Below are 72,089 nucleotides of genomic sequence, written 5' to 3'. Positions count from 1 at the left end.
CAACTGCCTGAGGCTGAACTAGGAAGAAGTAGAAAATATAAACAGACCAATCACAAGCACTGAAATTGAAACTGTGATTAAAAATCTTCCAACATAGAAAATCCCAGGGCCATAGAGCTTCACAGGAGACTTCTATCAAACATTTAGAGAAGAGCTAACACCTATCCTTCTCAAACTCTTCCAAAAGATAGCAGAGGGAGGAACACTCCCAAACTCATTCTACGAGTCCATCATCACAGTAATACCAAAACCAGATAAAGATGTCACGAAAAAAGAAAACTACAGACCATTATTACTGATGAACATAGATGCAAAAATCCTCAACAAAATACTAGCAAACAGAAACCAACAGCACATTAAAAAGATCATACACTATGATCAATTGGGGTTTATCCCAGGAATGCAAGGATTCTTCAATATATGCAAATCAAACAATGTGATAAACCATATTAACAAATTGAAGGATAAAAACCATATGATCATCTCAATAGATGCAGAAAAGTTTTTTGACAAATTCAACACTGATTTATGAGAGAAACTCTCCAGAAAGTAGAAATAGAGGGAACTTATCTTGACATAATAAAGGCCATATATGACAAACCCACAGCCAACATTGTTCTCAATGGTGAAACACTGAAACCATTTCCAGTAAGATCAGGAACAAGACAAGGTTGCCAAGTTTCACCACTATTATTCAACATAGATTTGGAAATTTTAGGCACAGCAATTAGTGAAGAAAAAGGAATCCAAAACGGGAAAGAAGAAGTAAAACTGTCACTGTTTGCAGATGACATGATACTATACATAGAGAATCCCAAAGGTGCTACCAGAAAACTACTAGAGCTAATTAATGAATTTGGTAAAGTAGCAGGATATAAAATTAATGCACAGAAATCTCTTGTATTCCTATAGACTAATGATGAAAAATCTGTAAGGAAAATTAAGGAAACACTCCTGTTTACCATTGCAACAAAAATAATAACATAACTAGGAATAAATGTACCTAAGGAGACAAAAGACCTGTATGCAGAAAACTATAAGACACTTATGAAAGAAATTAAAGATGATACAAAGAGATGGAGAGGTTTACCATGTTCTTGGATTGGAAGAATCAGCATTGTGAATATGACTATACTACCCAAAGCAAACTACAGATTCAATGCAATCCCTATCAAATTACCAATGACATTTTTTACAGAACTAGAACCAAAAATTTCCCAATTTGTATGGAAACACAAAAGACCCCAAATAGCCAAATCAATCTTGAGAAAGAAAAACAGAGATGGAGGAATCAGACTCCCTGACTTCACACTATACTACAAAGCTACAGTAATCAAGACAGCATGATACTGGCACAAAAACAGAAATATAGATCAATGGAACAGGATAGAAAGCCCAGAGCTAAACCCACGCACATATGGTCACCTTATATTTGATAAAGGAGTCAAGAATATACAATGGAGAAAAGACAGCTTCTTCAATAAGTGGTGCTCAGAAAACTGGACAGCTACATGTAAAAGAATGAAATTAGAACTCTCCCTAACACTCTATACAAAAATAACCTCGAAATGGATTAACGACCTAAAGTAAGGCCAGACACTATAATATTCTTAGAGGAAAACATAGGCAGAATGCTGTATGACATAAATCACAGCAAGATCCTTTATGGCCCACCTCTTAGTGAAATGGAAATAAAAACAAATATAAACAAATGGGACCTAATGAAACTTAAACGCTTTTGCACAGCAAAGGAAACCATAAACAAGATGAAAAGACAACCCTCAGAATGAGATAACATACTGCAAATGAAGAAACTGACAAATGATGAATCTCCAAATTATGCAAGCAGCTCATGCAGTTCCATATCAAAAAAAAACAAACAACCCAATCCCCAAATGGGCAGAAGACCTAAATTGACTTTTCTCCAAAGAAGATATACAGATTGCCAACCAACACATGATAGGATGCTCAACATCACTAATCATTAAAGAAATGCAAATCAAAACTACAATGAGATATCACCTCACACCAGTCAGAATGGCCATCATCAAAAAGTCTCCAAACAATAAATGCTGGAGAGGGTGAGGAGAAAATGGACCCCTCTTGTGATGTTGGTGGGAATGTAGATTGATACAGCCACTATTGAGAACAGTATGGACATTCCTTAAAAAAACTAAAAATAGAACTACCATACGACCCAGCAATCCCACTACTGGGCATATACCCTGAGAAAACCATAATTCAAAAAGAGTCATGTACCACAATGTTCATGGCAGCACTATTTACAATAGTCAGGACGTGGAAGCAACCTAGTTGTCCATTGACAGACGAATGGATAAAGAAGATGTGGTACACATATACAATGGAATATTACTCAGCCATAAAAATGAAACAAAAATGAGTTATTTTTAGTGAGGTGGATGACCTAGAGACTGTCATACAGAGTGAAGTAACTCAAAAAGAGAAAAACAAATACCATATGCTAACACATATATATGGAATCTAAAAAAAAAAAAAAAATGTTTCTGAAGAAGCTAGGACCGGACAGGAATAAAGACACAGATGTAGAGAATGGAGTTGAGGACACTGGGAGGGGATAGGCAAGTTGGGATGAAGTGAGAGAGTGGCATGGACATATGTACACTACCAAACATAGAACAGATAGCTAGTGTGAAGCAGCCACATAGGGCAGGGAGATCAGCTCAGTGCTTTGTGACCACCTAGAGGGATGGGATAGGGAGGGTGGGAGGAAGACGCAAGAGGGAGGAGATATGGGGATATATGTTTATGTATAGCTGATTCACTTTGTTATACAGCAGAAACTAACACACCATTGTAAAACAATTATACTCCAATAAAGATGTTAAAAAAATGTATAATTCCACTCTACAAAGATAACAGACTGTTAATATTGTGGAGTATATCTTTCCATGTTTCCAGTTTCTTCCATACTTCTGTCTTCTCTCTTTTTTTTTTTTTTTTTTTTTTTGTGGTACACGGGCCTCTCACTGTTGTGGCCTCTCCCGTTGCGGGGCACAGGCTCCGGACGCACAGGCTCAGCGGCCATGGCTCACGGGCCCAGCTGCTCCGCGGTATGTGGGATCTTCCCGGACCGGGGCACGAACCCGTGTCCCCTGCATCGGCAGGCGGATTCTCAACCACTGCGCCACCAGGGAAGCCCTGTCTTCTCTCTTTTCGTCATAATACATTAAATCTGCTTTTGTTCTCAGCAATATATTACAGGTATCTTTAAGAGACTCAATGCTTTCCTCTTAATATTTACATAACAATCAATTGCATATGTGTACCAGATTTTGTACAAGTTGGTAGGTCATTAGGTTGATTCTCATTTTCACTCTTAAAATCCATACTGTAAAGAATATATTTATCTCTAGGATAAATTTTTAGAAGTAAATCTGCTGGCTTAAAGGAAATAAACATATTTAAGTTTTTGTTTTTCTTTTTATTTTGTATCAAGTTGACCTTCAAACTATGTACAGATTTACACACTTAACAGTGATGCATGAAAGTTACTGTTTCTTCATCATTGCCAACAATTAATATTAATAATTATTTCCATCTTCATCAATATGATAGGCAAAAATTGGCACTGTTTTATTTTGTTTTGTTTAATTTCTAATGATGTTGAATATTTTTGTTTCATCATTTTATATCTACATCTTTTATCCACTTGAAATTGATTTTTATATAGACTGTGTGCTAACTTAATTCCTTCCAGATGGTTAGCCAATTATCCCAGTACTATTTGTTGAATAATCTTTCCTTTTCCTACTGATCTGGAATCCCATATTCGTCATAAAGTAAATTACATCATGCTTAATTTTGTTCCTCGACTTCCTATTCTATTCCATTTTTCTAGATGCCAGACTGATTGATTCCAGCACCAACTCGTCTAGTTACTCTGACTTCATAATACAACTTTCTACACCTTTATAAATATTTGTTTTAAAAATTCCCACATTAGTCTTGCCTAATTTTATTCAAGAAAACCTAGATAATTATTTTTTCAATTTCTAAAATAAGTCCTATTGAGATTTTCATCTGTATTTCATCAAATGTATACATTTATTTGTAGAGAATTGTTAACTTTTATGTATTGAGTATTTATATTTATGAATATGCTATATTTCACCATTAATTAAAATATTTTATTTTCTTATATGCAGTTTTACTGTTTAAAAATATGTCCTGTGGTAAAATATAAATATCATTATATAGACATTTTTACATGTCATTCAATAACCATGTAAAAGCAAAAAGTGTGTTGTAATACTCAAAGATACACCAAAATGTTAATACTGGGTATTTCTATTTTGGGGAATTGTAAGATATTATTTTATCCTATGAACTTTAAAAACAATTTTATTGATATACCATATAATTGAACCCTTTAAAGTGTACAATTCAATATTTTTTATATGTTCACAGGATTTTGCATCCATCAACATTATGTAATTTTAGAATATTTTCATCACCCTCCAAAAAACTTCATACCCAATATCACTCACTCCTAATTTAATCGCAATTCCCATATCCCTAGGCAATCAGTAATCTACTTTCTGTGTCTATAGATTTGCCTATTTGGACACTTCATATAAATGATATTATATAATATGCCATGTTTTGTAAGTATCTTCTTTTATTTAGCCTATGTCATCAGCGTTCATCTCTATTGTACCATGTATCAGCATTTCGTTCCTTTTCATGGCTGAATGATAATGTATTATATGGCTATACCACCTATTATTTATCATTCATCAGTTGATAGACATTTGGGTTGTTTTTACTTTATGGCTATTATGAATAATGCTACAGTGAGCATTCATTAACAAGTTTTTGTGTGGATGTTTGTTTTCAGTTCTCGTAGGTATATACTTAGGTGTGAAATTGATATGTCCTATGTTTAACTTTTTGAGGAACTGCCAGACTGTTTTTCAAAGTGGCTGCACCATTTTACATTATCACCAGCAATATATGAGGGTTCTGATTTCTCCACATCCTCACCAACAGTTTTTATCTTTTGTTTTTTATTATAGCCATCCTAGTGTGTGTCTTTTCTTTAATGCTCTATAATGCTCACATACTTCTTTCTAATGGCACAACCTCGTATATTCATTAAAGCAAACATTATGACATGGGTACCCTGGAAACTGCAAACAAATGTTGACCTCTGTTTACACAATGTCCTGAATCACTTCTGGATAGGCAGACATTGAAATATTAAAATGGACAAGTTTATAGCCACAGACATGCAATTGTTTGTGAGGGAAAATGATATCACAAGCTCCAAAAATGTTTTCTGACTTTTTAAAAGGAAGTTGAGAGTTCTTTCTTTCTTTTTAATTTTTAATTTTTAATTACTTTTTATTGGAGTATAGTTGCTTTACAATGTTGTGTTAAGTTGAGAATTCTTAAACTTTTCAGCACCTCTGTTAGCACTTCACATTTCCATGAAATTTTAAAGTTCATTTTCAGAGATTGAGGATTATCATCAATAATCTTATTTTAAACTAATTTTTGCTTCTATCCTCTTATTTTCCTTCCTTTCTCTAATTCATTTCATGCCCAGCACCCAGTTGTCTAACATTTTAAGCAAACAACTATATCACATCACACTTCTTCAAAATAATTATCTTTGCCTTGATTCTGTTACCTCTAATTTGTGGAAAGAGGACAGAGTAAAGGGTTTTATGATGCAGATTACCCAAGTATAGTAAATCCAACTATAGTACTTGAATTGCTATTTAATTCAATGTGTTATACAGAAATAGCTGTTGCATGTATATTCTATCTATAGTTATCTCCCTATCATCTATAATACCTGAGAACTACTGAGATTAGTATAACCTCAGATTATAAATCAATATAAGATTATATTGATTAACATTTTGTTTGTTTTCATACGCTCTGTCTTTAAAGTCATCTTAAGGTTTTGAAATATGAATGAGGAAAAAGGAGGAGGCATTTTCAGTTACTGTAGGTCTGTTTTACCTAGTAGTGGCAGCAACTTCAAATCATCTTCAGGGAAGATGGGTTCTTCTGTTTAGGAAGTATCCAAATGGACCTTTTAATTATGTAAATACAAAATAGGTGCATGTCCAAATGCCTTTAGAGAGACTGTAAAGTCCTGGTAACCTGAATATAATCTCGAGTATTCCAACTTCATCATGCAAATTGCTGTGTATGCTTGAGATTATGTAAAATTATGTAGATTGCTTTTTGAAAGGGAGATGGAAGTGGAAAAAATAATGTCCTGGGTGCAGACAAATGGCAAAGTGTTTTAACAGATTATATTTCTGGAAAGAATGGGGCTTTGGGAGTACTGGGAGACAACATTCTGACATGGACACTGTAGTGGCAATGAAGACTCCTTTCCAGAAGGCTTTAAGTTAGGGAGACATTGGCTGAGGGTAATTAGAACTGGAAAGGAAACATACTGCTGGCTCTCCTAATAGATAGACTGTAACACAAAGCACCCCTCTGAGTACATGTAGGAATAATTGAGTAATATCCTAGAGGTGAAGGGATTGGGATGAGTCCCAAAGAGCGCAATGGTATGGTTTAGAGCTGCGCTGTCCAATAGAAATTTTTGTAGTAATGGAAAAGTACTAGATTTGTGCTGTCCAATACAATCTAGTAACCACTAGACACAAGAACACTTGAAATGTGACTGGTGTGACTGAGGAACCAATTTTAAAATTTAACTTAATTTTAATTACTTAAAATTTAAGTACATGTAGCTAATTGCTATTTATTGGACAGCACAGGTCTAGAATATTAAAAATAACTGAGCAAATACTTAAAAGTAGTAGAAACATGAACATTTTAATTACACATCTAAGACTGAGTCAAAATTGAACTGAAAATGCATCTTTATAGTATAGTCATTGGTGAAAAAAATTTTTAGGTATGTCATTCTACACTGCATGTGAAATAAAATTCAAAATCTTTAACTGAATATACAAGGCTTTTCAAAATTAACTCAGAAATCATTGTTGCAACCTTAAGTCCAACAATCTTCTAATACAAAACCCCTGTTGATTAAGCCAATCTGGACTATCTGCCATTTCCAAAGAAATGAAGAACCTGAGGTTTAGAGAGATTAGATTACTTATACTCAGGTTGCAAAGGTGATAGATGTTCAAATCTAGGCAGTGTGATTCTAGAGCTCTCTTTCTTATCACTATACCAGTTTTCTTATCTTCAAAATAAACATAATAATAGGACCTGCTTCATAAGATTGTTTGAAGATTAATGAGATATTCATATGGCGAGCTTGACTCTCAAATGGTACACAACAAATGCTCAATGAAAATTAGCTATTACTGTTGATGCTACATTGGCATTGTGGCTTACAATACTTATTAATTGCAGATTATAACGTAGAATAAAATAAGAAAATGATTTTTCTTTTTTAAGTCCAATAAACTATTTTTGCTTTTGACCTATATTATCTTGACTAGCATTATGGCATTTACAGAGATTTCAAATAAAAATTAGTTCATGGATTAGTTTTATATCACTCTGGAAACGTTCCATCACCCCAAACCCACCTGAATTACAAAGAAATGAAATGGCTTAGCAAAGTGCTATGGTACTGAAATAACATCGTTTCAAAGAGTACATTTGTGCATAAACCAAAAACCAAAAAACAAACAAACAAAAAAAGAGAATAAATGAAGAAAAGTCAGCCACTGAAAGACATAGTGGACTATAAACAAAAATGAGTCTCAAGCAAGATCATACCTTTTTATCATGGAAAAAACAAAACATGGAAAGGAGACAATGAAATGCATTTGCAAGAGGCCAGACAAGTAAGGTTGTTCAGCTTGTATCTCTACCAGAGATACAACAGCCTAAATATGCTCTTGAGTATGCATAGTAAAGTTATTATTTGCTTTTGTAAAGTATGTGGCTCTGACCATAAGAAACTGCAGCAGAAATATAGGCTTTACTAGGAAATATAATTTAAGAATGCTCTCATCAGTTTGGAAATATATCACTAAAATTTTTCCTACAAAAAAGAAGGATTTAAGAAATAATATAGTTTTCACTGAGATTTTTGTGTTCATGTCAAGTATTCAGAAGGGGAACATATTTATAAAAAATGAAAATATAAAAAGAACATGCACATCAATAGTTTCTAATATTAATTATTTTGAATGTTCCATATGTGTCTTAGAAAATTGAGGCAATGCTTGTGAGATTGTGCTTTATGAATATTGATTGTTTTAATAGTAGAATATAAAATCTAAAAAGATGCTCAGTAGATAAAATCTATAAAATAAATAAACCTACAAAATAAATAAATAAAATCTAAAAACAAGATGCCTTGCATGCATGTCATGATTTATTTCCTCAGAGCTTTTCTACTTCTTTACCAATTGGTATAAGGAATTTTACATCTCCCAGATTGCAAGAAAAATAAACCAGACAAATTGTTAAGGCTTTCAGAGTTAGACACAAAATTCAATGAACTCATTTTAATCAAAGTTAAACAACTGGATGAAATTTCTTATGTTAATGTTAGTTTTTATATTTTTCTAGATATTATAAAATACTATTCAATTTTGTGGATTTAATTGCAGTAGATTCTTGAGTAGAAAATATCAGAGGAGTTATTCAACCTTTATTTTGCAAACTTTTATTATGTAAGGGGTTGGATTAAATCAAGATAATACTTTGTGTAATATTAATTGACTTCCTTGGACTTCTATTTGTAATTTTTTAAAATGGAAACACAGTGTAAAGTTTGTTTAACAGTACAGCATTGTAAAGTAAAAGGATTGAAAAGAATCCTTCTTTGGGAGAGTTTTGTTTTCTGTATATTATTTGGAAGCCTGAAGCTATCTGACTTTTTCTTTATGACCTTATTTCCTTTTTTGCAAAATCTTTCTCCAAGTCTTCCATAAGGCCTCTTAAGATAAATCAAAGGATAACCTAAAGTTAGTCAGTAAGTGCTTTTGACCTTTGGACTACTGTAACTGCAAATATAAGAAATTTGTTACAATGATACGTTTAGATCAGGTCAGAAAGGTAACATGGTTGAATGTGTTTATTTTTCTTTACAGTTGTGATAGGGTTGAATGTTTTTTCTTTAAGCTCTCTGCTTCTATCACATCATATCAGTTGAGAGGATTCAGGATTTTTAGTACTGAAGGTCAGACATTACTAACCACTAAGAGTATTTAACTGAACAGGGAAAGGAGAAAATATCCAATTTAATTCAGACATTTATGACCTCTCTTTAGATCCTTATTTTTATGTTCAATCCAAATGTGTTGAATCTAAAATCAAAACAATATACTTTGTTCTGCTCTGGATTAAAATAGGTTGTACTGGACATGATTTGTAATAGTTTTTAATATGTGTCTCATATCAGCCTACCTCCTGCTAATAGGTTAGTAAGCTTCTATTTCTCTTTACCACTGCAACCAATAAACACTACTATTATAGGAAATATAGTACTAATACAAGGCAACCTGCCTTTCATGCTCATCATAAAAAATGTGTAATATGAGCATGCTGTGTATACAATCAACCCTTCCATTCTAGCAGAAAAAAGGGAGGAAAGATAATAAATTGGTGCATGGAAGTCTTTGTGACACTAAATGACTCTAAGTAATGAGATATTATAATTCAGGGCACAATAGTAGCCCAAGTGTTTGAAATTTCATATTATACTGTATTAAATTTTTAGTTATCTGCTGTTGGTTTGGATATTATCTAAGATTCAGAGTTAGCATTCACAAGGAAGCACCCAAGCATACAAATCTTTAAAAAATACAAATAAAAGCTGCAACAGTACAAGTTGATTTCCCAAGGATGCAAAGAGAATAATTTTCTACAGATGAAGCATACCTTTATGCACTCTACTGAAAATTAGGCATAGTGTTATACATTCATAATATATCTTGTAGCCCCTCAAGTACAAAGAGTGGGTTAGAACTAAAATGTAAATCATATGCTTGTTTTTGGATTGCTTTATCTAATCCTTTATACATATATTAGTCCCATTGTAAAATAGAGATGTGATTTTCCTTTCACAAGTCTAACTAAATCTTCACATTATGCAAATGCACATCTGTTCAGAAAGCAAAGCTAAAGAAACAATCCACATTTACTACAAAACAACGAAGATTTCAAGGATATTGGAGTATAATTTTGTTTTTGCTTTATTTGTTTCAGCTGCATCAAGGTTTAATGGTGATGTATTTTACTTCTCCAAACAATAAAAAAAAAATTCCTTTAGAGTGTATTGACCACAATATAAGCAACATACTTAAAGATAGTTATTTTAAACAAACCTCAAAGGCAAACTAATTAAGTATATTTTACATATTAGTAACCTATAAAAAGGGAAAGCTAATATAAAATACAGATCTTGAACACACACCTAGCCACCAAATGATTTTACCAATTCCTACTCCCATCAACAGTGAGTTCAATTATAAATGCTGTTCGTAAAATTATTTAAAATGAGGCCCCTATAATATTCCACTTTGAGCTTGTTTTGCTTTGGCAAATGTCTAAATCCTTGACTCCACCCTCCTCCTCATGTTACTAGAAATGTTGATTTTTAATTTGGAATTTTGCCTTCTCTTCTCATGAGTAATTTAGGTTAGTGATAAGCACTTTAATTAATCAATCAACATATATATAATTCCTACTATTGTAATGCATTATATTCAAAGAAGACAAAGTAAATAATTTCATTAATGAGTCTAAACAAGGAAAAGGAAGATATATGGAGAACAAAATGTACCTGGAAAATGAGTAAGAGGAGAGCTTTAGATTGAGAGATCATATTCCCTTTGGGGATACTTGTGTAATGAAGAAATATTGGGTTTTCTTTTCAAAAAATAACCACTTTATTAAAGGAATTAATTATGTTCCTGAGATCAATTAAGAAGGCAGTTTTATGGATTTAATCAATTGTGTTCTCTATCATTCATTCAAAGTATTTATCCAACACTACACTGTGCTAAGCCTTAATTTTATCTTTCAAATTTTAACACAAAAATTCAATTTGGTATGACATGCTATTGTTATAAAAGATATTTGTAGTTAAAGCTACTCTAAAAACTGGATTTCCTGAAAATGTGGGGAAAATTAACTATGTTTTTGATTTTCGAAAAGATCTGAAACATTAATACAAGCAGACTATTTTTACCACATGCCCAAGAAAAGGTTTTAACTACTAAATTCCATTATATATTCAAGATCCAATTTTAAGAAGAGACAATTTAAAAAAATCCAGACTTATAAAATATTAGGAGTTAATTGTGCACATTACAGAAAGGTGTTTCAACTTCACAAAATAGTAGTGTAGGATTTACATGTACTACTTACTGAATAAACACATTGTACTATTATTCTCCCTTTCAGTAGTAAAACTTTTACATAAAGCAAGTCACACCAGTATCTGAACTTAGAATTAGCTGAAACCCAGACTAACTTCCTGCACCATGCAAGAAATATCATTTGAATGTTACTGACAGTGTTCATTTAACTTTAGCTTTAACACTGTCAGTGCAAGAGAGAATGTTTTGTTTTAGTTTGGTTTCAATTCATTTCAATTTCTTCATTCTAGTGAGCATCACATTATATGTGTTATATAATTCGGCAACATTAAATAAACCAAGATTAGGTCCTTTGAGAAACACTAAAATATTTTTGCAACATTTTTGCTAGTGGTATTTCTATAGATAGCAACACCCTCTTTCATTTGGAAAGACCACATTTCTGTTTTACACAAAGGCGCACACACACACACACACACACACACACACACACACACACACACACACACATACATATCCCAATAAACAAATGTTTGAATAAAGACATAGAGACACAGAGATTAAATGAGAGTATTACGTTTCACATGCTCATGGGTTAGGATCTACTACACCTAGAGCTCCGATACTTATAAGGCATGCATGTATCTATAAGATTAAATCAGTCTTCTCTGAAGACTGAGTAATTTAGCAGCAAAAGTGATAGTAGCCAGGACTGTCCAGTTTTTTTAAATCCCCTATTGGAACCATTAGGGGGCATGTCTGTCGGTAAATCTAAAGATCAGCAATTAACTTGACCTTGGAAATCAAGTAAGTAAAATTTTAATTTCAATGGGTCAGAAATTCTATACTGTAACTGATTGAGGAGTTTAGTCAAACTTATTCCAGATGCTTCCTGGATAAAATGTTAGGCCAGACAGATTTCTATGCACAGAAAAAACAATAGGATAGATGAAAAAATAATTTTCATTTTAGTAGGTTTCTCAGCAGTAGTTGCTCAGAAGAGACACATGTTTTATCTAATATAAAAGGGTCAAAGCAGTAGAATATTGCACTTTATTGTATCTCTGCAAAATATGTGTATATTTTTAGGTACAAAAGACTACCTCTATTTGATTTTCCTCTAGAGGGTTTGATTTGGGAAGAATAATGATGAATATAAGCCATTTAACATTGTTTTTAGATTTCTATTTAGAAACGGAACAAGGTCAAGGTTGGTGCACATTCAAAATACGGCAATAGCAACCAACATTGAATCAAAATTACATATCTACTTGTCTGATTTTTTTCATCTTTGTATCCTAATAATTTATAATGAGTGCATTTTTCCCGATGATTTGCTTAGCCAAATAACTTTAATCATATCATTCTTTCCTCATTTTCTAAGTGTAGATATTTAAAAGCAGTAATGTCAATTCTTTGTACTCTAGATGCTTATAGATCTTTGGATCAAAGTTGAGGAGGCCTCAAAAATAATGGGCTGGGACTGTGAGTCTGAGAAGGGGTGGAATAAGAAATAGTAAACTATAGGAATTCCATTTTATTCTAGCCAATATGTGTATGAAATTATAATTTGAGTATCTTTTATCTGTTGGTTTGCTATCAACTGTTTCTACTTGATCTCAGATTCAATCACCTTTGTACAAATCATTTGTAAAATCCTTAGAGTTAGGAATGTAATCTATTGTGGTTGGGGTGGGAAGGGGAGAAGAACCAACTTTTGTTTAGCATCAAATATGTTTCAAGCGTTTTACAAATATCTCATTTAACTTTCACAACATCCCAGGAAGTGGGAACTAATGCTATTCCTAATTTACAGATGAGGAAACTGGCTTAGAGAGATTAAGTGTCTTGTATAAATCCCGAAGTTAACAAGTGAAAGATCTGGAATTGCAAACTGTGCACCCTCACTCCAGATTCCATGCTCTTTCATTTTACTTGAAGCTGTCTGATATGGAGATAGAATTTAAAACTTTGACCTTGGAACTTCCTTGGCAGTCCAGTGGTTAAGACTTTGCCTTCCAATGCAGGGGGTGTGGGTTCCATCCCTGACTGGGAAGCTAAGATCCCACATACTTGGGGCCAAAAACCAAAACATAAAAAAGAATCAATATTGTAACAAATTCAATAAAGACTTTAAAAATGGTCCACATCAAAAAAGAATCTTTAAGAAAAAAAATAACTTTGACCTTATTAATATCATATTCCTAATTTATTAGACCCTTGCTACTCAAAGTGTAGTCCAAACCCCTGTTCACCTGGGAACTTGTTAGACATGCAAATTCTTGGGCCCACTCCAGACCTGCTGAAGTTAGAAACTTCATTTTAACAATTTTAGCAGGCTATTTGTAAGCATATTAGATTTTGAGAAGTGCTATTTTATATAACTTGACTGGACAAATCATTCCCTGCTTCTTGGAAGTATGCAAATATAATAGTAAAGACTCCTTTTCAGGGCCTTTAAAAAAATTATAGATTGTTTACTTGCTGTTTAAAATAGACAGTGTAGGTAGCTGAAATAATTCTAACATTGTGCCTCTGTATAAAAATCACTTTAACCATCTCTCCCCAACCTTGTTAAAAAATTATTTATTTATTTATTTATTATTCCCTCTGTTTCTGAGGGAATTCTAAGAGGAGACATTGTTTAATTTCTGTAAGAAATTGTAAAGAATTAATATAATTTTTTCCTTAAATGTTTGGTGGAATTCACCAGTGAACCCATCTGGGCCTGGGACTCTGTTTTGGAAGGTTACTATTGATTTGATTTTACTAATAGATACAAGTCTATTCAGATTTTCTGTTCCTTCTTGTGCCAGTTTTATCAAACTGTATCTTTCAAGGAATTGGTCCATTTCATTCAGTTTATCAAATTTGTGCACCTAGAATTGTTTGTAGTATTACTTTATTATCTTTTTAATGTCCATAGATCTGTGGTAATGTATCCTCTTTCACTTCTGATATTTGCAATTTTTGTCTTCTCTCTTGTTTTATTAGTCAGCCTCTCTAGATGCGAGCTTTTCAGAGAATGAACTTTTGGCTTTGTTGATTTTCTCTATTCATTTTCTGTTTTCAATTACACTGATTTTTGCTCTAATTTTTATTCCTTTACTTCTATTTACCTTGGATTTAATTTTCTCTTCCTTTTCTAGTTTCCTGAGGTAGAAGCTTGTATTATTGATTTTAGATCTTTTTTTTCTTTTATAACATATGCATTCTCCATGGGCATCTAGTAACGCCAAATTTGGTGATGTGGTTAGGGCAGAAAAAAAAAAGTGCATTCAGTGCTATAAATTTCCCTCTAAGGTCTTCTTTTGGTACAACCCACAAATTTGGTAAATTGTATATTTATTTTCATTTAGTTCAAAGTATCTTAAAAATTTGTCTTGAGATTTCTTCTTTAACCTGTGTGTTATTTAGAAGTGTGTTGTTTAATCACCAGTTATTTTGGGATATTTCAGCTATCTTTCTGTTTTTGATTTCTAGTTTAATTCCATGGTATTCTGAGTGGACATTATTTAATTTCTATACTTCTCAATTTGTTAATCTGTGTTTTTGATGTTAAGTGCATACATATTAAGAATTGTTTTATCTTCTTTGAGAACTGACTCTGTTTATCATTATGTAATGTTCCTCTTTGTCCCTGATAACTTTCCTTGCTCTGAAGTCTGCTCTGTCTAAAATTAATATTTTACTATGACTATAAAGTTGATTAGTGATAACATTTTATATCTTTCTTCATCCATTTACTTTCCATCTATATGTATTTATACTTAAAATGGGTTTCTTAAAATCAAGTTCATATATACAAAGAACAGATTGGTGACTACAAGAGGCAGGGGGTGTGAGAAACTGTGGGGTTATTTTTCAGTTTAGTTTAAATAAATTGATTAACAAATTTGAAAAATAATGTGACTGTACCTAATGCCACTGAAGTTTATACTTAAAAACGGTTAAGATGGTAAATTTTATGTTGTGTGTATTTTGCCACAATTTTTTTTAAAAAGCAGATGCCCAAATAATACATACAATAAAATAAAATTCCAGTTATATAAAATTCAAAACCAGGCAAAACTATGCTTTCATAGAATGTAAAACTTCAAAGAAATGCAAGGAAATGATTCTTAGAAAAGTCAAGATAAATGGTTATTGTATCTATTGGGGACAGGAAGGGATGAGGGTGTGACTTTTGTGGTACCGGCTATGTTTTGTTTATTGGTTTGAGTTATGTGGATGTTTGCTTTATTACTCTCTTTAACAGTATATATATTTTAGATATTCCTTATATTTTATATATTTCAGAGTTAAAAAGGAAAAGAAAAAGTTTAAAGCACTTTATTGCTATAGATTATTCAATCAGACAATACTGTGTAAAAACCAATTGATGTTTTGCTGGAAACTTTACAGCCTCCTACCGAAACAGCTTTAGGATTTCTTCTTTCCATTTTCCATGGTGGGTTTGGAATTGGCAGCTCTTCAGCAATCAACATCGTGCAAGCTTGGTCAGGCACTCTGGGAGGAGGTGGGAGAAGCTGAAGGGATCACCAAAAGACTGATTTTCAAAATGGATCTGGGGCTTGACTTTGATTTCATACTTCTCATGACACTACTACATTCACAATTTTTCAGTTGTTAAAAAAGCCTCAGATGAATATTTTTAACCTTAATAATTTGGTTCAGTGTGGAAAAGAAAGATATGCTTTAAAAATTTCTAATTCAAAACTCTGCTTTAAAGTGTTTCTCATGACTGACCAGGCATCATCATTATCATCACCTGGAAAAATTTGCTGACCACTCACTGTGTGCCTTATCTGAGATGAGTGCCGTGATTGCAGGTGAGAAGAAAAAAAGACTTTAAAAAATATTATTCATATAAAAAAAAAGAAATGCATCTTCCAGTTACCTACCAAAAAAATTATTATTCATTAGTAAGCAAGTAACTCTTTGCATTCCAAGAACTTCAAGCAAGTATAAATAACTCCAGATTCACTTGAGAGCAAAAGGCAAAAATAAGATGTGGTCTGTGCAAAGCATTTATAGAGTTGGATATTCACCCCTGTGGTTCAGGGGTTGGGAAGCACAATGGTAAATGTTGAGGATTTGGAGGAGGTTATTGTCATAAAATATGGTGGGGCAATAGTAGAATAAGTAAATGAATCATGCTATAGTCATAGGGTGATTACTTACTATATACTATATAACGCTAATGAATGAATTACAGCTACACTTAACAACCAGGATGAACCAATGTTAAGGGGAAAACAAGTCACAAAAGAATATAAACATCATTATTTTATTTAAAATCCATATAAATGTCACAAAGAGGCAAAACTATTTGTATCATTTAAAATGCATACATGGGGGGAATAATGAGAGTAGTGACCTGCATAGGGAGAGAGGAGTTGGTGACCAGGAAAGGCACATACATGCACACACACACACACACACACACACACACACTAAATAAAGTGGGTTTCTTGTAGACAACATTTAGTTGGGTCTTGGGTTTTTTGTTTTGCTCTCCTGTTTTTATTTCTAACTTCACTCCATTGTGATAATGGTGTAATATGATTTCAGCTTTTTATGTTTATTGAGATACAGGGTTTCTTGCCTAACAATTGATCTGTCATTTAAAATGGTCTGTATGTACTTGAGGAGAATGTGTATTCTGCTGGTGTTGGGTGGAGTGTCATATTTATGTCTGTTAGTTCTTGTTGGTTTATAAGTGTTGTTCATTTCCTCTATTTCCTTACTGATCTTCTGTCAAGATTTTCTATATGTTATTGAAAGTGAGGTTATACAATCTCCAACTATTATTGTAGAACTTTCTATTCCTCCCTTTCATTCTATCAATGTTTGCCGTATGTATTTTGAAACTCTGTTTTTAATGTGATGTGTTATAGTCATTGACATGAGTTGACACTATCATCAATATGCTGTATCACTCTTTTTCTCTTATAATAATTCTTTTATTTAGTCTATTTTTTATTATAGTCACTCTAGCTCTTGTGGTTATTATTTGGATAGAACATCTTTTTCCATCCTTTCACTTTCAAGCTATTTGTGGATTCAAAGTGACTCTCCTATAGACAGCATATGATTAGGTTTTATATTTTAAATCCATTCTTCCTTTTGTGTGTATTTTAAATATATTTTCTTAGTGTGTACTAAGAGAGTTACATTTAATATCTAAAATTTATGAAAGGTATAACATTGTAGTTTGAATTGATACCAACTAAACTTCAGTAGCATTCAAAATACCTGCTCCTAGATAGGTCCACTTCTCCCCCTTTATGTTGTCATTGCATCTGTTACACCTTTATTAATTGTTTGACCATTAACATAGATTTAAAATTAGTTTTATATATTTGTATTTTAAATCATGTAGGAAATAAAAACAGGAGTTATAAACTATGAATATAATAATACTGACTCTTACCTATATAGTGACCTTTATTTTTTCATATGGTTTTGAGTTACTGTCTAGTTTCCTGTTATTTTAGCCTGATGTATTTCCATAGCATTTCTTGTAGGGTAAGTTTACTAGTGTTAAACTCTCTCAGCTTTTCTTCATCTGGGAATGTATTAATTCCTCCTTCATTTTTCAAGGATTGCTTTGCCAGATATAGTATTCTTGATTGACAGGTTTTTTTTTCTTTCAGCACTTTAAAAATGTCATCCCACTGCATCTGTCCTCTGTGAATTCTGTTGCAAGATCCGATGTTAACTTTATTAAAGATCCCTTGTACATGACAGGTCACTGGATAATTTCAATTCACATATCTTCAGGTTCACTGATTCTTTTTTTTTGCCTGCTCAAATATGCTTTTGAAAGCTTCTAGTGAGGTTTCATTTCAATTAATGTACTTTTCATGTCCAGAATTTGTTTTGTTCCTTTGTAATTTACATCTCTTTATTGATATTCTCTACTTGTTTATGCATTGTTCTCGTGATTTCCTTTAATTCTTTGTTTATATTTTCCTTTAGCTATTTGAGTGTATTTGAACAGGTAACTTAAAGTCCTTTTCTACTAAGTCCAATGTGTCTATCTCCTTGGGGACAGTTTCTCTTTAGTTTCTCTTTGAATGGGCCATCATTTGTTGGTTCTTTACATGCTTTGAATGTTTGGTTGAAAATCATACATTTTGAATATTATGATTTGATAAGTGTGAAATAAGATTCTTCCTTGGTCTTTAATTTTGTTGCTGTAGCTGTTTGTTTAGTGAATTTTAAAAATCATTTTTGTAGTGCCTGTATTATTTGTCATGTATAGTCTCTGTTAATTTAGTTTGTGTTCACTTTGTGTTTTGACAGAGATTTACTTGAATGCCCATAGCCAAATAAAGGGAGAAAGAGGGGAAAGAATTTTTTTAAAATTTCCTAGTCTTTGCAGATTGGTTTTGTGTTAGAGCATTCTTTTGATGTCTAGCTAGGTGTTGAAAGAATGCTTTAGCATGGTTATTTACAATTCCATCTTAGCTCTCACTTCTTGCTTGTACTGAGCCTAATAATCAGTCATAGTTGAAATCTTAGGATCTTCAGGTCTTTTCTGAGCATGCATCCTAACCTGGACATGCACATGGCTTTCCAAATTTCCTGGTGTATTAGGTATGTCTTCAGTGTTCTAATATTCTAAAGAATCTCTCTCCCTGGCCTTTCTTCCCTGGTTTTTGGTGTATTTATTGTTTGCCTCAGCTGTAATCTGTTGCCTTAGGTGGCAGTGGATTATTCATTTGCCTTTTGCTAATTTGAGGGATGCTCTCTGGGTGCCCACTTTTTTGCCTTGAAAAACTTCTAAGTTAGGTAAAATAAATCAAGCCTTTCAGGTAGTCCTCAGAGAGGTTAGAAAACATAAATACAGTGATTAGCAAATAAAACATGCTCTGCTCCCTCTGAAATCAAGGACCAGGGTCCCATCCTGGAGACCTGGGCAGCTGTCCTAAGACTATTCCTATGCAGGAGAGGAGACTGGGTAGGAGCAAGTAAAATATCACAAAGCTTTCCTACCCTTTTTAAGTTGACTTTTCCTTGATTCCTCATTTGCTTATTTATTGTAAACCTTTGACTGCTTTCCAGAGTTCTAACAAAGTTGATTCTGTTTTACTTGGTTTTCCAGTGTTTTTGTGGAGAGATGGACTCTTGGAGCTACCTACTCTGCCATGTTTGCTGACAACACTCTCAAGATGTTTTTTTTCTTTATTTTTCAGAAGGTTAACTATGATGGGTCTCTGCATGGCTTTGTTTCAGTGTATTCTATTTGGAGTTCACTCAGCTTCTCGAATCTGTAGGTTTATATCTTTTTGCTGAATTTGGGAGGTTTTCTGCCATTGTTTCTTTAAATACTCTTTCAGTCCCACTTTGTTTCTCCTCTCATTCTGATGAAATGTTAAATCTTTTTTTTCTTTTTTTTTTTGTTTACTGTTCTGAAGATCATTGTTTTGCTCATTTTTTTCAGTCTGTTTTTTTCTCTGTCGTTTAGATTGAATAAATTCTATTGATCTATCTTCAGGATCACTGTTCACTATTCTATTTTCTGTCATCTCTAGTCTACTATTGAGTAAAGTTTTTAAAATTTTGGTCATTGTGTTTCTTAGTTCTATAATTTATAATTGGATTTTTTTTTACCACATCTGTTTCTTTGCTGGAATTATCTATTTTTATTTTGTTTTAAGAGAATTTGTAATTAATTGTTGAGGCATTTTTATGACTGCTGCTTTAAAATGCTTTTCAGATAATTCTAACATGTGATTCGTTTCAGTGTTACCATCAGTTAGTTGGTTTTTTCATTCATGTTATGATTTTCTTGGTTCTTGGCATAATGAGCGATTTTTAATTGTATCCTGGACATTCTGATTATTATATTAGGGTTTTGATCCTATTTAAAACTTCTGTTTCAGCAGGTACTGACCCTGTTTAAGGTTTAGTCGGTAGATTCTGTCCACTTTTGTGGACTTTAGTTCCAATAATAATTTAGATTTCTGAACTCTTGCAATGTTATCTGGTCTACATCATTCATCCAAAGCCAATGGGACTCCCACTCAATCCCTGATACTCTGCTATTTATCCATTATCAGGATAAATAAAAACTTAATTTTCCATGTTGCCAAAATGGAAAGAGACTGTTTTCCCCTCACCCTTTTTTCTTTCCTTACAGCCTTTCTATGAGAAACCTAGTGGTTGTGAATATGGATGTGCATTTTTTAAATAATTAATTTATTTATGTATTTATTTTTGGCTGAGTTAGGTCTTCGTTTCTGTGTGCAGGCTTTCTCTAGTTGTGGCAAGTGGGGGCTGCACTTCATTGTGGTGCTTGGGCCTCTCACGATTGTGGCCTCTCTTGTTGTAGAGCACAGGCTCCAGAGGCGCAGGCTCAGTAGATGTGGCTCAGGGGCCCAGTTGCTCCGCGGCATGTGGGATCTTCCCAGACCAGGGCTCGAACCCGTGTCCCCTGCATTGGCAGGCTGATTCTCAACCACTACACCACCAGGGAAGCCCTGGATGTGCATTTTAAAAAGTGGCTTAGTAACCCTATTGTCAGGTTTACAACCTAGGAATGTTTTTTAGTGTCTGGAAGTCATCCCTTTGCAATGTAAACATTTACAAAGATAACACCTCTAGCTCGCTGTCTCAGTGGGAGTTTAAGCTAGGCACCTTGCTCTGAGCTCTAACCATCTGCTTGTCAGAGAGATAAGAAGGTTTAATATACCTTTGGAGAAATGCAATTAACTAAAACGAATGGTTACCTTAATTCCCAAGTAAACTTAGAATGAGTGTTATGAAAGAATTTGTAGCAAAAGATGCTATTAGGTCCTGTTAGAGAGACTTGAAAACATATATACGTAACAGGTTCTGACTGTTTGGCTGTATAAATAGGGTAGGAATTTCTTTGGCTTACTTATGAGGCATTGTAATCTGAATATGCTTATTCGATAATAAAACTTTCTGTCTTTTCTACATTTTGAGGAAAACATTCTCTAGGTTGGCAGGATTGTTATTTCTTCAAAAACTATATACCCATGACCTAGCTATGATTCTATGCATATTAAAATGACACATTTGCCAGAATTCACCCAGGGAAAGTGCTGTTCATCTCCAGGTGTTTAATTAGTTGGCATTAGAAACCTATTGAATCCTCCTGAGTGATCTCCTGCCTAAAGTACAGTGTTCCAAGTTCCATCTACTGTGTTATCCTGGGCTTCTGCCAGTGTGAAATGGAAATACCCTGTACCAGCAAAATAACAATGCACATCTGAAAGGAGGAAATGTAAAACAAAAATGGTATTGGCTAGAGGAAATATATTTTTGTACTCTTACCCACACTAGATCAAAGTAACAAAATGTGCTCTACTTTTCTAGTTTTATTTTATTTGTTCCACATTGAACTAGTTTTAGTGTACTCTCAGTAGTAGTTTTAACTTTTGACTCCTAGTCATGATTGAATGCAGGTGATACTTGAGAATCTGTGACCTCCTGTAAGAATTGGAGTTTTTTGCATAGGTTTTGTATTATGCAAGTTGATGCTTATGCCGTGTTTCTACATCAGAATTCCTAGAAAAATCACTTTGAATTTTTGATATAGAAATTAATGGAAAATGAATTATTATATAAAATTTAGATTTTTCAAATTAAGAAAATATACAATTTGCCCTAACAATTTTATGGAGAAATATCCTCTTTTTGTTTTAATAACTAAAGATAAAATATGCTCATACTCTTTTCCCCTTTATTAACAAATTATACTGTTAAAAAATAAAATAAAATGAATTAAAAATTTTATTAGCACCATTCAAATTTATTTGCCAGTCATTTTCATGTTATGGACTCTGAATTTTAATTAAAGTGGTATTAGAGAAAGTTCCAGTTTATGAAAAATTGAAACAAATGGATTTTGTTACAAGAATGAGACAAATGCCCAGTACAGAAGCTGCAGTGTATCCCAATAGCTAATGTCAATTTTCAGGGTGTCTTAGGTGACTATAAAATCAGTGCTTATTCAAGTTGAACTACTTGTAACTTCCACATGCACAGTACAGTTGGAATTTAGGATTGTGGTGAGTACTGTGAGGCACTGCAAGACTTTGAAGTGACTTGTGAATCACAAAAAGTTTAAGTTATATTTAGTCTAGTTGTAGAGTTAAGTCTAGTTAAATACTTTCTAATTTTATTGATTATATACTCTTCTGGAAAGGTGGTAGAATGTGTATAGGTACCAAGAATCTCCTCCCTGAATTCCCTGTAAAATTGATTTGAAAAAAAGTTCTATGTCGTCCATTGGGTTGAAAAAATTAGAAACTTATTTCTGATCCTGGCAGAAATTGATAGAGTCTTTTTTTCTGATAGGTTGGATACCGATACATTTATTTTCCAGAGCCTACATAGTCATTTATTTGAGCTCCTAAAGTAACTCAGGTTGCTACTGTGGGTTACTTCATTATTGTTACTGACAGTACTTCAGTGATCATTGAAGAACCACACCCTGAAGCCTTATTTGCCTCAGAATTTTTCAGGTAGTGTGTTTGAGCCACTAACAGAAATTCCATATTTCTTAAAGTGAGATTCTGCTTATCAAGGATGCTTCCAATGGTCCATACCCTAATGTGCCTTTGAGTTGTTTGGTCTCACACCTGGAGAGGGAAACTAGAATTTGTTGAATCACTGCTATCTGCCAACAGTCTATTCATGCTATAGGAAATCTGCTTTGATAGCAATAAATAACAGACTCGACATTGCAGAAAATCGAATCAGTGATGCAAAGGACAAAATTTTGAACCAATATAAGAATATAGAAGAAAAGAATAAAGGAATGGAAAGGGAGAAAAGATAATGGACATAGAAGATAGGTTATAAAGGTTCAACTGGCAAATAATAGGTATTACTAAAGAAGAGAGAAAAATGGATAAGACCAAATAATCAGAGAACAAGACTGCTATTGCATATTAAGACATATGAGGCAAGTGAGATTAATGTATAGGAATTATACTATTAAAGTGTTTTTCCAGTATAATTTAGAAGAGGAATTTAGTAATGGCCACAAGACAGAGTAGGAACAAAAGAGAAACTAAACCTGTGGAAAAGGGTAGATAATAGGGAGATAGCAGAAGGTTACCAGTGGATTAGGTAGAAAGATTTCTTTAGAATGCAGCTTTAAAGAGACCAACTGTGCATGGGGAGGAGGGAAAGAGCATATACTGAGTTCATCTTGGCCAAGTATGGAGAATAGATGGGCATTGTAAGACAACACATAGCATGTAGCGATCAGTCTCAGGAGTAAGAAAGAATCAGATTTAAAATACTGTCCTTTACTTGCTATCAGTGAGAGCTTGGAAATTTATTTAGCTTCTCTAGACTTCAGCCTAGAGCTCTGATTATATATCTATAAAATTCAGATAGTACTGATGCAGCAGCAGTTTTGAAGAGGGAAGCCGGCATTTTAGTTGTGATACCTGCTTTCCTTCCTGTTCCCAAGGAATTGTGTTCGTCTGTTTTAAGTTCTCTGGGGGTTCCCTAAAAGACTGATGCAAGATACTTGCCTTTGTTTCACCTAACTCAGAACTCTCTCAGGGCAGAAAAGCATCTAAGCAGAGGGCATTCTTTGAACACATTGAAAGGCAGATGAACAATCTGCTGCCACCTGGGGCACAAGATTACACTAGGTATAAACAATTGACATCATGAAAACCTAGTAGAAACACTAGGGAAAGAGTTTCTTTGAGGAATAAAGGGTCTGAAGTTGTCTTGTGTTTAACAAGGAATCCGGAAAGCCAAGTGAATTCCAGGGCAGGAAGAATGATCAGAAAGCCAGAGATGATCCTAAGCTTTCACCTATGGTTGGGTTTTAAGCTCAGTGTAAGCAGGAAATGAAGGCTAAGGTAAAGTAGTAAATGGCATGGCTAAGCCTTGAAAGAGTGCCCCCAAACCAAGGCATTCTGCAAAAACTGGAAAGTTTTTCTCTTTTCTTTTCTTTTCTTTTCTTTTCTTTTCTTTTCTTTTCTTTTCTTTTCTTTTCTTTTCTTTTCTTTTCTTTTCTTTTCTCTCTCTGCTTTAAGTGAATGTCTGTCAAACCATTAGCTGACCACAAGCTAAAGGAACCAAGATTTAATAGACCAAACACAACAAAAATATAATCTTTAAAATTTAGGAAATAATTAAACAAAAACCACAACCTACAGCAAGCAACAATAAACCCTGAGGACAGGAAGTATTCTGATTTCCAGAGGCACCAACTCATAATATTTATTTTTTATATTTATTTTTATGAGCTACCAGTTTATTAAAGAATACAATCTGAGGGAAGGAGGAGTGAGGAAAAAGATGAGTGAGGCAGATAAGGAAGATATGCCAATATGAGGGTATATTACTAAGGTGTCCACTGCTTGGAATTAAGTGAACTGATGTCCACAGAGAGTCTGTTATTGCAGTGGCAACTGGAGTGGAACAAGTGGTCAAGGGTCCCCAAAACTGATGAGGCTGAGAGACTCTGAGGTGGCACAAAATAAGTATCTAACAGTGTAACGTTTGCATCATTAAAGTCCACCAAATGCTAATATTTCAAACTTCAGTTTTCAACAAAAGTTGTTAGGCATGCCAAAAAATAAAATACTGTAAAACATTCAAAGGAAAATAAGACATTAATAGAAACTTTCCCTGAGGAAGTAGACATTTGACTTACCAGACAAAGACTTTAAATCAACTGCCTTAAATATACTCAGATAGCTAAAGGGAACCATGCACAAAGAAATAAACAAAACCAGAACAATGTTTCAACAAATAGAGCATATCGATAAAGAGATCAAAGTTATATAAAAAAAGAATCAAATAGAAATTCTGGAGATTAAAAGTACAATAAGTGAAATGAAAAATTTATTAGAGGGTTTCAATGGCAGTTTTGAGCAGCAGAAAAAAGAAGTAGCAAATTTGAATATAGGTAAACTGAAATCACCCTATGTTATGAGCACAAAAATAAAAAAGAAGGAAGATAAACAGAGTCTATGAGATATGTGGGATACCATTAAGTATACCAACCTATGCATAATGAGAGTCCCAAAGGAAAGGAGAAAAACAACCCACAACTTCTTAAATTTGATGAGACACAAATCTCCACATCCAACAAACTGAATGAATTCCAAGTATTATAAATGCAAAATGATGCACATGGAGACATATTAATATCAAACTTTTCAAGCCAAATCAAAGAGAAAATCTTGAAAGGAGAAACAGAGAAGTCATTTGGCAGATACAAGGGAGCCTCAATAAGATTGTCAGCTAATATCTCATCAGAAATCATGAAGTCCAGACTGCAGCAAGATGACATATTTAAAGTGCTAAAAGAAAAGAAATGCAACCAAGAATTCCATATTGGGGAAAACCATCCTTCAAAAATGAAGGGGGAGTATTCAATAGTTAAGACATACTTGGATAAACAGAAGTGGAGAGTTTGTCACTGTAGAATGGTTGTACAAGAAACGCTAAAGGAAGTCTTTCAGGCTTAAATGAAAGGACACAAGACAGTAACTCAAAGAAATACAAAGAAATAAAGAACATTGGTAAATATAAAGCAGGTATTATTGTAACTTTGGTTTGCAGCTTTTCCTTTTGTCTAATGTGATTTAAAAGATAAGATCAAAAAGTATAAATAGAAATCTATACTAATGGGCACACAATGTAGAAAGATGTAATTTATGACAACAGCATGAGGGGGGTATGAGATAGGAGTAGAATTTTTGTATACTCTTGAAGTTAAGTTGGTATTAATTCAACATTTTTTATCTTTTAAGATATTAGTTGTAATCCTAGGGTATCTACTAGGAAAATAACTAGAAATATACAAAAAATAAAATGAGAAGGGGATCAAAACAATACAATGCAAGAAAAATCAATTAAACACAAAATAAGGCAGTAATAGAAGATTTGAGGAACCCAAAATAGATGACATATAGAAGATAAATAGCAAAATGGCAAAAATAACTCCTTCCTCATCAGTAATTAATTTAAATATAAATTGATTGAATTTCAAATTAAAAGGTATTGATTAGCAGGATGAATTTTTAAAAATCATCCATCTATATGTTGTCTACAATACACTTGCTTTAGATCTAAAGCAAATAGCTTGAAAGTGAAAGGATGGAAAAATATATCCCATGCAAATAGTAACCAAAAGAGAGTTGGTGGTGTTCATTCTAATATAAGATAAAATAGACTCTAAGTAAAAATTATGAAAAGAGACAAAGAAGGACAGCATATATCGACAAAAGGGTCAATTTATCAACAATATGAATATTTATAAGCATATACACACCAAAGAGCAGAATTCCAAAATATATGAAGCAAACACTGATAGAATTGAATAGGGAAACACTTCTAGAATAATAGATGGAGGTTTCAGTTCTCCACTTTTAATATTGTAACACTCAGACAGAAGATCAGTGAGTAAAGGACTTAAACAGCACTATAAACCAAGTAGACCTAATAGGCATATAGAGAAGACTCCACCCCAAATAAGTAGAATACACATTCCTCTCAAATACATATAGAATATTCTGAAGGATAGAACATGTGTTCAGTCACAAGGCAAGTCTCAATAAATTTTTAAAAATTGAAATCATACTAATCATTTTCTCTGATTACAGTGGAATGAAACTAGAAATTAATACCAGAAAGAAAACTGGAAAAATCACAAATAAGTGGAGATTAAACAACACCATCTTAAACAACCAATGGATCAAAGAAGAAATCACAAGGGAAATTAATAATTAGAGACAATTGAAAATGAAAGCACAAAATATCAAAACATATAGAACATAGCAGAAGCAGTGCTCAGAGGGAAATTTATTGCTGTAGACATCTACATTTACAAAGAAGAAAAATCTCAAATTAATAACCTAACGGTACATCTTGAGGAACTAGAAAAATAAGAGTAAACTAAATCTAAGGCTAGCCGTAGTAAGGAGATAATCAAGACTCACATGGGGATAAACAAAATAGAGAATTTTTAATAATAGAGAAAATTAACCAAACCAAAAGTAGGTTCTTTTAAATGATCAACAGAATTGACAAACCTTTAGCTAAAGTTGCTCTGATAAAAGAGAAGACACAACTAAAATCAGAAATGAAATTGAGGAGATTACTACCAATGTTACTGAAATAAAAAATATATGAGAATACTGTGAAAAATTGTACACCAACAAATCAGATAAACATTCAAAAAATTAGCACTAATTTTCTCAAACATTTCCTCTCAAAATGAAGAAGGAACACTTAACAACACATTCAGTGAGGCAAGCATTACCCTGATACCAAAACCAAAGTCTTCATGTTACCATATGCTAATACATATATATGGAATCTAAAAAAAAAAAAAAAAAAAAAAAAAAAAAAAGTGGTCATGAAGAACCTAGGGGCAAGACGGGAATAAAGACGCAGACCTACTAGAGAATGGACTTGAGGACATGGGGAGGGGGAAGCGTAAGCTGAGACAAAGTGAGAGAGTTGTAGTGTATATATGGACATATATACGCTACCAAATGTAAAATAGATAGCTAGTGGGAAGCAGTCGCATAGCACAGGGAGATCAGCTCGGTGCTTTGTGACCAGCTAGAAGGGTAGTATAGGGAGGGTGGGAGGGAGGGAGATGCAAGAGGAAAGAGATATGGGGATATATGTATATGTATAACTGATTCACTTTGTTATAAAGCAGAAACTAACACACCATTGTAAAGCAATTATACTCCAATAAAAATGTTTAAAAAAAAGAAATCTAAAGACCAGTATTCTTTTTGAATACTGATATAAGAATTCTCAACAAATACTAGCATATTTTCATAACCAAATACAGTAGCATATTAAAATTCTAAAAATTAAGACTCTACACAATGACCAAGTGAGATTTATCCCAGGAATGCAAGTATGTGTCAACATAAGAAAATCAATCAGTGTAATATACGTATTAATAGAATGAAGGAAAGCAACCACATGATCACCTCAATTGATGACAGAAAGAAAAACTCCGCTATTTGGTAACATTCAAAATTATTTCATGACAGAAACATTCACCAAACTAGGAATAGAAGAAAACTCCCTCAACATGATAAAATGCATGTATGATAAACCCACAGCTAACATAATATTCAATGGTGAAAGAAGCTTATCCCCTCAGATCTTGAACAAGACAAGGCTGCCAAATGTTATTGCTTCTATTCAATAAGTTATAGCCAAAGCATTCAGATAAGAACAAGAAATTAAAAGCATCCAAATAGTAAAGAAAAATTAAAACTATCTTTATCACTGTTAACTGATGACATGATCATATATAATTTTAAACAATTCATAAAAAAGCTATTAGAGCTAATAAACAAATTCAATAAAGTTGCAAGGTACAAAATCAAAACACAACCATCAGTGGTATTTTTACACACTACCAGTAACCAGTACAAAATTGAAATTAAGAATATAATTCCATTGAGCTTTGTATCAAGAAGAATAAAATACATAGAAATACATTTAACCAAGGAAGTGAAAGACTATACACTGAAAACTATAAAACAGTGCTGAATAAATTAAGGAAGACCTAAATAAAAGAAAACAATCCATATTCATGGATCAGTAGACAATATTGTAAAGATTACAATATTCCCTAAAGCCATCTACAGATTCAGTGCAAAACTTTCAAAATCCCAAATGCCTTTTTGGAAAAAATGGAAAAGCTGTTTCTCAAATTCATATGTATTTTCAAGGGGCAGTGACTAGCCAAAGCAATCTTGAAAAAAAGGGCAAAGTTGATGAACTCACACTTCTGATTTCAAAACTATGACAATGCTACAGTAATCAAAACAGTTTGGTATTGGTATATAAATACACATATACACCAGTGGAATGGAATTGATAGTCTAGAAATAAACCATTACACCTATGGCCAACTGAGTTGTGATTGCCAAGACTGTTCAGTGAGGGAAGAACAATCTCTCACAATAAATGGTGCTGTAAGAACTGCTTATCCAAGTGTAAAAAAAATCAAGTTGGACTCCTACCTCATACCACATACAGTATTATCTCAAGGTAGAGCAAAGATTTAAATGCTAAAGATTTAAGTGCTAAACCTGTAAAACTCATAGAAGGAAACTTTGGGTTAAATCTTTATGACCTTTTACTTGGCAATTAAATTTTAGATATGATGCCAAAAACATAAGCAACAAAAGAAAAAATATAGAAATTAGACTTCATCAAAATGAAAAGATTTACACATCAAATGACACTACCATGAAAGTGAAAAGACAACTTAAAGAACAGGAGAAAATATTTTAAAAGTATACATCTGATAAGTTCTGGTACCCAGAATATATAAAGGACTCTTATAACTCAACAATAAAGAGAGAAATAACCAATTAAAAATTGGCAGAGTATCTGAATAGAATATTTGTCCAAAAAGGACATACAAATAACCAGCAAGTACATGACAAATTGCTCAGCATCATTATTCATTAGAGTAATTCACATACTATAAAATTAAAATGGTTAATTTATATTATGTGAATTTTACACTAATAAAAAATATGGGGATAATAATACCTTCACTGACATGTGGTGTGGAAAAATACATATATTTCATATAGACATACGTACACATATATTTTAATCAATACATAATTTCAATTCTGAAATGAAGATACTACATAGAAAAGAATGGTAGATGTGGCTATTTTCCTGATCATTAATCAAATAATTTTTGTGTTTCTGAAAGCTTTGTGTTTTTGAGTAATCAAGAGTGAAGCATCTAAAGAAATGTAAAAATGACAAGTCATTTGAAAAAAACTATAGAAGAAAGGGTATACAGAATAAATAGCCGAAGAGATGATTTATGACTTTCTGTGACAACCAAGATGAACAAACAGTGAAAAGACTAAATCAAAATAGGATCCACAAACAAAAGTACCAAGTGCAAATAGTCAACCACTGGTTATTGTGGAAGGGCATGAACTTGAACTCTGACCCCTAAGTTGGAAAAGCTCTAGATCAAGCATTCAAAACTTAAACACAGCAAATGCTGTTTAGGTGAAAGTGATTCACTTTACCAATTGTCTGAGTTACCAACGCTTTTATAAGAGCTGCTTACAGGAAATACACCTCAAGGAAATAACTACATGTTAGTATGTGTAGGATAACAACCAAGCCAAGAGATGTGCATCAGATAGGCACCAAGGGTCATTCACTTTCTGTATTAGACACAGATAACTAATTGTTTTCTCTTCAGAATTTTACATCCTAAATAAATAAAGTATACTAACATCTTATTTAGTATTAAAAACCTCTAGAATAATTTATGTTAACATTGTGTGTGCATGGTATTCTAACACAAATCCAATGAATTCCCAAGGGATTAAAGTTAAATAACTTTCAATAACTAGATAAAAGTAAATAAAATTGAATATTTATCAGAGCATTGGAAGGGCAGTATCTTAAAAGCAATAGAATAAATTGCAATGAGAATAACTGGTAAATTATTCTTAAGATCGTTTGTATGTCCTTAAACTCTAATATAAAAATAAACAATGCAATGATTTGTCACAAATATGACATGTCCACTTAATATAATTAATATATAAGGCTCTAATATAAAGTGACACATAACAAATAAATTACAAAATAGGAAATATGACCACAAAAAGGCAAATGGAAAAATATTCAATATCATTAATAATCAAATAAGTTTGAATAAAGCAGCTTATTCCTCCTGACATATTCATTTGAATGTCTAATAGGAATATTAAACAACGTATTCAAAACAAACTGATTTCCCTGGGACAAAACCACCCTTACCTCAGACTTGCCAATTTCAGTAAATGGCACCATCAGTCATCACTTGTGCATGTCAAAAATCCAATGAGTCCTCTCTTTCCATCATAACTACATTTGATCCATCAGCAAGTCCTATAAGTTTACCTTCAAGATATTTATCCAAACTGGCCACTTCTAACCACCTCAACTCTATCACTCTAATTCGTGATCATCTCTCACCAAAACTCCTTACTCTGGTCTACAGGGCCTGTCTACCTTCCCAATTTACCTCATACCACTCTTTCCATGTCTCACTAACTCCCCACCACACTGGCCTTCTTGTTTCTTGAACAGCTAGCTCATTTCCACTTCAGTCATTTTCACTTACAGATTCTTCTGTCTGGAAGATTCTTTTCCCATTTGACAATATAGCTTATTCTCTCAACTTTCTGCTCAAATGTTACTTCTTAAGACTGATCTTTCCTGATCACCCTATTAAAAATAACTCCTTATATCCCCACCCATTAATTTTCTATAACATTACCCAGCTTTAGTTTCTTCGTAGCACTTAAGAGTATATTATATTGTACGTTTGTCTATTACCTATCTCTCCCACTAGAATGTAAGCTCCATTAAAGTAGAATCTTAGTCATGTGGCCCAGCAGCTAGAAGAGCTTCTGTGACATAATTGGTGCTCAATAAATATTTGTTTGATGAATGACTATTAATATTACCATTTGTTGGGTGTATTTTAAAAATTCTACTACATCATTGGTGACTTTGCCAATTGGTTCTACTCTCTTATAAAGCAGTTTGGAAATGTGTTATTTGGAGATGGTAGCAAATATTTAACAATCACTGAAAACTGTGTTGGATACTATACTAGGTGTATTGCCCATACTTCTCATCGGTTCACTTATCAAAGCAGTAATCCTACTACTGGAATTGATCCTGGGGAAAATATTAAAATTATCAAAAACTTTATATGAAAAAAGGCCTTTATTATTATTTACAATAGTGAATATTGACTGAATTAACAGCCCGAGAACAATGGGCTAGTTGAGTAGCTGCGGGGGCATATACCTAATGTGATAACATGCCATTAAAGGATGTCATTAAAGGTGATGATTCTAGGCAGGTTAAACATGGAAAAATTCTTAGGTTATAATGCTAAGTAAGTAAGCATGGTATAAAATTGCACGCATATGTTTAATGTAGTGGAGGGAAAACATTTAGGAAAAACCTGTAAGAAGTGCATGTTATCAAAATAGTAGTAACTAGTTGTATTAGGATCATAGAATTTTATGATGGTTTTCTGCATTAAATTGTGTATGTGATTTTGTTATTTTAATTTAAACTAATTTTTATTTTTACCAAAGCGTTACATGCAGGGAGTTAAAGACAAATGATACAGTAAGTTTTGTAAGAAAACCTGGAACCTGTACTTCTGTTTCAGTTATGCCTTCTATACTCTTATGGGATTAACTTACACTTATAAATCATGTACTTTTTCTTGTATTTCTCAATTTCTCAATTACAGACATTATATATCTATTTAAGATGATGAAGCCTTAGTAATCTTAAATTATTTCACCCTCCTCTTCCCCCACTTTACTTCCACCCATCCTTCTAATTAATATATCACCACATTTTGTTGTCATCATTAAATGTTTACATTGTTATGATTATTTAAATATGATTCGCTGCTAAGCCAAAGAGTGTATAATGGTTTTTCCTTCCTTTTGAACAACTTTAGGTATATCCTTGAAGGCAAACATTGTGTTGTTTTCTCCATTTTCTAAACTGTCTGCATACCTACCTACCAAAATGCTTCAACAGAAATTTTAAGTCCTTGCCATGCCTAAAGAATGATCAATTTCATCAGTTAATTTATCAATTCCGTTTTTTTCCTAAACACTTCCCTCCTGGAGTCCACGGTCCTTCTGTTTCAGTATGGACTGTTGGTTTTCTCAGACTCTTGCTAGCTCTTGTCCCTTCACAGTTGAGCTGAGAATCATCTTTATTGCCCTAGAGGAACTAAGCAATTTGTGGCTGCCCAATATATTTTGAAAATCCCCTTCCCATGTTAGTAGTTTCCTAAAGTTGCCTTTCACATGTAGAAATTTAAACAAATTTCAGTATCCCTTTTTTACCAGAGTGTAGTCATATGACTAGCTTCTACCAAGCAGGTGTGCCTGAGTGATATATGGAATGCGGAAGTAAAGAAAGATCTGAGGTTGTGTGGCTGTCTCAACAAGCAGGGACATTTTGAACATGAGCATATTGCTTATTCGGCAGCATGGGCCAACCTAGCAGAGATAAATTTGAGAAACTATTATTTCCATCCGTTTGCCACCAAGATATTCCGCCTGGTAAATATCTCATTCTTTAAGGGACTCCTTCTCTCTATTAAATGATGCTCCTACTTTATCCTGTCACACTCATATTTACATGTTTGTCCTCATTCAAAGTACAGAGGTCACTTCTGTTCCCTCCTTTCCTGTTTTGAAATATATATTCTTTTTTGGCAAGTATTTCCAGGTCTCCAAAGGGAAAAAACATTCAGAAGGGCTACCCTTTGTTGACTGAAAAAGGAAGAGTCCCACAGTCTTGATAGGGTGTTTGTGTTTCATGTCTCACACGTCTCTCTTAATGTATGACCTGCTTCAGAAATATTATTTCAGTTTACAGTTACCCTTCAATTATGCCTACACTGCTTTCTCTGTGCTTTGCATTGCTTTTCTCACAAAATATTCAACTTCTTTCTGTCAGTTATTTCCAAGGAATTGTTGTCCAAGTCAGGAATTTAGGAAATCTTGTGTTAAAATGCTGTGGATTTCTTGGTAGTCATTGTTTATTGATTTTGTAAACTATTCATGCCGTAGGAAGGACGAGAAATAATAATCCGTAACAAGCCATCCTGAATAAAATCATTCATGAGAAGAAGGTCAGGGATAGTTTGTTTCAGAAAGGTACTCAATTCTACCCACCCCATTCCTCAACCAGACATTATCTCTGCGTTTGCTAGACCTTCGTTAAAACTAAAACTCAGTCCCATTAAAGGCAAGGGTATTATTATCATTAGAGAAATCTTTTGCAGTTATAATTATGAGGGTCTTTGACCCTTCACGTTACAATATACTTTGTATATAAAGTGACAGCCTAATTTGGCTAGAGCAAGTCTCTGTGTAAGCTAATTACATGTGGTAATTTTGCCTGAAAGGAGACTGACTTGAAAGTGAATCCAATTTAACGGTGAGGCGATTGTTATAAGAAACATTTCATTGTGGACTTGGAAGTCCCTTAAAGTGCTAATTTTTCACTTGAATAACCATTGCCATAGCAAGGATTTTTCAAATTACTTAATATTTGTGAGATATTATTTAAACTAAGAAAAATAAAGACAAATAGTGGGGATTTTTTTAATTTTATGGGAACAATTTAGGATTCTAATGATTATTCATACACATTAAAATTAGCTTCTTTTCCTCTTGCCAATTATTAAGATATGGTGGAACACCTTGCTCTATTAAAGGACAAATCTAATTTCTTAATTACATATTCAACTCAGAAGGAGCAGAGTTTGTCCATTTTATCAATCTTTCTGAGTTTTGCTTTTTAAAAATACGATCTCCTCTCTCAGGCATTTTAATCATCTTTTCTCAGAGAATCATTACATGCATGCAGCTAGCAGCTATTGTATGGTGAGTTGAAATATGAGAACTGCAAGCAGAAAGGGCGGAAGAAACTGTAAGGAGGACTGGGAGGATGGCTTTAAACACTGCTGTCTGACTGTGAATGGCTAGGCATAGGAGCTCTTTGGAGCACAGAAATCAAGATCAGGGCCTTTTTCTGCAGCAAAGACTTTCATATAAATCCAAGTCAAATCCAGCACAAACCCTGTAGATGGCAGCCACAGGTTTGTATTACACTTTACACAATATTGCAGTTTGTATAATGTAGAAAGCTGGCAGGGACACTAGCCAGCTTCAAACCTGAGCAGGACACTCTGACCTATTTGAGGACCACCAAGTATACTACCTGTTCTAAAATTATATTTCCTTTCAAGTTAACTCAATTAGAATCGCTGTCATAAGTTATTCCATTGTGTTAAAGTCCAAGGCTTCCAGAGAGCCCCTGTAAAATTGCAAATCTTCTCTAGGAACACGAGCAGGTGCTATGGTGATCTGTTCAACTCTCCCCTTCAGGAAGAGGCAGTAATGACCCCAGCTGTTTGGAGAGTTTGTGACTAATGGCTCTCACCTGGATCTCGTTCTATGACTTGACCTCAGCAAAAGATAGCTGTCTCACTAAAAGCCTTATCTCTTCCATGGGGTCAGCTCACATCCAATGACTTTTCAAAAATGGAGCATAAAAGCCTGACCTTCTTGTCTCATGGCCAAAGAACTCTGAAGGGCCATTCTAGCTCCAGAGCTCCCTATAGGATAGCTGAGGCCACTGGTGCAAGTTTCTCCCAGTTCTACTTCTCCCTCTACCCAATCCAGTGTTGTTACCCAATAAATCTCCTGTAAGCAACTGCGAGAGTCTCAGAATCTGTTTCCTGAGGAAACTAACATAAAAGAATTGACATTAGGAAGTTTCTTAGGAACAAACTCTAAAATGTGTTGGATAACTGGTCGTAGATACATAACTGACAGCCCCTGGCACGTGGTTGTTGAACAACACAAACTTTTCATCGGTGCTAAACTGGGATGAAATGCTAAAGTAGGGGAGTGACCTGGAAGGTATGATATCCCAGGTATTGGAGTGTTTTGTGGGGGGAGTGGTGAGAGAGAATAATTACAAGAACTTTTCCCAAAAATGGCTGTGCTAAGGGTCATCTATGCACTGGAGAAAGACAGTGAAAGGCTGATGATGATTAATAAGCAATATAACGGGAAGTATGAAAGCCAGAGAATTTCCTTGGCAGCATATCAAGGGACTCTCATCTCCTGAACCTGGAGGGAAGTAAATGGAGAGAATCAGGCCCAGTACATATTTATAAGAATATCAGCACTCCAGAAGGCTGAATTCTCATCCCAGGCAGGCCTGATATGCCAAAGTCAGGGTCCTGATTGGGAAAGGTTGTGTTATCAAGACTTGGGATGAGTACATCTGCATTGGTGCACTTGAAAATCTTGTATCTCAATATCACCTTGAATCCTCTGGGTCTACAAAAATAGCCTACTTTTCCATGTTGAAGGCAGCCCACCAACTTGCTTAAAGACAACTAACAGGACCATCCCCCCAAAGGCAAAACATTGCCCCTTCAGGTTCTGCCTCCATGCTTCCTGGCTAACAGGCCAATAATTAGAGTCAAGTTACAACATAAACTAGTCAAAGAAGTGCTAGGCATTCTAAAAAATAAAAGGGGCTATACACTGAAATTGCCACAGGATCTAGCCAACATGTACCAAAATGAACTCAGAATATATTGCGGCTGGATTCTAAGAGTGTTGAGTCAAATGAGACAATATAAAGTTAGATAAGGAAGAGTATATCAGGATAAGGCCACTGTCTTGTAATACAGGATTTAATATCTTGACAAGGACCATAGGAAATGGTTCTAATACACTGTTAGGTGGCTTCTCGTAGGTTTGGGAAAAGAGATAGCTCTCACAAAGTGAAGTAGAAATGTCAGGGCTTACCTGGAAAACATTGGAGGAAAGAATCAAAGGCTCAGAGAAGTGGGCATGCTGATATGGATATACTATGTACGTCTAGAAAACCCTCCAGGGAGCTATATTTTGTAGGAAGTCCCAGGAGACACTCTACTGACAAAAGTGGTAAGGAATGCACTCGTGCTGGGCCACCAATATTGTTGATAAGCTCAGACGTGGCTATTCTTTGAAGTCCTGGGCTGAGAGTAGGAGATACTATTACAGAACTGACCTTGATATTAATGGATATGATAGAATCCCAAAATAATAGATGCCAAGTACTGGTATGCAATCATCCGAAGCAAGGTAGGCATGATACTGTAATAAGAGGCAGGGTCGAAATGGTAGCGTGGAGGACCTGACCTGCAGAGAGCTATAGACATGGTTAATAGAACACAGTATGCTCAGAGGCAATCTAAATGGGCAGTCAAACAGGGGATTGCCCAATCTACATACCCCAAAATAATCAAGTATGGATGATTATGAGGCTGAGGCCAGCTGCTTCAATAAAGAGTTATGATCCTAGCTTTGAAAAGTAAGCCAATTCTCAGGCCAAGACCCATTGACTGAAGGGGATACTGGGTCTCCATGAAGAAGAACTCTGAAACACAACAAGTGTATGTGGTACTGATTCCCCAGTTCTTCTCCAAAGGGACCTGTGACCATTTGCTTCTGTAGCTGTACACTGGGAAAAAGGGAATATTCAACATTTCAAGGACTGTTGGACCCAGCATATGAGTTGACATTGATACCCAAGGATCCCTTTATCTGTTGGGGGGCGTATGGAGGACAGGTAATACATTTTCCTCCCATGTCTGAATCATCGTGTGTCTACTGGGTCCACAAACTTGCATGGTGGTCATATTCTGATCCCCGAATTTATAATTACAGCTGACATATTTTAGAGTTGCATTGATATACTTTACCCTTGCATTGGTCCCTTGGTCTGTGGCATATAGGCTAATCCAGTTCTGCTGTTCTGTGCTTCTGCTGCTCTTAAGTTTCAGAGACATTTTGAAAACTTAAGAACATAGGAATTGAACAATGGAAATGAATATTGTCAATATAATGGTCTGATATTTTGTCTTAGAACAAGTAATTATTCTCCATATACTTAACTCCTAAGCTTAGACATATGCCCATGATAATATGCCTGGCTTTTTCTCTTTCTTTCTTTCTTTTTTTTTTTTTTTTTTTTTTTTTTTGCGGTACGCGGGCCTCTCACTGTTGTGGCCTCTCCCGTTGCAGAGCACAGGCTCCGGACGCGCAGGCTCAGCGGCCATGGCTCACGGGGCCCAGCCGCTCCACGGCATGTGGGATCTTCCCGGACCGGGGCACGAACCCACGTCCCCTGCATCGGCAGGTGGACTCTCAACCACTGCGCCACCAGGGAAGCCCTGCCTGGCTTTTTAAACAAATCCAAAACCCGCTCTGAATTGGTCAGCCAAGAACACATTTATTTATTCTTTCCTTCACTGAACCAAATATTTATTAGAACTCTCAGGTAGTATGCTAGATGTTAGGATAAATGGGGAGTAAAAACACCTGAGCCCTTCTTGAGTTAGGTTATAATTCCAACTGATACTACCTTTATAAATAAATTTATTTAAACAACTCCTTCAAGCTTCAAAGGGGGAATTGTAAATTTAGCCCTCAGGCCTTTATTAGGTCAAACCAAACTAATTATATCCAAATATAATTTTTAAAATTTTCTTTCTGTAAATGTTGTGTTAATAGCAGTCACATTTGGTCTGTGTAAAACATGCTACTTTGACTATTCTGGACATAGTGATCTGATAAGATGAGATTGATGAAAGGTCAGAGGGAGGAAAAAGAAACATCTACTGTTAGTTTTCAGAAGAAAATAATTTCACAAAATGATTAATTACAGACTAAAAACATCTGCAGAATAAAAATAGTGATGGCTCATCAGGATAAGTAACAATGTGTGCATTTATTTCCACGTAGTACCTCTTCTGTCATATCTACAGTTAGCAGAATATCTCATTTGACTTATTATACAGTTTACATGACCTTCTATTACTAAAGACCTTCCATATAAGAGACTTTGACAAATTTGCAATTAGCAAGGGTTACAGTTTTACAGTTTGTCATTTAACATGGAAAATATTCAAGTAATCAATGCTTAGATTAGAAAATCTTTAATACCCTTTGGTTTATAGAATGATTTATTTATATAAATAATATATGCTATACATTAAATTATGCATATATTGGTTGATATATGAGATCTTCACCATTCTTAGATTGCTCTGTTCTCCACTGCAGTAATAAAACTGAGTCATTTTCACCTAATTGGATGAAGACTTCCCTATGTGTATTCAGCATTTAACTTCTAATTATGGTTCCCTTGTCTTAGAAACTAAAATATAAAAGGGACATATTTTACTTTGCTCTCAAATAAACCCCAACCTATGCTAATTTGCTCAAAGTGACAATGTCTTTTTCTGTTAAATACTCACATAGGATTGACAGAGACACATTTGTTCATACCCTTCCAAGTGGAGCTAGCCACAGGATTATATGCCTCTCAAGGACAGAGATCTCATATTAGTCATCTTTGGTTCATTAATATCTAAAATGGGGCTGAAAGAAAACTATATACATATATATATATATACATATATATTTCTTTTTCTTATTTTTTCTTCAGTATTCCTTTTCTGAATACAACTTCATTCTAGATTTTAAATCCTCTTTTCTAAATACCAACTAAAACTTCTCATTAATTTCTCAGTATAACCTAGTACTTCTGCTAGAAAAGAACATGTGCAACAAAAATTACTACAATTACAACAAATACAAATTGCTCTGTAGGGAAAATAATTAATTCCTAGCAAACATAAACTGGGAGCCTATTATGTTATGAAGTATGAAGTTCTGTGCTAACTTTTGTGAACACAAAGCAGAATTTGATTCAGTCCCTGTCCTCAAGTAGCTTATGGTCTAATGTGGAAACAGAGAAGTAAGAAGAGAACAATGAAAGCTATAATTAAGGTAGGCTTTGTGTTCTCTGGTACTACAAACATGTCTGTTACGTAACTAGTGTTCACTTCACACTTAAACTATTTTGCATTATTATGTATGTTTTCTTGTGAGATGGCTATATGGCCAAGTACATGTTACATTCCATGAGGGCAGGGATTGCACCACATGCTGGTAGTACCCTAACAATGCTAGTGAAGCCCAGTGTACAGAGCAAGTAAGATAAAGGACCTTTGTTTTAGTAGAAATGTAGTGAACTCACAAGCCTAAGACCTGAGGTCAAGTCTAGCTCTACTTTCTTTAATTGGTTATATGTTCCTTTGAGCATAGTATAAGCATAATCTCTTAAAATGATAAAAACATGTTTCCTTCGAGGTCTTTGTGAAAATACATAATGGGTACTTATAAATTCCTTTCTTTTAATAAGTATTCATTTAATGCAGTTAGGCTAAGAACGTAGAGAAGATTCACAAAAGAGCTAAAATTATTTAAATCAGAGCTGACCCTGGTTGTCAGTGTGAACAGGTAGCGTTTTGTCTCAAGGCCATCTTCCCTAAACATACATAAGCTATTCATCTTTTCCCTTTAGTCACCCACTGTTTATCTTTTCCTCATTGTGTGGTAAATATTTATTGTGGTTACCAGAATTCTGAGAAATTCTGAGATGGCCCTTAAGATTCTTGCCCCCTGGTTTATATGCCATGTATAATCCTGTCCCCTTGAGTTAGGAAAGACTGGAAATAAGATGGATTTTACTCTTGTAATTTGGTCATGTCATATAATAAAAGTGAAGGGTTTGTGTTGATGTAAGTAATGTCCCATATCAGTTGACTTTTGAGTTAGTCAAAAGGAAGATTATCCTGGGTGGGCCTGACTCAATCAGGTGAGCCAGAAATGGGGCTATGCCCCTCTTGAAACTAGCAATTTGAAGCAAATGAGAGATTTTCCTTCTGGCTTTGAAGGATAAAACTTCCACGTTGTACAGATATCCATGTGGGAGGGAATGGCTGGTGGCCTCAAGGAGATGAAATGACCCCCAGCTGACAGCCAGCAGGAAAATGGGGTTTTTAATTCTACAACCCCAAGAACTGAATTCTGCCAAAAGCCATGTGAACTTAGAAGACCTGAAGCTTCAGATGAGATTGCAACCGCTCGCCAACACTTTGAGTTCAGCCTGGTGAGACCTTGAGCATAGCTAACTCTGTTAACCCAGGAGCCTGACTTATGGGAACTGTAAGATGATAAATTTATGGGGATGTGTTATGCAGTAATAGAAAATAAATATATTTACCTAATCTGAAGAGATAATTTGATTTAGGATGTTAATTGGTGGTAATAGTTCTGTGTTACTCCTACCAAGTCATGTATCTTCAGCCAAGAAAAGCCGCATGGTAGAAATTACAGTTGGTAAAAGCAGGACAGAAAAGAGCAAAGGAGACAACCTTTCAGTCCTCATTATTTGGAAAATCATGGTACTAGATATTAAAAGTCAATCCTCAAGTCTAAAATATATTTTGTTTGTTTGTTTTACTTAGAAGAGGAATAAAAGGTAGGAAAGAGATTGAACAGTTTGCAAAGATGCAGGAAAATGGGGAGAGACAGCATGATGTAGTGGACTAAAGAGCAGGAGGTGTCGATTTGAGCCATGATACCACCTTTAAGCAGCTATAAACCTGAGAAGGCCTGTGAGATTCAGCCTCCTTCCTGGTAAACTCAAAGGATGGGACCATATGATTTCTATATATCTTTCTGATAGAAAGTGCTGTGGCTCTTCTAAGTGATTAAATCTGCCGAGATTTGGTTTAATTACAAAGAAAGTTTTTGCATACTACAGGAGCTTTGGAGGGTTGGAGGCATGTTACATAGTTACAAATTTTAGTGAAAGAGTAGTATATTTTAGATATATAATATCTATTTATATATGAATATAATTGATATATTTTTGAAGTATGGATAATATAACCTAGTACTAATTATAATAATATCAAAACAGATATTATATATCACATAATTTTAAGGCAACAAGTACTTAGAACCATCTCCCTGAGTCCTTTAGCTATGTGCTTCAATAACCTTAAATATATATATACACACACACACACACACACACACACACACACACACACACACACATACACACACCCTGAAATTCTGTGATACTTATCTTTGTTGATTGAAACACAAGATTTTCTGATTCAGTAGGAGAAATGTCAGGTCAGTGAAAGTCCTATATCTTCTCCAAATACCCTATAACCACCCCCCATATGAGATGATAATCTTTCTCCAAGCAGCTGCTATTTTCTAGCCTTCTATTATTTGAAAGGTTGAATTAAACATCTAGGGAGAGTGTTTTCATGGACATAATCTAGTCGTTATTAGAACAAAATGAGAACAAAATGATGCTTTTCACCAGAAATAGAAAAATACATTGAGACCTGAAACTAGGAACAATATTTAGTTTTGCTGAATAACATCTCATTACTGAGTTCTTTATGACTGAATTATAAATAAACTTGACATAATCATAGATCAAAAATTTTTATTCCACACTGTTCTAATTTTTAACAGCCAGTTGGTTATCTTAATGATAATTAACATACTAAAAGTACATTTAAAATGACATTATAGTAGTAACAAATCAGTGAAAGCAAAGAAATTCAAAAATGAAGCTAATATTTCATTCTTTATATTAGCTGAAGCTTAACTCATGTAGGCATTAGAGCTGGAAATCTCCAATTAGGTCAGAAAGTCTTTTTACCTAAACATAAAAGAAGTAAATGGTGGAATGCCATCTGCTATCATCAGATATAAAAGAAAACAAATTAACTCTTCAAGGTTACTTTAAAGTATGGTATTTTAGTGCATACTGTGGATTTCAATTATGGTCCTGCCAACTGAAAAATCATATACAATGCAAAAGAGGCAATAACTTTAAAATATTACCATTTGTACCCCATCTACAAGGTCTGGTCCTAGGAAAAAATTATAAAATAAACCAAGTTGTCTGCTTGTCTTACTTTTACCTTCCTTCTCCCTTCCTCCAGTATTTTATCCAAGGTCCCCTAGATGCCCCACGGTATTTTGAACAACTTGCCCATCTTAACAAACTACACAAGTCTTATTATAATTTGAAATATTCAAAATGATTTTAACTCAATAATTGTCAGTTTTATGAGTTTGGGGAACAGAGAATAAATATGCATCTGTGTGTGTGTGTGTGTGTGTGTGTGTGTAAAAAAGAGCATTGCACATCAACTTGGTGGATGGCACTCTTAATTTAACCATTATGAATGAATCTTTGTGCAAAGAATATGCAAATTTAGGAAACTGGCTAATTTAGAAAGCCTCATTGTTTCCTCAGACTATCTGCAAGGACAGTATGAGGCATGCACTAACAATCTGCTTCTGGCTAATTGAAACTGACAATAGTTATTTGCATCCTCCAAACTCAAAGTGTGTTAATTATAATTTAAATGCATCCACTTTGTTCATAACATATTTGTATATTAGGCAAAATTTTGAAAAGAGAAATATATTGAATATTTCTGAATTTGGGAAGCATATTCATAAGAATCATGTATTAATTTTTATATAGTCATTTCCTAGGTTTCTTTTTTGAACAAAAAATGCAGGTAAGATTAAACATACTTGAGTCTGTAAAGAAAACACTATACAATAGAATGGACATTTATTTCTGGGTGGAAGGAAAATTGCTTAGGACATATATATAGCGTATTGTTTAAGACAACAAAATACTCCATTGAGTGGAGTTTTTATATGAAATATATTTTTCACTGTAATATAATACAGTCTGAGTAATGTCAGGACATTGTACTAGTCATTATTAAATTTTCAAAGTGTTATTTTTTTTTTTAAAAATGGAGCTAAAAATCCAATGCCATAATAAATAGACAATAACTGCAAAATGGAAAGTGAACTAGTTACTGAATAATGCACCAGTTACAGAGGTTTTCAATGGACTGTTCACTGACTGTAAAGAGTGCAGACTGACTATAAATAAATAAACTCCTTGGTGCAACTGTTCCCTTTACTTAGTGTCACCAATAGCAAACACCCTGACTCACCCCACTGATGGGGACTGAAAACAGTGATGTATGCCTTATATTATAGAAAAAATTCACATGGTAAGTGCAGATATTTCACATGAAGAACTGTTTTGATTGGTTTTTAGCATGTTTGGTAAAGAATATTCTTTTAAAAATGGGTACTTAGTAGCATAAGTATAACCAGGTATCTGTATAGAAAATAACAAAAGCAAATGCCATCTACTCCCAAATTTTTTTATAGTTTGGGGCAATTTGACATAAACTTCAATCACTTAGGTAAGTTTTCTCTTCTGATACATATAGCATCTCTACCTCACTGCTATTAAGATGGTTGCATAAGTGTATTTGCTGTTAAATGCTCTCTGGAGCATGACCAGTACTCTACAGTTCAAATGAGAGTATTTCCTTCAAGGTTCCCAATGAGTACCATCAATATGATAGATAGTGATGATATATCTAGATTTATTTAGGGGATTTTATTGTAACTTTCAGTTTTTATTCTTTCATGATCCATATACTTATATTGGAAAATCATGTGATAGTTGGCTGGAATATGAGTTTCTGGAAAGCAAGAAGAAATTGAAACTATTAGGTTATTTAGGACAAGAGGAGCTTTAAAAAAAATCTTTCACTGTGGAGTAGAAAATGTTCATTTGGAAGATTTTTTTTAAAAGAAACTCTTAGAAAGAAAGAAGTGTTTAAAAATTTCTGCCCTAAAACCTTCACCTGGTCCTGGGGTTCTGGTGAAGGAAGTAATAAAACAAGTTGGCCCCTGTCTATGGGTTTGCTAAGGCTTCAGACAAGCTATTCCTCTAGTGGTCTTGGGCCTGTAGCTACCACTTTTATTCAGAACCAGCAGAAGATCTGCTTCTCAAACATCCTTAGTCTGTGAAAGTAAGCCTTAAGTGCCCTGCAGACATTCAAAATTGCAGTCTAAGTTCAGAGAAATACTAAGACATAGGATAGGTAAAGATATCTTCTGATTTATGTGGAAGTTGGAAGTAATGTCTGGCAAAAAAAAATCCCAGAACTGTTTTTATTATTGCTTTGTTCAGGAAAAGAAAAATCTGTAAAAGTATATGAGCGAGAGAGCATGAAGCTCAACAACCCATTGAGCCAAACATATAGAAGCTGAGAGACAGGATTAAGGTCAAAAGAGAAAGACGTATGGTAACTGGTGGCTGAAATGAAGAGTCCATCATCGTGTTCCAAACCCTATTTTTTTGGATGGAAGAAGAGTTCTGATATGGGAGTCAAATAAGGGACAGTCCTCCAGAAGATGACATTGAACTGAGATGAGGAATAAGTTTTCCTTTAATGAATCACCTAACCACAGACATAGGGGCATACTCTGCTTTTAAAAGTCTTCTAGGTCAGCTGTACCAAATGAAATATAATGATGTTGCCAACTTACCTTACAGTGACCTTCTTTGTCATACCTCAGTGAATAACCATACTCTAAACACCCAATATAACTGTTGTTGAAATCTTTCTATATATACCTTGATAATAAATTACCTATATATTAAAAGACTGCCTCACACAGAAAAAGGTTTTCTATGTGTGAAGAACAATAAGATTATTTTACTGTTTATTAAAATAGATCCATCAATTCTAAAGGAAATATTGCAGCATTATGTTAGTATAAAAGGTAAATTCATTTAGAAAATATATGGAACAATTCATTATCAACAATCAGCAGTAAGTAACACACAGCCTTCCATTTCTTTTCTTCCCCCAATGCCATACAAACACAATACATGAATTTTTACTAGATAATATGTAGAATTTATTTAAGATGAAAAAAATACTGCCCTCAAGTTTATGCTTTAAGATAAATAGAAAGGCTTTAGATGTGTATACTTTAGAGGTTAGAAAGCAATAATGACAATTTTTAATTTGAAAAAACTTCACAATCCCAGGTAAAATTCATATAGACAGAATATGACTTCAACTGTTTTGTTGTTAACATCATATTAAAAATATGGAAGAAATAATCCAAGTTATTGCCAATAGTAAAACTGTTAGTAATATTTATCTTTTATATGCTTAAATTTGTATAGTGAATATGCATTACATCTTTAGTGGAAAAAACTAAATAAATTTTATTTTTGAAGTACATTTTGAAAACATTTTGACATGCTTCAAAATATTTCATGTTTTGAAGAGGAAGTGTGAGAAGTGAGTATAGGGAAAGAAAAAAAGAAAGAAAAAAAAGTCAGAACATTAAGAAAGGGTGGATCTTAGGGAAGGAGAAAGAAGAAAAAAAACACTAATATAAAGGGGTGGGAATGCAGAGGGGCAAGTGCTACCAGGTGTAAAACTATAATGGTGTTATGTGAAGAAAACTGATCCTTCTTCTTAAGGGTCTTCCTATTTAGTTCGCAATACTTAATTTAGACTAATTAATTATGATTGAACATTTACCAAACCACCTATCACTTTTCATCCAAAAAAAAAGAAAATATGGTCTAGAGAGATTGAGAGAATACACAAGGAGATGTAAGGAAGAATGACTGTAGGACTAGAATATTGGGCCAGATCTTTAAGGAAAGAAGGCCCATAGATTGGTAGAGATGAAGAGTGAAGGAAATCCCAGTGGTGAATGGAACATACAAAAGCATAAAGTTAAAACTAAATAAAATGTACTGGAGGGATAGTAAGATAGCAGTGTAGGATAGAAGAACATTCCTACTTCCATATCTGATATTTGAAGTTGCTGTGTGTGCTAAGAGTGAAAAAAAGATGGATCCTATGATTTGAATAGTACTGATTTCAAGCAGATGTATTTACATTTATTTATGCATTCATTCATTCAAACACATTTATTATGACCAACCACTATCTGCCAAACACTCTTGTAGGCACTGGGGTTGTAGGAGTCAACAAGACAGAGAAATCCCTGCCGAGTGTGTTTACGTTCTAGCAAATATATAATTAAGATACATTAAATATATAATAAGTACATTAAAATATATAGTAATATTTTAGCTTAGTATATATAAAATATACAGTACATTGAATTTTTCATCATCATAGGAAACAAGCACATAATCATCCCATGGCATTTCATCGAATAATACATTGACCCTTGTTGGTGGATAACATCAATGAAAAGAGATTTGAATACAAGATGCCAGACATGGGCCTTGTCTTAGAACATTGGGTCTTAATTCTTTGTATTGTGTGTAAAACAAGAAACACTCTGTTACCAAGATTATCTGCCGCTAATTGGGATAATGAACACTACAAATATGATCTACTTTTTCATGTCAAAATAAAGAGAACAACATGATGTCAGACATGTCAAAACAGCCAGACATTATTTATTCGAATTCTCTTCACATCTTTGGCTTGGTGAAATTGAGTTTCATGAAATTGTGGAACTGAATACAATCAATTTATAGACTCCCTCTCCCCAGGAACATAGGCAAGGTGTGTTTGCGGGGAGAGAGGCAGATGATAATATAGGAAAGTGTTAGTGAAGTTAGCCTGCTAGCATTTCAAGAGTTGGCCTCCATTAGCATTTCCATGTAATTCTATGCACACATCTAGATATGAATCTCTCTCTGAGGCTATACTCAGAAATGACTTACTGTATGCCAGGAAGTACATGACTCTCCTATGTGACCTACACAAAAATCAATTTTCATTAACAAGAGCCTTGGTGTGCAATAGGGAGTGAGAAGTTGCTATATGGGAAGATTTTTTTTCACTTATTTATTTATTTTTAAGATAGAACAAGAAGGAAAAAACATCACTAGCATGACTGAAAGGAGAAGCACTCAGACAAAAATGCCTTACTAGTTTTTTTTCTTTTTTCAAAAAAGCTGGGTGAAAACATTGAAGCAGCACTTAGGAAGATTATTCAAGCAGATCCTGACAGTGGCAAGCACTTGGGGGTTAATCTTTACAAAGAATAAATTGGTTTTGAACAATTTCTTCTATGTTCTGTATTAAGATCAGATATTCTTTTCTTAAATATCAGCCATCCTTGTCATTTTTTTCCCTCTACTTGCTTTTGGAAATAGAGAGAGATTCACAGATCCCAAAGCAGATGACTTTTCTGTGTTTTGTAATCACTGGGTGCCCCTACTAGGCTGCTGAAGGAGAACTTGCTGAACAACACACTGATATGCTTTTTGTCTATTTCATCAGCTCATCAGACAAGACATTTTCCTTTAGAAATCTCCTCCTATGTCAACTCCCTTCTGAAAATTTTGAAGACCCTTCTTTTGTTAGGATCCTGCTTATTGCTTATCTTTGCTACTTTTTAAAAAACTCCTGTTTTCAGTCTCTTTCAGTGTTCCAGTTCAGGGTATATTCTACGTATCTTCAGTGTATACTGTACAGGTCATAACCTAATTTCAAATTAGACTTAATTGGAAAATTATCCAGTTTACTTCAACATATAGTAAAGGTGCCTAAGTAGTGCTGACTGATACACAGTATGCATGTAAATAATACCTGTTGAAAGAAAGCTGCACTTGACAAAAATAAATTCACAATATCATTGCTAAATCTCAATTATTCAAAATCACTAACTATTTATGTACCAGATATTTCTAAGCATAGGTACCAAGAGAAGTTTTTCTGTTTGTTGTACTATATGCTGCATTAATAATTACAAGGTCACAAATAACAGTTGAAGTAAAGGGAATGCCAACGTTACTTATATATGCCTCTGAAATAGGTGTGGCTTTTTTTCTTCAATAGATTTTTCCTCCTAAGCCATGATTTGCTTAAGGGATTATTAATTTTACTCATTGGAGCAAAGTAGCATTTGGTTTCCCATTCATTAATTCACTGAACTTTTATTAGGCACCTACTCTGTGCGAGGGTATTTAATAGGTAGTAAGAATATAATATGAATAAAATCGCCTCTACACTTATGATGCTAACATTCTAGTTGAAGTGACAGATACCAAAATAAATAATAACAAAACAATGTGATAAGTGATAAAATAGAACGATGCACCCCCTCTTCCCCTTTCTCCAATAAAAAAGGTCTTGGTGTACAGTGGGTTAATTCTGTTACTGTGGATGGGAGTTGAGATGGTTCTTCAGAGGACAAATTATATGAACTATGCATTAAAAAAATAAATACACTTGCTAGGTTGAAAAAGAGGTTTAAAGTGATATGAAAGATATTTCAAGTAGAGGGAATAAAACATTCAAACAATGGAGAGAAATGTCAGAGAGAAGCAATGTAATATAGTAGTCTGAAAGCTGCAGGGAGAAGCAAGCGTGAAATATTTTTCTTGGGAAATGCATAAACATATTTGAATCTTGGAGTTTGTGTGTGTGTGTCCACATGCATGCTGCATTTGTGAGTCTTTGTGGATAAGTAGTAATAAGCCTATTTCGTATGTTCTACATCATAGAAGTATATGAGTTCTCTCTTTTATACTGAATTTATACCCACATATAAGAAAAGAAATGTTATCACATGTAATTTGCTTTTTAAGTTAAGAGAGGCAGTTAACAAAGGTACCCTTAGATATTGGAGGGATAGACTAAAGATGGTTGTTTATGCATGGACTTAATAGAAAACCATTCACACTAGTTGTCATTTACTTTTAAAAATAACCTAGTGACTCAATATTTTCTAAAGTGTTTTTAAAAAGTGAAAAATAATTCATATTCTTAAAACTCTGAGATTTGGGTTGGGTATTTAAAATTTAAAATATTTTTTCCTATGTGGACGGTGGGGGTGAACATCACTGATAGGAAGAATAATCCTTCCCCTACTATGCCCATGTCTCCCCTAAAACACACACCCTGTATTGAATGACAATAGTTTGTACTTCCTAAACTGTATCTTGAAAAGTCAGGCTATGACACTTGTTATGATGTCACTAATGTCCCAGATTGATATTCTGGGTTCTTTTCACTCATGATTCCAACTGCTTGCAAGAGATGAGCCTAAATAATGCTTGCTCCTAAGTCAATTATTTGAAAATAGGACCCATAATGTGAGATTTACTATGGTACTCTTAACTTTGTAGTGAATTGAAGTGTTTGTAGTGTCTGTAAAATTGACTGATAGCTTCTCATACTGCCAGCAGTTCTATAGAGACTAAGACTTTTATGTTCAGAAAAGCAGCAAGGTTAAACAACTACAAAAGGTGGACTGAAAATGCTACTTCTGATTTTGTAAAAATACTGAAAACAGCTTACACAAATGCTTTGTTCAAGGTAGCAGATGTGTGGGGAGAAGGAGAATGCTGACAGAAAGGGAGGAAGATAAGGAAAAACAGATTCATGGGGCACTGGCTTGGAAAATAAATAGATGCACATTGGTTTAGATAATCTAGTTAATGTCTTTTAATATTTTATTTGGGGAGTGAATGAGTTGTTTCATATGTCCCATTTTGCCAGGTGCAAAAATAAACTACAATACCTTAAGAAGCAAACACTTAAGCCAACACTAGTCAAGTGGGGAGAAAATAATATTCTTCGAATCTAGTTAGTCTGTTTCTTCATTCTCTAGCACTGAGACTAAGTTATCAAATGTGCATAAGGCAATTCTTCATATGAAGATTGGAGAGAAGGTTGTTTCTCCTCCCACCACATGTATTAATGATCAGAGTAGAGTTTTCTCCTCTGCATGTCTTTGGTAGAGTACATAATTCTTCCCTATGAAAATCAGAGATATATTCTGGTGGGCTTCTTCTCCCCATATAAATATATTTCCTATAGTATCAAGGCCCAGTATCAACATGATGAACAATTATTTCATACAGTTTTACTACTTTTTCCAAAAAATGTTGGAGTTCATTTCCCTAAGCATGTCTTTTTATAAATCATTCCCCACTTCCTCTCTCTAGTTTTCAAGTCTTTAGGTTAAGTCATAACTCTTCCTTAGAAACATTCTTAATCACTCTTATTGGGTAGTCAGTAGTTATATGGTATGTTATAATTCCTGACAGACAAATTTGTCCGTTTGCTTGCTTCTGATTCCCATGATATCCCAATAATTGCATTGCACATTAGTAAGCTTCTAGGCAAGCCTGTGGGGCTCCTCTACTGAGAGTCTTAATTAAACTTGTTCTAAATTAAAACAACCTTTGCTGAGGCACTTGTCAGATGAGCTTTACAGGCTTTCCTGGGACACAGGAGGCAATGCCACGATCAGTGGAAGCACGACAGGGATCAAGACCTAAGCAGTAAACTTGATGATTCACAGGGAGGTAATTTATTATACCCACTAAACCCGCTAATATGATGGAGGACAAGTAGGGAGGCAGGAGGATAAGGAAAGAATGTAAAATATTGGGACAAAGAATAAAAGAGATGTAATTTCATAGTGCTACTGTATGCCTCCCCCACCCCCCAAAAATAAACCAGCAAAATAAAGCAGATACCACAACTTTATTTTATAGTGCTAAGAAGATGGAGCAACAGTTAAACATCTAATCTTTTGGTTTATTGAGGTTAGTGCTGGCCCTTGTCTTCCAAGCCTTATCCACATTTTAAAAAATTATCTGTGGACTTCTTACCACTCATGGTAACAGCTCATGATCAAATTCTTCCTGTAATTCAATGACCTCATGCTCTCTTCCTTCTTTACTTGACTCAGGAAAGCTATTCTCAAAAAAGAAACTAATTAATCCAATTACACTAGCATATAAATGAATGACAAGGTTTAACTTATTATTTTTTTCATGGATATTTATATCTGTCAGGAGGAAAAACCCCTGCTCAGTTTAAGCCCAAAATATGAAACTGTAAATATAAAATTTCAAATATGGTACACTTTACTGGAATGTCTTATTTTGACTATAGATCAAAATTTTTGTTATAAAGCTTCTTCACAGAAAAGGAAACCATTCACAAAATGAAAAGGCAACCTACAGAATGGGAGAAAATATTTGCTAACCATCTATCTTATAAGGGGTTAATATCCAAAATATATAAATAACTCATATAACTCAATAGCAAAATAAAAATTAAAAAACAAACAATGCAATTAAAAACGGGCAGAGGAACTTAATTGACATTTTTTCCAAAGAAGGCATGCAAATGGCTAATAGGTACGTGAAAATGTGCTTGACATCACTAATCATCAGGGAAATGCAAATCAAAACTACAGTGAGATATCACCTCAAATCTGTTAGAATAGCTATCGTAAAAAAGACAAGAAATAACAAGTGTTGATGAGGATGTGGAGAAAGGGGAATGCTTGTGCACTGTTGGTGAGAAAGTAAATTGATGCAGCCACTATGGAAAACACTAGGAAGTTTCCTCAAAAAACTAAAACTAGAACTATGATCCAGCCATCCCACTTCTGGGTATTTATCCTAAGATGATAAATCACTCTCTCAAAAAGATATCTGCATCCTCATGTTCATGCCAAGACTTGGAAACATGTGTCCATCGATGAATGAATTGATAAATAAAATGTGATATATATATATATCACATTATGATATACATTTATTATTATTATTCAGCCATAAAAAAGAAGGAAATCCTGCCATTTGTGACACCATGGGTGGACCTTGAAGGCATTATGCTACGAGAAATAAGTCAGACAGAAAAAGACAAATACCATATGATCTCACTTATATGTGGAATCTAAAAAAAACAAACTCATAGAAACAGAGAACAGATTGGTAGTTGCCAGAGGCAAGGAGTGGTGGTGGGGAGGCTGAAGGTGATTAAAAGGTGCAAACTTCAATTATAAGATAAATAAGTTCTGGAGACATAATGTACAGCATGGTGACATAGTTAACAATATGGTATTGTATATTTGAAAGTTCCTAAAAATTTGAATCGTAAAAGTTCTTAACACAAGAAAAAAAATTTAACTATGTGAGGTGACGGATGTTAACTAAGCTTATTGTGATAAATATATATATCAAATCATTATGTTATACACTTGAAACCAATACAATGTTGTAGGTCAATCACATATCACTAAAACTGGGAAAGACTAGTTCTGAGTCTGATAAGCATAAGTTAAATCTTGGATCTTCCACTGAATAATTGTGTGGTCTTGGGAACTTTCTAAACCTGTTTCCTTACCTATTAGATGAGCATAAAAGTTCCTTCCTTACTTTGAGTATTAATGATATAATACATAGGACTCCCTTATCTTTGAGCCTGGCCCACAGTAAACACTCAAAAAAATGTTACATATAATTATTAAGGCTCATTTACAGGTTGGAAGTACTTTCTAGGCACAAGCGTTTATATAATATACAGCATTCCTGCACTCTCTGAAAGTAAAGCTTTCTTATAGAACCTTTCGTAAGCCAAAATGGTGTAAGGCAAAGAAGCAATTACCTTAGGATGCATCTTGCTGACAAATGCACAGAATAAATTGAGATAAAGTACAGATACAGACATGGTTCAAAGCTATGGCAGCTTGATGCTGAGATGCTGAGTGTAGTTCCTCGGGAAGGAGCTTAGAGGTGCCACTCTCTCTGCTGGTGGTACCCACTGCCTCTGTAACAGCTCACTGCAAAACAAATGCTGAATGATATTTTTGTCTTTTATCATGAAGGAGAAAATCCTTTTTGGCTTTCCTTCAGTTAGAGAAAACAGGTACTAATGTAGATCTTTTGTAAAACCAAAGTGCCATAAAGCGAACTTTTGAAAAGCAGAGGATGCCTGTATAGCACATAGATTTATTTTTTAAAACTGTATGTGGGGAATAATATTTTCATACTTTCTATATGAGACCTAATATTATTTACTTTTTGTTGCTTTATGGTAAATAATGTTTCTTGTGAAATATTGATATCACATAAAATTTTGTCATGGTAGCTCATGCCTCTCCATAAATTTTATTTGGTTTAAATCTACTAGATTATCTAAGAAGCAATTATAATCCTCTTCACTGTGTTAAGTTTTTATATACAAAAACAACAACAATAATAAATTCTTTTTTTTTCCTCTGGAGAAGTATAATTAAGGAAGAGTGATACGCTTCTGGTAAGGTAAAATATTTTTGAAATACCTCCTAAGTTAGGTTTATTTATTGGAAGGCCAGTCTCTCTTTCACACCTTGCCATCAAGCTGTAGTCATGAGGTTGGGTTAAAAGAAGCAATAAATGATATTAAGTAGAGAGAAAAACTAAAGCTTGTTTCCTTTGACCCAGTCATACTAGAGAGACGTATTTGATAAACAGAAAATGGCATACCTGTTCTCACATCATAGGGGATTCTGGAGAGAATAGGATAGAGTCATTTGGATAAAGTCAGATGTCAGTTTACTTCTGCATGTCCCTGACTTCCTTGTCTCTTTGATTCTGACCTTCAAGTTATGTATTTGTGTGTATGTGTTGGGGGAGGGTCTTTAGAGATATCTAAGTATGTATGCAGGAAATTGAAGGTATCAGGTCTAGACCCCATTTTCTCAATTATAGTGGGTGCTGTGGACTGAATTGTGTCCCCACCCCCAAATTCTTATGTTGAAGCTTATTAAACCTCAGTGTGACTGTATTTGGAGATAGGGTCTTTAGGAGGTAATTAAGGTTAAATGAGGTCATAAGGGTGAGGCCCTAGTCAGCTAGGACATGTGGCCTTATAAGAAGAGGAATATTCTCTCTGTTTCTCTCTCTTTCTCTCTCTCTTTCTCCCCCTCATCTCTCTCACTTTCTCACTCTCTCTTTCTCTCTCCTTCTGTCTGCATGTGTACAAAGAAGAAAGGCCATCTGAGGACACAGCAGTAAGGTGGCCATGTATGAGGAAGGAAGAGATCTTTCCCCAGAAACCAAATCTGCTAGCACCTTGAGCTCAGACTTCCCAGCCTCCAGGACTGTGAGAGAATAAATTTCTGTTGTTTAAGCCACCCCGTTTGTGATATTTTGTTATGGTACCCCAAGCAGACTAAGATAAGGGATAGGCTGCAAGTCTCTAAAAGCAACACAAAGCCATTTGCACATGGTAAGAGATACATAGTGAAGCATTGTTGAGGGGTGTCAATATATAGGTGAGACTGAGGTAGTGTTCCTGGTTCCCCAAGTTACACATGTACAAAGAACTCAAGTTCCTCTATATCCCAGTGAGGTGCCTTGGAAATGCTGAGAGTGCAGGTGGGCAACCCAAGGCCTGCAGCCAGGAAAAAGAGGCTGTTTTGGGTGAGGACATTGAGTCTTTGGATAAATGACTGAACCATGAGCTCTGGAGTTAGGTTTCAGCACATCAACCCAAAAGACCAAATGAGAGTCATCTCATCTTGGCAGATAGCAGTCCAAGGTACAGACTAGTACAGTCACTCTTCAGCAGTGACTGGCAAGAATCCTGAGATAAGTTTTTTACCCCAATGAGATTGCATGAGCAGACCCCTTCTTAAAATAATCAGATTCAATCTTGCAGGAGAAGGGTGGAGGAACTCTAAGACTAAGAATGTATCTGAGTCATATAAAGGAAATTCTTGAATTACTGAATCAGTCTCAGCCTTAACTTATCAGCTTGGAAAATGATGTAGTAGTTCTTGTCTCTCCATCCCTCTCTGACCCTGGTATCCAATGGATTGGACCCTTGAGAAAGATCAACTTGGTAATTTCCAGAGAAATAAAGTTACATTGGCTTTCCACATCTTTACATAGTGTGAATAAATTTTGCATTGACAATGCATTTATTTTCTCTTGAGGTTATCTTACTCTTGGGGAGAAAAATAAGTTTCCTTTTAAGGACCACCTCTAAGCATCTGGTAATTGCTGCTTGAAGTGTTGAACTAAAAAGGATTCTAAGGCTTCATCTCGACTCTGAGGAAATGAATGCCATGATTAATGATAGGTATTAGCCTTAAAAATGGTATGGAGTAACAGTAGCCCATTTGCTAAGTATTTATGGACACTGGTTTATATGAATGTGAGGCAGACATTCTCCATGTAGAAAAAACTTCCCTCAGACTGACATGACATTTGTTTAAGTTGCTGGTTAGGTTTCCTGATGTGAAGGAAACATTACATCCACTTTTGTCTTTCAGAGTGGCATATTTTATTTCAAGTGATGTGTTCTTTTATTTAGGAAAATGTCTTGATGGGACTATATGGTCATCCTGGATGACTGAAGGACATTAGTCTCTCACAGTAGTGTTCAAATCAGGAAATCAGGGGGTTTTGCAAAAGAAACAGATTCTCCACCACAGGTGCCCCAAACAGCTTCTTTTCTATCTTTGTACTGCTCCGTTTTTGCTTCTTTCCTCGGAACTTACCCATTCCAGATGTCAACTACCTAATCTGATAAAAAAATAATCCATGCCAAGAGCTTTAAAGCATACTCACAAGCAGCAGTTCTTTAGCTGAAACCTTCTTATGTTGCCTAATCGATTAATGGCTCTCGGTGGGAATTTCACTCAGTGGAGGATAGTAGCTAAGAACATAAATATTTAGTGCAAACCAGTCATACTTGATGTATTTGTAGAGACAGCCGTGCCTGCCTTACTGATTCCTTGAATGATTCTTAGGAAACAGTTTCATATTCATCTTTTTAATGTCATAATCAGTTGCCACAGGAGGTGACTTGTTCAGAAATTGCTCAGAGATCTTATTATAAATAGTGCTATTATTCCTGTGATTATTATTTATAAATAGGACCTACCCAAGGTTATAGACAATGTACTCTTCACTCAATTTGCAATTGTTAAGTTACTTAAATCAACAGTGTTTTAAAAACCTTCTCAACATTAGGAAGAAAAGTACACAAGATAGAGAAGTGAAATAAGAAAGAAAACACAGATTTGATAACTATAGAAGGATAAAGAAAATGCAGGAAAATTATAAGATTGTCTGGCTTTTTCTTTTTTTGCTTTCTCGACCAAGGTCACATTTTTTAGATAAAAGTAAATTAATCGTCTAATTTTTCTTGCACATAGTAGGCACTCAGTTCATTTAAAACATTCCCAGGAAATGCTGCAATGTGAATAAAATAATCTCATTCTATTTGACCATCTGCTACTCTGAAAATTAGTTTTATCATTCATACATTTAAGTCAAAACAACATGAGCAGTATATACTATATCGCCAGGTCTTTATACATACTCATATTATTATACATATAATATTACAGTGCAATTATTAGTGTACATAACTTTCTATACTCCCAGACCATGACCTCTTTGTGGGTAAAGGTCATGTTTTCATCATTTCTTTATCACAGGGTTTCTTATGAAGAGTAGGTACTCAGCAAATACGTGTTGAATAAATGGTTGGTAATGACAGTCATTTTATTTTCCATTTTTATAAAGGTGAGGGTTAAAGTTCCTATAATCATATATGTTTCTACAATCATAAAAGATGAAAGTAGAGCAGCCATCCATTAAAAATCTGATTACCTATACATCAAGCAGCAGCATAATAATACTTTTATCTCCATCATTAAAATGCATATAGTTTCAATATTGCATATGTCTAGCAAGATGATTCCGCTATTTAGGGGACCTTTAACTCTGCCAGAATGTCATGAAAATAGATTCATACATGTTCCAATAGATCGTTCCAATAACAAGTTATAAATATAGCTAATATTTCCCTTATAATTGGAAAACATATCTAAGTATGGTGCCTATCAACTTTACTAAAGTTTCACTATCATAAATGAGACACCTGCAAAATTATGTAAAATAAAATCACACAAGGAAATTTTTAATCACATTCTAAGGCACATACATGTTAGTAAATCAAAGTGATATTCTATCACCTAAATATAATTATTAGGCCCCAAATCTAAATTACATCATTCTAATGTTTTTATTTACTTTTTCTAAAATTTCTTCTTTCAAATAGTCATTGTAAGTTTGTTCACATCACGGTACAGAATTTCAATGCTCCAGTTAGGTTGATAAAGAAACTGCTGTATTTATTTTTCCAGGTATGAATAATTACATTTGTATTCATAATAATTGTACAACTGTGTAACAGAAGAATTAATAAAGATAAATTATGACCACTTTAGAGATGGCCTTTGACATAACTGTAGTATAAAAATGGGGAGGCGGGCTTCCCTGGTGGCGCAGTGGTTGAGAATCCGCCTGCGGATGCAGGAGACACGGGTTCGTGCCCTGGTCCGGGAAGATCCCACATGCCGCGGAGCAACTAAGCCCGTGAGCCATGGCCGCTGAGCCTGTGCGTCCGGAGCCTGTGCTCCGCAACGGGAGAGGCCACAACAGTGAGAGGCCCGCATACCGCAAAAAAAAAAAAAAAAAAAAAAAAAAAAAAAAAAAAAAAAAAAAACGGGGAGGCATGCTGTGATAGTGCTCCAGTATAATTTAGGTGAAGAAATACTGCATATAACAACAGTAATATTTTTAACATACTTTTAATTATTATATTACTTTCAATGAAACCCTTGTACAATTGCGAACACGTCTTGGGAGTCAATGGACAGCACTGAAAACATTCAATAATGTCAGCAAATACATAGTTTTGAATGAAAATCAAAATCTACAATGTAAACACAACCATTATTCAAAAGCATGAAAATGTATTTCACATTCAAATTGTTACAATAAAAGCTGGACAAATTCTCACTTTCTTCTCAAAACTGAACAAAAGTGATAAAACCATCATCATAAACATCTTGCAGAAATTTGGAAGTAATAATAATTTTAAGAAAGAATGCTATATTAGTTTCAGATTGAAAAAATTATATAATGGTATGGATAGATAGGTGGATACATTAAATAATCTCACGTATTACACTTTCTAAACCAAAGGATTTTTTAGTATGCATATTTAGGCTGGCAAGTGTCTATATAGAGAGAAAAAAGAAAATGCCAAAACCACAAATTCATTCGTATGATGAGCATAAACATATATAACTTCCACTTGACCTGTATATAGCTCCAGGCCCAAATTGTAGCATCTTTCATATTAGCCAATCCATGCCCATTCTTTTCTTTTTTTTTAAAACATCTTTATTGGAGTATAATTGCTTTACAATGGTGTGTTCGTTTCTGCTTTATAACAAAGTGAATCAGCTGTACATATACATGTGTTCCCATATCTCCTCCCTCTTGCATCGCCCTCCCTCCCACCCTCCCTATCCCACCCCTCTAGGTGGTCACAAAGCACCGTAGCTGATCTCGCTGTGCTATGCGGCTGCTTCCCAATAGCTATCGGTTTTACATTTGATACTGTATATATGTCCATGCCACACTCTCACTTTGTCCCAGCTTACCCTTCCTCCTCCCCATGTCCTCAAGGTCATTCTCTAGTAGATCTGCATCTTTATTCCCGTCCTGCCCCTAGGTTCTTCAGAACTTTTTTTTTTTTTTTTAGATTTCATGTATATGTTAGCATACAGTATTTGTTTTTCTCTTTCTGACTTCCTTCACTCTGTATGACAGACTCTAGGTCCATTCACCTCACTACAAATAACTCAATTTCATTTATTTTTATAGCTGAGTAATATTCCATTGTATATATGTGCCACACCTTCTTTATCCATTCATCTTTTGATGGACACTTAGGTTGCTTCCACGTCCTGGCTATTGAAAATAGAGCTGCAATGAAGATTGTGATACATGACTCTTTTTGAATTATGGTTTTCTCAGGGTATATGCCCAGTAATGGGATTGCTGGGTCATATGGTAGTTCTATTTTTAGTTTTTTAAGGAACCTCCATACTGTTCTCCATAGTGGCTGTATCAATTTACATTCCCACCAACAGTGCAAGAGTGTTCCCTTTTCTTCACACCCTCTCCAGCATTTATTGTTTGTAGATATTTTGATGATGGCCATCCTGACCGGTGTGTGATGATATCGCATTGTAGTTTTGATTTGCATTTCTCTAATGATTAATGATGTTGAGCATCCTTTCATGTGTTTGTTGGCAATCTGTATATCTTCTTGGGAAAAATATCTATTTAGGTCTTCTGCTCATTTTTGGATTGGGTTGTTTGTCTTTTTGATATTGAGCTGCATTAGCTGCTTGTATAATTTGGAGATTCATCATTTGTCAGTTGCTTCATTTGCAAATATTTTCTCCCATTCTGAGGGTTGTCTTTTCGTCTTGTTTATGGTTTCCTTTGGTGTGCAAAAGCTTTTAAGTTTCATTAGGTCCCATTTGTTTATTTTTGTTTTTATTTCCATTTCTCTAGGAGGTGGGTCCAAAAGGATCTTGCTGTGATTTATGTCATACAGTGTTCTGCCTCTGTTTTCCTCTAAGAGTTTGATGGTGTCTGGCCTTACATTTAGGTCTTTAATCCATTTGGAGTTTATGTTTGTGTATGGTGTTATGGAGTGTTCTAATTTCATTCTTTTACTTGTAGCTGTCCAGTTTTCCCAGCACCACTTATTGAAGAGGCTGTCTTTTCTCCACTGTTTATTCTTGCCTCCTTTATCAAAGATAAGGTGACCATATGTGCGTGGGTTTATCTCTGGGCTTTCTATCCTGTTCCATTGATCTATATTTCTGTTTTTGTGCCAGTACCATACTGCCTTGATTACTGTAGCTTTGTAGTATAGTGTGAAGTCAGGGAGCCTGATTTCTCCAGCTCCGTTTTTCTTTCTCAAGATTGCTTTGGCTATTCGGGGTCTTTTGTGTTTCCTTACAAATTGTGAAATTTTTTGTTCTAGTTCCTTGAAAAATTCCAGTGGTAGTTTGATCGGGATTGCATTGAATCTGTAGATTCATGCCCAATATTTTCTCGAAACCTTTCTCTGGTGAAAGTCAGAAAACTTTCTCTGGTGAAAGTCAGTACACAAGGATTTCCTTTGCTTTGTACTTCCTGGGACCTATGTATACTTTGTACTATTTGTTCTTAACTTAGAGATCATCTTAATTGCACGTGCATTTTCATAGACAGATTATGAGAGTTCTATGAACATGGACTCTCTGGTGTGATGTGTCTGTATAAGACAGTGACTCAATGAGTGCTCCATAAACATCTTATTAATAGTCCTAAAGAGCATGTGGTTGTTGTAATTTGCCATTTATGAAAAATGAATATTGGTTTTCAAAGAAATCCATAAGTCCTTAATTTTAATGCAAAGACAATTAAAATATACTATAAATCAAGTAATGTTTTTATTCCAAGATTGATGATGATTTTGCTAAAATTGAAATTTACCTATTTTTTATTAGTTAAAATATTTAGTTTAGCAAGCATTTAAATCTAATAATGAAATATCAAAATATAATATTTCCTTGATTAAATATAGGTTCTACTAAGAAAATTTAAGTGATCTAATATGGCCTTTAATAATTATAGTTTAATGGAAAATATCACTCAAATTTTGTCCTATCATCCTCCATGATTTATGACATAGTTTGCATGGTACATAAAAAGCAGAAATACTAAAGTTCAGGGTCATAACTGTGTAGGATGAACAATATATAATGAAGGACAGTCTTAATATTAACTTTAGCAGTAAAATTCTGTTCCTATATAGTGTAGAACTTGTATGATCAAGTAGTAGTAGAACAAGGGGGTAATGAAGACAAGTTTTTTGTGGGGATTCCATAAACAAATAGGCCAGTTAACTATGTAAAAATATCCTTTGTTTCTTGTTCACACACTATATATTTCCTCCAAGTCAGTTATATTAAAAGTAGTCATGAAGGAAACTAGAAAAATAAAAGTTAGTGGATAGCTCACTACACCCCACTGTGAGCACTGATTATGAGTCTATAGCATCAGCAGAAATATGTAACACTTGAGGGTGAAAATACCACTAGAATTGATAAGGCATCTTTCCTTGAAGTAAACATAGCATTCTTCCACTCTTGTAAAAACTCTTGGAAATGTGTGGCTGCTTTTATTTGTGTCAGTTTCACTCTAACTCATAATTCTTTATAGGTGAATTTGACATTTTCAGCAAGAATCACAGCATGAATGATCCCCATGTTTTCCATAGGTTTTAACTTTATCCTATCAAGGAACTTGAAATAATTTAAAAATAATGTTCTTCAAAATGATTGATTTTATCAAACAAGTCTCAGTTGGCTTTCAAGTTTCTTGACTCCTCAGCTCATCACTATTCCACATACTCTCCATATTGTCAGATCCTCTCCCTATGATTAATTGATCAAAAACAATAACAACCATAAAAGTGTAAATTGCAAAAACTCCATGTCCTTAGTATTTTTTGCAAAACACATTTTCTTGGATAAATGAACATATGTGAAGTAATAAACCTATAAAAGCTGTTTATGAGTTATTGCTGAAAAAAAATCAAATTATAAGTCACAATTTATGTGTAAAATGATAAATGCTCAGTAAGGTTTTTTCCTTGTTTTGTTTTCTTTTGGGGTGGTGGTGTGGTTTTCTATTTGTTTTGTTTGTGGCTTTGATTTACATTTTCCAGAAGACAAAAGGAGATGTTTCTTGGTTAGAAGTTTGCTTTTAGTGCAGGAAAGTGCTAACATAACTATTGTGGCTAAATGAATGCCCAATAACTGACCATAAAAAGGAATAGTTTGGTGAGCTTAGTAGGCAACTGAAACCACCAGAGAAGTTATAGCTGTGGGGAGTGGATTAAGATCCTTGGAGTAAATGGATAAGTGCTACATAGTAGTGTGCTGTCCTTTATGATAAGAACTAGACACATATGAGCATAGGGCACTTGAAATATGGCTAGTCCTAATTACAATATGAAAAAAAAAGCAAAATGTTTCATGCTAGGTGCTTAGTAAGAATTGTTCACTCAATAACCATTCTCTACTTTCTCTATAATAACTAAAGCTTAGCTGGACATTGAATGTTATGCTCAAGAGTATGTTTCTTAGCTTCCTTTATAGCTCAATGTTGCCATGAAGCCTGGTTCTGGCCAATGAGATGTAAGTGAAAGTGACATGTGCAACTCCTTTAAAAGGAAAGAAAAATGTTCTGTCTGTATCTCCTCTTAACACTGACTGTAATTTGGACTAGTGGTAGGAGTGGGGTAGGCATCTTAGGCCACAAGATAGAAGCTACATTTTCAGGGTGGCAGAGCAAAATGATAGAACAATCCTGTCTTCTGAAAAACCATGGAGTTATCATGTCAGCCTTTGAACACTTATGCTAGGACTATTTTGCAAGAGTAAGGTAAACTGTATTTCATTGAATCTGTTTTTAACTATTGCATAATATTCCATGATCATTGTGTATCTACCATGGACTACCTATCCACTGTTGGAGTAATGGACACTTGGGTCTGCTTCCTGCTCACTACCATCAATGGACACTTGGGTTGCTTCCTGCTCACTACCATCACAGATAACATTGCAATGATGTCCCCATATAGATCTGTGTGGAGATTTCTTTGAGATGTTATTCAGGAGAATGATTGCTGGTAAATAGAATATGTATAATATTACATTTGTCTAAGTATATATAAAATATTACATTTGCCAGATTTTCTCTATAGTAGTGGCATCAGTTTACACTCCCTTTAGTGAGCACTTCTAGGCTAGACCAGGTGGTGAGACACCATTGCAATCGCATGTTTAGAACTAAAGAGGTGGATTAGCATCACAAAAGCTCCATAAGGGAAGGAATGGCGTCTGTTTTTGTACTCCATTATAGACCAGTGACTGATACATAATAGTGGCTCATAAATATTTATTGAATAAAAAAATGAGTGAATATATAGATCCTACAAAAATAAAATTGTATATTCACAAAAACAATCACTCCATGTGAACTTGATTCACAGTAAGGAAAACCTGATGGGGTATACATTTCTTCTTGAATCACGTTCCTTTCAGGTCTTTGCATTAATTACTTGCTCCTTCATTTAGGTCTCTGCTCAAAAGTTTCCTTCTCAGGGAAGATATTTCTGATCATGCTATCTAATAAAGCATCCTACCCCCTGTGATCAACAATCATACTAAATTCCCTTCCCTTGTTTCATTTTTCCTCAAGTACTAAGTATTTTCTTCAAGTACTAAAACCACCTGAAAAAATACACATATACCATTATTTATATATCCTGACTTCCCCATTTAGATGTAAGTTCCATGAGGGTAGGGGCTATATTCCCCAGTCCCTAGAACAGTAGAGTACCTGGTACAGAGTAAGTACTTAATATATTTGCCAAATGAATGAATGAACCATCTTATCTTATAATCAATCAATAAATATGTATTGAAGCACTCCATGTAGCGTAACCATACTAAGCACTGTGGAAAAACTAAGATATAGCAGACAAATCCATGATCTCAAGCTGCTTATAATCTGGCAAAGCGGAAAAGACAATGTATACAAAAAGCAAACTAATAATGCCAGGCAGTTTCAGGAAAGGAAACTACTAGTAAGTGGCTATAGGAGCTCAGTGGATGGAAAGACCATATGTAGGTTTCACTGAGCTGATGGAACATGAGGAGAGTTGGTACTTATACTGGCAAAGTGGGAGGTATGGGCTCTCTAGGGGAAGTGACCTGCATGAGCAAATAAGAATATCAAGGAAGATATTTCTTCAGATATGCATATAGCTTTCCAGTTTATGAAGCACGTTCACACATATTTTATCACTTAATCCTAATAGTATTTTTTGAAGTCAGCAGAGAAGGAGCTAATGTCCAAACTGTATTTTGAACAAACTCAGGCTCAGATAGTAATTTGCTTAAAGCCACTTGACTGGAGTTGGAAACAAAATCTGTGTTTTCTGATTCTTAATCTAGGGCCCTGTCTTCAATCGCAGAAGTCAAAGGGCAGAGCTATTACACACCTGGTGTTTAAGTATAATTATGAGGTGTTTCTCTTAGACATGTTTGGGTAACTGTCACTGATTGTGTTTCCATTACCTGTGTTTATTTGTGTTTTTCTAATCTCCCCATTAGATTATGCACCTCCATAAGGGTTGGGTTATGACCTCTATTTCCTTTGTAATTTCCACAGAACATAGTACAATTGAGAGGTGTTGGTGGCCCATCTCTGTTGTAAGGCAATATCATGAGAAAGGAAAACAAAATAAGTTCTAACAAAATACACTATAAATTAAATTATTTTTAGATTAAGCTACAGAGAGGTATACACACAGAGACTCATAGCCTACATAATTTCATCAAGAGGAGATGATCGCCTACTGCTAGTAACTACTCAGATCCTTCAAGACATCTATTTATATATTACCCTCATCACAGACTGAAGGTCAGAGAAAGTAACATTTCAGTTGCAGGTTTTCATAAGCAAAGGGGAATCTACTGTTGTTTTTCTTTTTTGTGGTGGGGAGTGGAATGTCTTGTTTTTATTGTATTAATCAGATACTAAAATACTTAGCTACTACTCTGCACAAAATATGTTAAAAGAGCAGGAAGAGAACATCTTGTCTCTATATAAAGTTTTGCTTAAGATACTGCTAAACTAAGTAACCTGGCCCTAAGTTTCATATTTGACTTGAAAATAAAGAAAAGAGAGACCTTCAAGATGGTGGAGGAGTAAGATGTGGAGATCACCTTCCTGCCCACAAGTACATCAGAAAAACATCTACACATGGAACAACTCATACAGAACACCTACTGAACGCTGGAAGAAGACCTCAGACTTCCCAAAAGGCAAGAAACTCCCCACATACCAGGGATGGGCAAAAGAAAAAAGAAAAAACAGAGACAAAAGAATAGGGACAGGACCTGCACTTCTGGGAGGGAGCTGTGAAAGAGGAATGGTTTCCACACACTAGGAAGCCCCTTCACTGGCAGAGACAGGGGGTGGTGGGGGGGAGGGGGGAAGCTTCAGAGCTGTGGAGGAGAGTGCAACAATAGGTGTGCAGAGAGCAAAGCAAAGAGATTCCCGCACAGAGTGTCAGTGCCGATCAGCACTCAAGAGGCTGAGAGGCTTGTCTGCTCACCCGCTGGGGTGGGTGAGGGCTGGGAGCTGAGGCTCCAGCTTCAGAGGTCAGATCCCAGGGAGAGGACTGGGGTTGGCTGTGTGAACACAACCTGAAGGGGGCTAGTGCACCACAGCTAGCCGGGAGGGAGTCTGGGAAAAAGTCTGAACCTGCCTAACAGGCAAGAGACCATTGTTTCGGGATGTGTGAGGAGAGGGGATTCAGAGCACCACCTAAACGAGCTCCAGAGATGGGTGCGAGCTGCGGCTATCAGCACGGACACCAGAGACAGCCATGAAACGCTAAGGCTGCTGCTGCTGCTGCCACCAAGAAGCCTGTGTGCAAGCACAGGTCACTATCCACACCTCCCTTCCCGGGAGCCTGTGCAGCCCGCCACTGCCAGGGTCCCGTGATCCAGGGACAACTTCCCCAGGAGATCACACGGCACGCCTCAGGCTGTTGCAATGTCATGCCGGCCTATGCCACAGCAGGCTCGCCCTGCATTCCATACCCCTCCCTCCCCCCTGCCTGAGTGAGCCAGAGCCCCCTAATCAGCTGCTGCTTTAATGTTGTCCTGTCTGAGCAAAGAACAGATAGCCTCAGGCAACCTACACACAGAGTTGGGGCCAAATCCAAAGCTGAACCTCAGGAGCTGTGCGAACAAAGAAGAGAAAGGGAAATTTCTCGGAGCAGCCTCAGGAGCAGTGAATTAAATCTCCACAATCAACTTGATGTACCCTGCATCTGTGGAATACCTGAATAGAGAACAGATCATCCCAAAATTGAGGTGGTGGATTTTGGGAGCAACTGTAGACTTGGGGTTTGCTTTCTGCATCTAATTTGTTTCTAGTTTTATGTTTATCTTAGTTTAGTATTTAGAGTTTATTATCATTGGTAGATTTGTTTATTGATTTGGTTGCTCTCTTCATTTTTTTATATATACATATATATATATTTCCTTTTTCTGTTTTTGTGAGTGTGTGTGTGTATGCTTCTTTGTGTGATTTTGTTTGTATAGCTTTGCTTTTACCATTTTGTTTTAGGGTTCTGTCTATCCGATTTTTTTTTTAATAGTTTTTAGCACTTGTTATCATTGGTGGATTTGTTTTTTGGTTTGGTTGCTCTCTTCTTTCTTTTTTTCGTTGTTTTTCTTTTTTTTATTACTTTTAAATTTTTTTGATTTTTAAAATTTCTTTATATTAATAACTATTTTATTTTGTTTTATTTTATTTCTTTTTTCTCCTTTTTCTTCTTAACCATGTGGCTGACAGGGTCTTGGTGATCTGGCTGGGTGTCAGGCCTGTGCCTCTGAGGTGGGAGAGCCGACTTCAGGACATTGGTCCACCAGAGACCTCCCAGCTCCACGTAATATCAAATGGCGAAAGCTCTCCCAGAGATCTCCATTTCAGTGCTAAGACCCAACTCCACTCAACAACCAGCAAGCTACAGTGCTGGACACCCTATGCCAACCAACCAGCAAGACACGAACACAACTCCTCCATTAGCAGAGAGGCTGCCTAAAATCATAATAAGGTCCCAGACACCCCAAAACACACCACTGGATATGGTTCTGCCCACCAGAAAAAACAAGATCCAGCCTCATCCACCAAAACCCAGGCACCAGTCCCCTCCACGAGGAAGCATACACAACTCCCTGAACCAACCTTAGCCAGTTGGGGCAGACTCCAAAAACAACGGGAATGACGAGCCTGCAGCCTGCAAAATGGAGACCCCAAATGCAGTAACTTAAGTAGAATGAGAAGACCCAGAAACACACAGCAGATGAAGGAACAGGTAAAAACCCACCAGACCAAACAAATGAAGAGGAAATAGGCAGTCTACCTGAAAAAGAATTCAGAGTAATGATAGTAAAGATGATCCAAAATCTTGGAAATACAATGGAGAAAATCCAAGAAATGTTTAACAAGGACTTAAAAAAACTAAAGAGCAAACAAAGAATGATAAACAATAATAAATGAAATTTAAAACTCTCTATAAGGAATCAATAGCAGAATACCTGAGGCAGAAGAATGAATAAGTGAACTGGAAGATGAAATAGTGAAAATAACTACCACAGAGCAGAATAAAGAAAAAAGAATGAAAAGAATTGAGGACAGTCTCATAGACCTCTGGGACAACATTAAATGCACCAATATTCGAATTATAGGGGTCCCAGAAGAAGAGAAAAAGAAAGGGAGTGAGAAAATACTTGAAGAGATTATAGTTGAAAACTTCCCTAATATGGGAAAGGAAATAGTTAATCAAGTCTAGGAAGCACAGAGAGTGCTAGAAAAACACACCAAGACACATATTAATCAAACTCTCCAAAATTAAATACAAAGAAAAAATATGAAAAGCAGCAATGGAAAAGCAACAAATAACATACAAGGGAATCCCCATAAGGTTAATAGCTGATCTATCAGCAGAAACTGCTCTAGTTCACCATTTTTAACACCTCACATGGCAGAGGTTTTAACCTATCCTAAGGATAAAAGCCATAAAAATGAGATATTCATCCCTACTTTACTCTTCTTCTAAGTGTCAACTCTCCTTCAAATTTCAGAATCTGCCTGCTTTTCTTACTTTTCACTACATTCATCTTGTTAGTTTTTGTTGATGCTGTTGTCATTGTTGTTTATTAATTTGCCTTTTCATTTAAAAATCCATGATTAGTAGATATTATTTATGTGCACGTAATTTCCACGAGGAGCTCATTTAATCAGGCTAGAAGTAAAAATGCAACAATATTTTTGAAACATGCTTTTTGAGATCTAATCATATTTCTTAACATTTATCTGGTTCATTGCTATAACTACTGATTAGTAGTCCATAGGATGTATTTAACATATTTAGTTATATATTCCTCTTGTGATTTTTCTGAGCTTCCTCCAAAGACCCAGTTCCACAATAATGCTTGACCTAATTCCACAATAATGCTTCAAATATGTCCTAATGTATGTGTATGTATATACACATATACACACACACACGCACACACAACCTTATTTTAAACTTTCTCTAAGGTGCACACCAAAGAGTGGGTCATATGGTATGCATATTCCTAATTTTGCTGTCTTACTCAGTTGTTCTCTAGAATAGCCGTCCCTTTTACACTTCTACCAGCAGTGCATTAGGTATAACAATTCCTCACATTTTTGACAATACTTGGTTATATCCGACTGATGCATTTTTGCTGATTATAAATTGGTTTAATTGCTTTACTTCACATTTCTCTAATCAACAATCAGTGTAAGCATCTCTGTATATACTTGTAACCAATCAGTTTTCTCCTTCCATCAATTATCTGTTCTTTGTTCATTTTGTTATTATATTTTCTCTTTTTCTTGTTGATTTGCAGGAATTCTTTAAATATTCTACACATTAATCCCTTATCCATTTTAGATGTTGCATGCATTTTCTTACTATATGATTCTTCATATCCATTTTTGAACAAAAATTCCTATTTCCTATAGTTGAATCCATCACCTTTTATACCTTGTGATTTATGCTTTTTTGAGACTTGTTAAACATTATTTTTCAACTCAAGGTCTTAAAAGTTTTCAGCCACATTTTTTTTTTAGTTCTATAATTTTACCAGTTGTTCCAAAACTTGATAAATAAGATAAATAATAAAATAAAATAATCAAGGAGCTAAAAAATTCCTGGGCCTCATTCTAGACCTACTTAATCAGCATCTTTGGAGCTGTAGCCCTGGAATTTGCATTTTATATAAGCACCTATCATACAGTCAATTTCCTAATGTGTTTGGGAACCTCTCAATTGCATGGCATGTGAAATGATTTCCAAATTTGGAATTCCTAAAGAGTCTATCAACATTTAGTTTTTTAAAAAATAAGTATCCCTCATAGATGATACTTTACTGTTCTGCAGGAATATGGGATTTCTTATTGAACTCCCAAAGATTCAACAGTTTAGGGAAATAAATATTCCCCTTCCTTCTGAAATTATTTTGATTTAATTTATTAAACAAACATTTATGGAATATCTACTGGGTACAAGATATCTAGACAAATATCATTGGGTCCCCCCATGTCTGTCTGCTAGTATTTGGATGGGAAAATATGTTTCCTAGAACTAGTAGCGTTGGTCACAAGTTATCACCCCTGTACCCCTTGAAGAGTAAAAAAAAAAAAAACTGCCACAAGAAGCATGTTGCAGCAGAACCACACAAGCTACCTAGCAACCAACCATATCTTTGTATACTTGACTATAACTTACTTAGGGCTAAATACCAAAAGAGCACAATGCCTGCTATAGCATATTAATGAGCATAGGCAATCAAAGTAGGCTGAATAATGAAATTAGAGAATTAAATAATTTTCTATTACTATGGGACTTTATTTTTTAATTTATACATTTGTCTAATTAAGAGAGACATGCATTGTAGAGCTTCTCCTCAGTCTGTTTGAATTTAGCCTCCCATCAATCATGAACTTAGGGAAGAACAGTCACCATTCCTTCATCAAAAGTTCAACATCTTCTAAAAAGTTTTATAAAGAAAACTAGCATGTGGTTTTATCCAAGGGAAAGCAGGTCAAAATGACTCTGAGAAATTTCTTCAAAGTAAAGGACTGACTTACCTTCTCTCACTTTTTTTTTTTTTCCCCTCTCTACTCATCATCATTGCTTGTTAGGAATTCCCCAGTGGAGTATACAGCTGTTGATTTTTCTCATGTAGATGAAGCAATATCAAACTATCAAGGATTTCTTATCATGAAATTTCACTTGAACATTTTCTTCCTTCAACTGCTTGTTCTCTTAGCTTATTATAAAATATGTGTTTGTTCAATCCTCCTGGTGAACCTATAATGGATGGATAAATGTTCAGATCTTGCCATAATCACTACACTTCATAACACTTCTTCAGCTTTGAACTGAAAAGGTCCCACGTTATAAAATTTGTCATTGGAAATCTGCTGTGTTTAGAGAAAGTTTATTGACCTTTGAAGTTTTACTAAGAATATGATTTTTCTTTTCTCATTTTCTTCTGTATGATATAAAATTCAATTAAAACTATGTTAAGTATTTAGCAACCTTCAATCAAGTAAGCTTCAGTTTTATAGGTTTACTTTTAGGAGATTAACATTGTTTTTCAGCTCTCATAATAATGTTTGTCTATATGGTATTATTTGTACATATGTACAATCTGTGTAAAATATATGCACACAGAATTTATGCATAAAAATATTTTATAAGGTTCTAAATACAACCTTTTCCTTAGCTCTAGTAAGGAAAAGGGGTAGTTCGAATCTTTCATTACACTCATGTTTCCCAATGAGTGTCAAACACAAAATATATTTCCCCCGCCTCTCCAACTCAAACCACATCTTAGGTAAATAACTTTTTTCCCCCTTGATTTACTGTGGATGAAATGCAAGTTTTCCTATCCTTAGCAGGGATGAGTACACTTTACCTATAATTTCAATGATGATAAAGGGACAAAAGCTGGATGGAAAAGGGGGCTATCACTTTACCTATAAGTGTATTTCACAGCTTTGAAGGTCCATATATGCACTGTTCTAATGGTTTCAATATGTTCCTCTCTGGACCTACTCCACTATTTGAAAGTACCTGATCCTCTAACTAGCCTCAATTTCTTAGTTGTTATGGTAATATACAATATCTAAAAGTTTGGATATAACTTTGGATTTTCAAAAATTTAGGGTCAGGAATCAGGGAAGAATTCCCACTGAAATTGCCTCTTGGAAGCAGTATAATATTAGGTAAAGAGCAAAGGCTTTATGAGCCTGATAGACTAAGGTTTGGGGGAACTGAGTCTACCACTTAACAGCTGTGAGATTAGGCAAATAGTCACTTAACCTTTTTGAGCCTCAGTCTCTTTATGAGTAAAATGATGATAGTTATATTTGCCTCGCAGGTACCATTGTAAGAATACAATGAAATAATATGTGTATAAAATGTATAGCATAGTGTCTTGCATATTGTAAGCATTTGATAGATCATTGGTTTACACGTTGGGTGGGGTAATGGTAATTTTTCATGACATATGCACTAGCATTCAGTTCAGCTTAGTCCACCAAACATTAAGTATCTACAGAGCATCAGACCCTGTGCTAAACAAAATTCTGGTAATATAAAGGTAAATAAGACATGATTTTTGTCTTCAAAGATATCACTGTCTGTAATAATACAGGCACATAAATGGGCAATTCTAATACAGAAAGATACATGCAATGGCAGAGATACACTCATTTTATGGAAGTAGAACAGAAAGGGTAGTTTGAGGGATGCAAAGGAAAACTTCTGAGTGGAAGGAAAGTATCTGAACTGAATTTAAACTCTCTAACCTCTGGAGTGTGCTGCAGCTAACCAGGAACTGTGGGTTAACTGCTTCTGAGTGAATGCAGCCTAGTGGATAAGCACAATGTCTCAAAAGCCAGACTGTCTGGATTCAGCTCCATCACTTACTGGCTCTATGACCCAGGGCAAATTACTGAAGCTCTCTATTACTTACTTCCCCATCAATAAACTGGAGATAACAGTAATACCAAAGTCATAGAGTTTTGAGTATTACAAGT

This window comes from Kogia breviceps, chromosome X (genome assembly GCF_026419965.1).
Source record: "Kogia breviceps isolate mKogBre1 chromosome X, mKogBre1 haplotype 1, whole genome shotgun sequence".
Lineage (NCBI taxonomy): Eukaryota > Metazoa > Chordata > Mammalia > Artiodactyla > Physeteridae > Kogia > Kogia breviceps.
Note: the sequence above shows the minus strand (reverse complement) of the source record.